Source organism: Camelus bactrianus, chromosome 16, assembly GCF_048773025.1.
Source record: "Camelus bactrianus isolate YW-2024 breed Bactrian camel chromosome 16, ASM4877302v1, whole genome shotgun sequence".
In the NCBI taxonomy this organism is placed as follows: domain Eukaryota; kingdom Metazoa; phylum Chordata; class Mammalia; order Artiodactyla; family Camelidae; genus Camelus; species Camelus bactrianus.
In genome coordinates this window covers 33212881-33277504 of record NC_133554.1, presented here as the reverse complement: position 1 = coordinate 33277504, position 64624 = coordinate 33212881, and the positions used below count along the sequence as shown (strand labels likewise).

Below are 64624 nucleotides of genomic sequence, written 5' to 3'. Positions count from 1 at the left end.
TTAAATAAATTGCCTGAGGTCACAACTAGGAAGTGGCAGAGCTGGGGTTTAAATATAGGCAGACAGACTCCAGAATCTTAAGTTCTTAGCCACTACACTACAGCTGCCTCTTCAAAAGTCACATCTCTGACTGAAGAGGCCCTTAGAGCAGGATGTATGTACAGTAACTCAGGATGCCAGCCGCAGCCCCCTTCCCTCTTTCGTATTCTCCTTAGCCTTGACCTTTGGCCTCACCTCTTTGGATTCCTCAAGGTTACAAGACTGCTTTTGACCGAATTTTAAGGCAGGAGAGTTGGTAGGAGCTCCCAGGTTAGCAGGGAGTAGTAGTCGCTCAGACTGGGACAGAGAAGTAGAGATACGCGAGTGGAGGGTGGGTAAATTCAGATGTCTTTGGGGTCAGGTGTGTAGCCTAAACTAGAGAAGTGTGATCTGGGGCATCTGAAAATGTTCCCTCTCTCTTACTGCTACTATCAGGAAAGTAATAGCACAGGGGCAACTGCTGCTTGGCTCCTGAATCAGGGAGACAATAGGGAGTAACAGGGACTGGGGTGGACTGGAAAACGTCTAAAGAGGGAGCCATTGCTTGGCTCTGGTTGATTGCTGGCATGAAGCAGTGGGGACCTACTTTTCCAAGGGGAGTGGGAACTTAGATTTTTCTGAGACATCTACATTTCCTAGTTATGGTCAGCTGCTTCTGTTTTACAGCTGTAACAGTGACAGCATGCCACTGAGGGCCAGGTCAGTGCTTCTGCAGGCTAGATTCAGGATGCAAGCCGTAGTGGGAAACCTTTGAATGAAGTGTTCTCTTTCAGGAGCTATTGGAGAGAAGTCAGCAGGATTTAACCTTGGGGATGAAAGAGGAAGGAGAAGGCTCGGAGAAGAGAAATCCAGGGGCCCAAAGACAAGGCAAAAATAGTCACACAAGGCAGTGATGGTGGTTTGCCACCTTGGGTCTGTCTCGGGTGCCACCCAAGTGGCTCTTGTGTCATAGAAGGGAAGGTGGCCCAGACTGCCACAATGAACCATTTTCTACAGAAGTCACGGGCTCTGTTCCTTGCTCTAGTGCCCAAGGCCCTCTCGTGCAAGAGTAAACAGAATTTGTTGGGTTTTTGTTGTTTTTTTCCTTCTCTTTGAGGCAGAATAATATAAGCAGCCATGACTTGTTTTTATCACTTGGGCCAGGACTCGAAAAAGGGCAAAGACAACCAGCAACTGCAGAGGCCAAATTCAGGGTCAGTTTTCTCTCCTCGAGTTAACATTAACCTGAAGGTAAACGGAGCCACTCCTCCTCGAGGGCTTGGTCAACAGGAGCCGTTGTGGAGGCCAGGGGAGGGGAGCTGGCCGTTTACTTGGCAGGAAGGGAGCAGCCCAAGGTCAAGATTTCATGTACCTTAGTCCTCTTGAACTTTGCCAAGAATGTGCCTGTTCACTGAGCAAAACCGATCCGCGAGGCCCATGTTTCATCCTTTAATTGCGCTGAGCATGGCGCCTTCTGCCCCGGCTCAGGTGTCACCTCCTGAGGACTTGGCTATAAGGGGAAGCCCCTTCAGCAGGAGAGAGGAAGAAGCAGCAGTCCTTGGCCACTTAATAACCCTGCTCTCCCTCTTGGGGTGGTTACGAGCGTTCAGTGTGATGGTGCATGTGACAATTCTTTGGAAAACCTTAAGAATTGTACCCATGTAAGGGCTTATTATTAAATTATTCATGGGTAGCCTCCATATTAGAGCCTTTCCCCTCTCAGTCTTGGTTTGGGAAAGAAGCAGAGAGAGATGGAAGGATGTAGTAATGTTAAAAACATGGCCGGAAGGTATAAAAGTTGTCTAGCTAGCAAGGTTGTGTACCCAGGGCAGGTGTTCCCAAGAGATCTTGTGATGGGGGAGCCTGCTGTAATTGCATATGGCTGGTGGTAGTCCAAACTGTTGGAATCACTCTGGGATATAACATGGTGACATCCATCCATCCATCCATCCATCAGAGGCTACATAATTTTCATATTCATTAACTTCGTAAAAGCTTTTCTATACATGAAAGTGTGCATTTTAGAGCTGTTTATGTAATAGCAAAAACAGAAGCAACTTACATGGCCATCAGTAGGGCAAGGGTTGGTTAAATTCAGCTACGTTCCTTCAGTGGGATGATATTACACAGTCATTAAAAACTAGACTGGGGGAGGGTATAGCTCAAGTGGCAGAGTTCATGCTTAGCATGCACGAGGTCCTGGGTTCAATCCCCAGTACTTCCTCTAATAAATAAATAAGTAAGCCTAATTACCTCCCCCCACCAAAAAAATAAAAATAACCCCCCCATACTAGAGATACATCAACTTTGTCACAACCAATGGGATGGATATAGTATGATCGTAAGTGGGCAAAAAGCAGATACAAAATTGTTTATATATTAGGGTTACAATTATATAAGAATAATCATGCTTAGAAGTTTAGAATAAAAAAGAATATACAAAAGGGCCAAAGTTGCATTGTTAGGGTAGAAAATTTTCTGAGCTTCCTTTAATGCTATATATATATAATAATAATAAATCAGAATAAGTTGTAGTAAAGACATTATTAATATCTTTTTGAAAAGCCAAAGAGTTTATGAAGGAAGAGCAGGGTAAGAAGCAAGAGGACTCTGGGCATCAGAAGAGAGGGATTGAAATAATGAGGAGGTCAGCAGGGTTGGGGAGATGAGGAGAGGAGGGGAGAGGACTAGAAATTTGGCTTTGTGGTCATAGAAGCTTTGGTCGTGAAGAGGATATGAATCAGTTAATTGAGCCTGGGCAGTTCTGGGTCCACAAAGGCAGACTAAGCACATTCCTAAGGATTAGTGAAGCAGGAGCAGCAAGAACTATGTACAAAATTTGATATTTGAAATTTTAAGCAAACATCAAAGAAGTCATCGCTGGGGTTGGGGGATGAGAACTTTGCTGGACTTCCTTAGACATGTTTTATGATTTGGTCTTGCTTTTATTTTGAGTTGGATAGATAGGGAGACACTGTAGACTTTTCTGTGGTTGAGGTCTCTGAAGGTCTGCATCTGGCCCTGGGCTCGAATCTTGTTCCATTAGCTAAGAGTCAGTCCTGCACTCCTGAGTGCCAGCTGTGCCAGGAGATTGCGTGCGAGAGGTTTGGTACAGTGCCCAAATAGTTAACAGACCTCCTAAAGCACCTCATCTGCATCCACCGGGACTAACTCCCTCAGCTGGGGAGGCTTAGGGCTTGGTCCTGAGGCTGTCTCCAGACACTCACTCACTTTAATAATACGATTGTTTACCAGGTGGTGCCACGCGTAGATAGTATCTCAGCTTGCTCCTGAAAACCCCAGGAGGGAAAAACCAAGGCCAGAGTTGGCTGAGTGAGTCCCCAAGGTCATAGTCATGGCAAAAGGTGGAGTTAGTTCCCTGCTAGAGCTTGCACCAACTGTGGAGGTGGGGTGGCATTTTATATACTGCAACCTGTTGTCTGGTCTCTGAGTGCTGGTCCACCACCCACATGAGCAAGGGAGGGGGTCCCCCTGCAGGTGGATCCAAGTAACTGCCGCTCTGTCTGCCCTTTCTCCAGGGGGGGGCCAATATTTCCCCAGAGCCTCCTCCCAGGCAGGGGAGATGCTCCAGTGCCTGCCTTTGGAAGGAGAGGAAGGGACAGACTCAGAAGAGAGGGAGGATAGTTCCACAGAAGATTCGAAAGACATCATCACCCTGGCTTTTGTGAGCGAGAACTCTGGGGCGCAAAAGGGGCTTCAGAATGCCCAGCAGCAAGGCAAGAAGAGGAAAAAAAAGAGGTTAGGATTGGAAGAAGGGGAATAGATATCCGTGTTGGTAAGAGCAGGAGGGGCCTGGAAGGGAGGGGTCTCATCTGCTAAGGAGTGGGTCAAGGAGAAACTGGGTGCGGAATCGCTTTCGGTTCATGTCAAAAGAACCCACTTTTGATAATCTGTTTATAGATTCAAATAATGGTGTGTGTAATCTAAAACCACGCCTTGTCCTAATCATTCTATTTGTGTTCAGATTGCCTTTTTTCCGCTTTCTTTTATTTAGTTAATGGAAGTGCTGGGGATTGAACCCAGGACCTTATGCCTGCAAAGCACGTACTCAACCACTGAGTTGTGCCCTCCCCTCCAGAGTACCTTTTAAGAAATTGTGTGGGGAGAGATGATTTCCTTGTTTTAAGAAAGTCCTTATCGTCCTGGGAATTTAAGTCACTTTTAAAATGTAACAGAACCACACTGACTTCTTAGGCTCTGACTGCAGCTTTGGTATTCCAGTTCCCATTTAACATTTTGCCATACCTGTTCCATTCTGGGGGAAAATGAATTGCTCCTCAGACTGACTGATGTCTGAAAATTCATCTGCTTTCTAACTCACAGCTTCCCTTACTGGGTGGGGCAAGAGGTGGGTGACAATTAAGTATTTTGACCAAAAAGATTTTCACTTCTGGTTCCTGATGGGTCACTGGAATAAATGTTTTGAGGAGGTGATAGTGTTAACGTGAAGCTCCAAGCAAAATCAGCTGCAATCACATTACAGAATTTCTAGCTCACGGGCAGAGTAGTAGTACTCTGAACCCACGTTTTCTGCCGCTCTGCAACCCTTGGGACGTGTGTCCTCAGTAACGGGGATGATCACACCGGGCTTAGTGTGGCCGCTTAGGTTTCATGCAGCGCCCCGCGGGACAGGATGTTTCTGCATACAGTCCCTTGTCCTGGCAAGTGTGTCTGCCTCTGTCTTGGTGCTTTCCCTTTCCTTTTTTCCAGATGATTGGTGATCAATCTAACCAGCTGCCGATATGAGAGCGGTGAGCATCTGCATCCACAGGATCCACCAGGGGGACCCACCGGATTCCCCGAAAGGGTTGGGAAGGATGACTAACGCATTCTTGAAGATGGAAAGGGTTGTCTCCAAATCCTGTTCTTTGCTACTCGCAGCTCAGTTAACTATTTGAGGAAGTTGGGAATCTCATTCCAAGAAAAAAAATGGGTTTTGACCATGGCGGTGTGTACTTCTGCTATCTATAGTTCTTGTCTATGGTTGCTTGGGGATCTGATTGCAGAGAAGGCACCTGTGGCTGCAGTCAATGGTTCTTTTTTAGAGCACAAGTTACAGACTGGCAGTCTGTGGGCTGACAATGACCTGCAGAACTACTCTGACTGCAGAGCAGAGCGCTGTTATTTGCATTTCGAATTTGGATGCTTTGGTTCGAATTTGGATGGTTCTGACTCTTCTGGTTACGGCAGGCACTTTTCTTCCAGGCCCTTGAAGGCATTTGAGTTTGTGTAGGAGTCAGTTCCCAGTTATTAATACTAACAGGGGCAGGGGAACAAGGATGTGGTAGCAAGTCTGTGGTTTTGAAATACATTGTGTAATTTTTTTGGTGTCAATTTACCTAATTAATCTTGGCTCTGGCTGATGTTAAGGATTAGCTTTATATTCCCTGAACCTTCAGTGTGAGTGTTTGGAGGGAAGCCAGAGGCCTACTTCCTGGCAAAGGCGGGTAAAACATTCACCCCAGGAAACCTTCAGTGGAGATCACTGGCAGCAGGTTGTGTTCTCCAGCAGCTTTCCACTCTGTGTCCCCTTCCTGGTGATGGTGTGTCCAGACAGGGCAAGATGGCTTCCAGTCCCCAGGAGCCCAGTTTGGCTTCATTATACAGTCTAGGAGCACCTGCAAATGTCACTTCCCCACCTCACGCTCCTCCCCCACTTCCTGGCTAACAGGTCTTTCTTTCTCCAACTCCATGGCAGTGCGAAGGGCCGCCCAACAGTATGGCCTTCGAGAGGGAGGGGAGAGTGATGACTGGACTCTCTACTGGACTGACTATTCGGTGTCGCTGGAACGGGTGATGGAAATGAAAAGTTACCAGGTATCTGGGTCAGAGCTGGTCCTCAATGGGGTCTCACTCATGACTGTCCCCCAGGGGGATCTCAGGGGTACTCCTGTGTGCCCCCTCGCTCACGATTTCCTGCTTCCTTTGCAGAAAATCAATCACTTTCCAGGGATGAGTGAAATCTGTCGCAAGGACTTGCTGGCCAGGAATATGGGCCGCATGTTAAAGATGTTCCCTAAAGATTTCCACTTTTTCCCCAGGACCTGGTGTCTTCCTGCTGAGTGAGTGCCCACCTGCGCTCCCTTCTCCACTCCCCACCCCCGGTTTACATTTCCCTCCTGCCCCTGATTCCCTGTTACTGCTTTCCCTTCCCATAGGATCTCCCATCTCTCTCTCTTCAGGAAGAGAAGGATAAAGGGAGTGTCCAAGGTTGAGAAAACACAAAGTTCTGCCTATAAAATTAGATGACATTTAGGGGCTGGGTACCTTGGAGCCTGTGCCTGCAGTTGGGGTGAGACTTGGTTCTGACCTTGAAAGCTGTTGACTTTGAACTTGCTCCAACCTTTTCACTGTGCAGTTTCTGAATTTGTAAGGCCCGCGAGCACTTCAGAGGGAGTGAAGTCATGGTTAGTGTCCAGGTTAAGAACAGGGAGGGACACCTGACCTCTGCCCCATAGCCAGTGCTGTGGGTGGCAGCCGGCCTTTCCCCAGCTCTGGTCTCACTCTGTCCATCTGGAAACTGGACGGCCATTCCTGGTACATAAAATACTCTGAACCACACCACCAAGAAACAAGAGAAATGTGAGAAGGTGTGAGCGGGGCCTGGTTACAGTCTGGTGTTTGAGACGAAGGGAGCAGGAGAGAAGCATTGCCATGCTTCAGAATTGTACTCATAACAGCAAGTTCATACTGTGTAGCACAGGGAACTATATTCAATATCTCGTAGTAACTTATGGTGAAAAAGAATATGAAAATGAATATATGTTCCTATATGACTGAAGCATTATATGCTGTACACCAGAAATTGACACAACATTGTAAATTGACTATACTTCAATAAAAATATTCTTTAAAAAATTACAAAATAAATACAGAAAAAAATTTTTAATTGAGCATCTACCATGGCCCTGAAAAAATGGCTGATATACTACTAAATGTTTTAAGTTTAAATAAAGGAAAATTAAAACATTTAAAAAAAGAAAAAGAATTGTACTCACGTGGCAAGGGCCCCCCGGGAATCTCACTCTCCCCTCCCCACCCAGTGCCTTCCCAAACCAAGAGCTCTGGGATTCCCAGCCTTTCTAGCTTGTCTGGAACAACTCTCAGGACTTAGTAGTATCTTAAAAGGAAGTGTGTTTGCCATCAGGTCAACAGGCACCTCCAGATTTCATGGTCACCAAGGAGCATTGCAGTTAAGCGACTTCTCCTGTGGTCACAAGGCTTCTTTGAGTTAAAATGCAAAACAAGAAGTAGAACCAGACTGAGATTTGTAATCCATTACTTTGGTTTCTTTCTTCCTTCTGAGTAGATTTTTTTGCCAAGTGTGTTCAAAGGTTGTATTTGCCATCTCACACTGTAGCTGGAGTGGAGGTGTTATAGAGGAAAGGCTGAGACCCAGAGCCGGGGAACAGGCTGATTGATTCAAGCCCATCATTTGCCGGGGCTTGAGTCAGATTCAGAACCCCACATCCCTATCCGCAAACTCAGAAGGTCAAACCGCTCGGATCACGGCTCCCTTGATGGGGTGTGTGACATGTACCAGCACCTGGGCTGCACCATGTCATATATGAGATAGGTGTCATTATCTTCATTGTGTAGATGATGGAATTGAGGCTTAGGGACTTCAGGTCCTTGCAAAGGGCTACACAGCTGGGGAGTGCTGTTGCCCGGGTTTAAATCCAGGCTTGAATTCCCTCCACTGCCCATCCTTTCTCCACCGCGTGTGCTCGACTGTCTCGCCTATTTCTGGGTGTCTGTCTATCAACTCCGTGGCTTATGTCACATTTTTAAAATAAAGAGCTAGCTTTCATGTTCACTGATCCCCAGCTAAAGGTGTGTCTCATTCCCTCCCTGCTCTGGTAGCTGGGGAGATTTGCAGAACTACAGCAGGTCAAGAAAAAATAAGACATACATCTGCAAGCCGGATTCGGGCTGCCAGGGGAGAGGCATATTCATCACCCGGACAGTGAAAGAAATCAAACCAGGGGAGGATATGATCTGTCAACTCTATATTTCAAAGGTACTGCCTCATGGTGATTATTTATTTATCATCCACAGCCCAACCTCAGGCTGTAGCTCCCCTGGACCGATTGTGAAATGAGAGAAGGGAGGGCTGGGTGAGGCCGCAGCCGAGTCCTGTCTCCTGCCTTGGACTTTGTCAGACCTGGCCCTCTGACCAAGGCTGTGATGAGTACCTGGGCTGGGGCACCCCTGCCCTTGCAGCCTTGTCAGGGGGCCTGGCCCTGCCAGGCTGGCTCCTTGCCTCTAACAGATGTCAGCTGGGAGAGCACCTTTGGTCTGTGGACGCCCTACCTTGCTTGGGAGAGGGGATGGCCCTTGAGAGACAATGGCAAACAGCTTTCCTCAATGGCCAGGGGTATAGCCCACTGCAGGGAGGGAACCCTCCAGAAGGTGCATGGGAGGGAGGCCTGGCCGGCACTGGGGTCAGGGTTGCAGCTGCAGGGAGAACTCTGGCAGAAGCGTGACAGTAGCACAGCCATGGGTGGTGACAGCATGACCTTCATCACAGGACATTTTTTTTTAAATTTAATTTATTTTTTGTGGGGGGAGGAATTAGGTCTATTTATTTTTAGAGGAGGGGCTGGGGATTGAGCCCAGGACCTTGTGCATGCTAAGTATGCGCTCTACCACTTGAGCTATACCCTCCCCTCATCACTGGACTTTTTCATGTGATTCTGTTTCGTTGCTAGGAGAGCTCTTGGAGGTGGTTACTCATGCCATTTGACAGATCAGGAAACTGAGTCCCAGTGTGGTTTAGTGACTTTCGCAAGGTCACATAGTGGGTCATGGAGCCCAAATCCCCTTGTCTCCCTCCCCGACCCTGGCCCAACCCACACTCTGTAACGCAGGCACTGTTGGAGCTGACTCCACCAAAACAAGACGGGGCGCTGATGATCTGCAAGTCTGCGTGTCTCCTCTGACACTGTGTGACTTTTCTCTCTTCCCAGCCCTTTATCATTGATGGGTTCAAGTTTGACCTACGGATTTATGTGCTCATGACATCCTGTGACCCTCTCAGGATTTTTGCGTACAATGAAGGCCTGGCCCGCTTCGCCACCACCTTTTACTCCCATCCCTGCACAGACAACCTGGTGAGCTGAGGGACACACCACCTCCCCCGCCTCCCCTCGCTGATAAAAAAAATATCCTAGATAAATCTACATTCTCAAGGCATGGTGGCGGTGCCTGTCATTTGCTGAATGCTCAGTACGTGCCAGGTTGTTCTTTCATTTAGCCCTTCCAAGAGTCCTCAGGAATAGGGATTATCATCTCCATTTTACAGAGAAGGAAATTAAAATCCAGACGATTACAAGGGACTTGTCCATGGCCACAGAACTAGGAAGAGGGGAGCATGGGACTGGTGGTCAGGTCTCTCTAACTGCAAAGCCACGATACTGTGATGCTTAAGGAAGGAAGGCGGTGGGCGAGCCCCCAGCTCTCCCTCCACCTCCCCCACCCCCCTTTAGGGCTCCTGAATTCTCAGGAGGAGGTGGAGTTTCTTATTCTCCAGGTGGTAGGATTCCCCTTCTTTCTTCTTCTAATTATTCCTTCTTTTGCCAGTCTAAGTAAGCCCCAAGACTTCACCTTTCTTTTCCGTCTCTTCAACCCTTGGGGGCTGGGGAGGGGCCCAGAGGGGAAGAGGGAGGCCTGCCCTTCCCCCTGACCCTGCCGACTTGTGTCTCTTTCCCCAGGACGATATCTGCATGCACCTGACTAATTATTCCATTAATAAGCACAGTTCCAATTTCCTTCAAGATGCTCACTCTGGCAGCAAGAGGTAAGGAAGTGGCTTCACTTCTCTTTTCTTTCCCTGCCAGTCTCAGAGCTGCTCTCTGAGATTCTCCTCAGACCCACCAGTGTTTCCATCTTGGGTCACATGGTCTCAGAAAAATTTTCTTTGCCTTTAAATCCAGAACAGACTCCTTATTCTCTGCTCTCTGGCCGTTAATCATTAAAAGAAGGCCCACATCATAAACCCTAGGAGGTTGGGAGGAGGAGAGATAAACACGAATTGTTTCCCCAGCAGGACGGACACACACACACACCAAAACATACTCTTTTTAAAATATTTTATTTTATTTTATTTTATTTTATTTTATTTTTATTGAGGGGGTGATTAGGTTTTTAAAAATTCATTTATCTTTCATGGAGGTACTAGAGATTGAACCCAGGCCCTCGTGCATGCTAAGCACACACTCTACCACTCAGTTATACTCTTCCCCCCCACCAATATATACTCTTATTACAGTCGGCCCTTCTGACATTTCCAGACCAGCAGATAATCATTGATTGCTGATCTGCCACCGGAGGAGGACCCACCAGTCAGTAGATCCTTGGCCTGTGGTTCCCTGGGGTGTTGCTCCAGCAGAGATTCTCAAATAATGTGTCACAGTGCCCTGGTGTGACATGACATGTGGGTGGCTGGCTGGACGTTTCCCTAGAAGAAGGGGGAAAAAATGAGAGGAATGCATGAGTCTCTTCCCAAGTGGATCTTACATTCCCTTTATCAGCTAATCCTGTCTCATTTGAGTCTTAAGGAAAAGGGGGACTGAAGAATGTGCAAGTGACCAGGCCAAAGCAGGAGGGCAAGGAGGGATTTATGGAGGCCTGTGTGTTGGGGCCCATGCTGGCGCTTTGTGTGCATTTTTTGTTTTTATTGAATTTTCACAACACTGTGGCAGAGACATCGGTAGGCAACTATGAGTTAGATGCCATCTCCATTTTCCAGACGAGGAGACCGGGCCTCTGAGAGGTTAGATAAGTTGCCAAGGTCACATACTGTGAATGTTAGAGCTGGCTGAGAAGGTAGGTCTGTCAGAGCCCAAGGCGCATGCTCTCTCTCCCGCATCAGACTTCAAAGGATGGATAAACAGGCAATCTGTTTGGCTTCAGAGCATCAGAGAAGCACATGAAATTTCACGACTCCCTCGGTGGCAGAGTTCCAAGAAGCAAATGGAAAATCACTAGGTTAAGCCTCCTGGGAGTGGACGTGTTGGGCTGGGAGGTGGTGATCGTGCCTTTTTGGAGGGCGCCGGCCACCCGTCTCAACCGCAGCTCACCCACCCCCTCTCCTCCCACCTGTGCTGCGGGCGCTGGCGAAGCCTCCTGCACTGCTGCACGTGGAGCATCCCTGCTCAGTGCTCATGAGGCCCGGCTTCCGGTCCCAGCTCTGACTCTCCCCAGCCCAGTAAGCTTGAGCAATTCCCTTCACCTCTCTCAGCCTCCAGTTCTTGGTCTGTAAGATAAGCGCAATGAGGTGCCCTGCCCTGACCACCTCACAGTGTCACTGAGACTCCAGTGATCTGTGGTTGCAGCGTGGACAGTGGTCACAGTTACTGTGATTTTTCCTTGGTCTAAGGGCATGTAATTTAAGGGCCTGCGTTTCCCTCCTCTTATGAGAACGGACATCCCACCAACAGGCTTTGGGCCCTCAGGCCGTGATGGGGGCATTATTCCGTGATGCCAGGACTGAGCTGAGCCTGGGGAGTATTGTTCTGCTGCCCTCATTCCCCCTCCCTCCTTCCTCTTTCTTCTCCTAGCCTCTCAGCCAGGCCTGGCCTCGCCATCCCTGCTCTGTGCTGCCTGCCTGAGCTCCAGGCCCGTCTCTCCTCAGCTCCACCTGGGCGTCTCCCGGTTGCTTCCAGCTCAGCCTTTCCCACTGTCATGTGTTCTCTCTCCTCACTTCCACCCCAAATGTCCCCCTCTCCGCCTTCTAACCTGCAGGAGGAGAGAGCTTGGTGTCATGTTGGATGGTTCCTTTTCCAGCAAGTCACTAAATCCTGAAGTCTCCTCCTTCAAATGTCCCTTCATCCCTTCCTTTCCTCCAGCCCCAGACCCTGCTTCAGCCTCAGACTGGACAGCGGCATCAGCCTCCTTGCTTTTCTCCCTTGCTCCAGGCATCTCTGCCTGACCTCTCTGTACCTCCATGTTCTCACCTCGAAAATGACACAGGAAAATGAATACTGGCTGGCTAGCCTCCCAGATATGCCATCAGGACCTATTGAGATGATATGTATGAATGGGCTTGAAAAACAATCATCCCCATCCAAGTGGGTGCTTTTATTATTGTGGATTCCGTATACTCAGTACTTCCACTCTCAGCTAACCAGTGTGGCTCCCAGAGCATCAAGTTCAAATTCCTCTGCTCAATATACTATGCTTTGACCAGACCCCATTTCCCACTATTATTGTTACTACACCAATAGTCAGCATTTTATTTGTTGAGCGCTTGCTATCTGCCAGGCACTGCTCTAAGAAATTTAAATACCTTAATCCATTTAATCCTTACAATGATGCTATAAAGTAGGCATGATTATTATCATCTTGATTTTGCATATTAGGAAACAGGTGGAAAAGGGTAAGTAACTTGCCCGAGGTCGCACATCTAGGAAGCGGTAGAGGTGAAATTAACTCCCGAGTCCGTGTCCTTAACCACTAGGCAACGCTGCCTGTGCCACTCACTCCATGGTGTTCTACCAGGACCCTCTTTTGTTCACATTTGACACCCAGGCCTGGCTCATTCCTGCCTCTCTGCGTTTGCTCAACTCCAACCAAAAACATGGGGGAACATCCTTGAAGGCCCTTCTGTCCCACTAAGCTTCTGTGTTGCCTTCTCTGACCTAGGTTCTGGTCCAGCTACATAACCACTGCAGTGTGGGTGAGATCCATCTTCTCTGTGGTCCTGTTTCCTCACCTATCAGATGAGAGGATTGGCTTCCACCTCTCAGGACAAGCCTGTGGAATCTGAGTCTAACCACCTGCAGCAACCTTTTCATCTCTGGAGTCCCACCACCCTTATGGTCACCATGAGCCGTAGCCCATAAGCGCTCTTTGTTTGATGCACCTGTTTGCCTTGTAGTCCTAATTGTACTTAAGTTGGTGCCCTGGACTTCTGGGTGCTTCCCATGTCACTGGGCAGAGTCCTTCTCTCCCTCCCTTTTGTTTTCACTTTTCCTCGTCTTCCTCTTCCCCATCTTTTGAGACAATCTGCTTCTCACACTGACTGCTCACCTACCCCCACATCCCCCCTCCCCACCTTGAGGCCAACTGCACTCCCAGTAAATCCCCACCAGGCTGCAAACTTAAGTAGGAGCAGAGAAGAAGACAGAAAAACTAGAAACCTGGCAAGCCTCTGGAGCAGAGACTGGGTTCTCATCGTTTTTCAGGGTACCTGGCACATAGCTGGTGTGTGAAATTGAAGTGGCTCACCACTGGGCATTATGAAATTATACAATAATGTGTATTCATTGTGATGTGCTTGAGTCATCAAGAAGTGGTTATGTGATGATTCATAATGTCTGTTTTAAGAAGGTAGAGGCATGTATAATCTATTTTGGGAAAATTTATTTCCCAGTTTGGCAAATTAAACACATTATTTTTTTTGCATTTAAATGGATTGGCTTCAAGCCATCTGGAAAATTCATTATGTGCAACACTCCTTTCCCTGACAGTGGTAGGTAGAAAAGGTTTGGCTCGTGATTGAGTGGCCTGTCTGTTTATGTGTCTTTCTGTGAATGCATCTTTGGTTGTTTCATATGTGTGCTGACTCCTCAAATGGTCTGTAGGACAGAGGTACTGGTTTCTTGGGATCCGCCAGTGCATGAATTTTACATGCACAGCAGGCCCTTAGCAAATGTGCATTGGCTCCATTGACTGGGATCCCGGGAGCTCTGAACCGCCTGGGTGAGCCATGATTCTGGTCTTCTCATTCTTCTCTTTGCTGTTCATTCCCCTGCATTGCCCATATTTCCTCCTCCAATATTTCCACTTGGGCTCTCGGTGCATGCGTGTGTGCATGGGAGCGGGTGGCTGTCTGTCCCTGCCATTGCCTCTTGGACCTGTCAGATTTGCCCTGTCTCTGTACTGCCCAGCCCAGAGCTGACTGGTGTGCATTCCTTCAGATGTTTCCTCACGAACCTCCCCACGTGGGGTAGATATCCTCCGATCGCTGTGACAGGGTGACCAGCCATCTTGGTTTGCCCGCGACTGAGGGGTTTCCTGGGATATGAGACTTCCAGTTCTAAACTCAGACTGTCTGGTTTGCCTGGGACATGTGGTAACTCTCTCTGGAAATGCCCTGAGGTTGCCTTTTCCCTACAGGCAGCCCTAAAACAAAATCACTGTGTCTTTAGCGTCCCCAGGATCCCCTCAGATGGCTGAGGTGGAAACCAGATATCCATGTTCTTAAAGGCTCCTTATGTGCTTCTGATGAACACCAAAGGCCGAGAAACCATTGCCACCAAAGCAAGATCATGATGTAGGATATTGTTTTTTAATTATTTAATTAATTATTTGGGGGGAGAGGTAATTTGGTTTGTTTATTTATTTTTAGAGGAGGTAGTGGGGATTGAACCCAGGACCTCCTGCATGCTAAGCGTGCGCTCTACCACTTGAGCTACACCTTCCCTCTGTTTTTCAGCTTTTGAATTCATCCATCCAGGAGACCCAATCCTTGCCCCAGCCCATGGGTGTTTTCTGGGTCACAGTGAAAGTGTATTCCCATGTCATGATAACTGTGCCCACTCCAGGCCTGTGGAGGCTTGAGGCATGTAGCCCTGTGGCTCCTGCAGGACCTTCCTGAGCTGACACAGCCCTGGGATCACCCTGGCTCCTGGGTGTTCCTCCCCACTGGCTTCAGAGCCTTATCTCCTCCAGAAGTTTCTGGTTTCCTGCATGCCATCGCCTTAGATGACCAGAGGTTGGCTGCCCCGCCTCATGGCTCATGGTTCCCTTCCAGGAAGCTCTCCACCTTCAACGCATACATGCAGAGCCATGGCTACAATGTGGAGCAGATATGGAGGGATATCGAGGACGTCATCGTCAAGACCATCATCTCAGCCCACCCCATCATCAAGCATAACTACCACACCTGCTTCCCCAGCCACACGCTCAACAGTGCCTGCTTTGAAATCCTGGGCTTCGACATTTTGTTGGATCACAAACTCAAGCCCTGGCTGCTGGAGGTAGGGAGATTGGGGCGAGGGGTGAAACTGGCCCCTGTCACTGCGGTCTCGGCTGGTCGGGGCCGTCCCTCCGCCCTGGCTCAGCTACGTTGGTAATCCACTTCAACAGCCATTGCCTGCCGTGGTGTTGCTGCCTGGGGCTTCTCCCTTCGCTGAAAAGTGGCCACCAGAGGGAGGTAGACGGCCGGGAATTCGAGAATTCCTGGCGCCTTCTGGAGGTCCACCCAGACTCGGAAGCTCTGCTCTCAGGCACAGAGTAATTCTGAAGACAGCTCTATCTTTTATAACAGGAGTTGTTCTTCACCAAAACTGGGTGGAGGATATTCGTGATCAGGTGGGAGCTGCAGGTCTGGCTTTCAGGGGCCTGGACCACTCAGTTCCGAGCAGCAACAGAGAGCAGCCCAGTGTCTGTGGGCACGGGGACGGGTGGGAAGCCACTCCGTGAATTTCCTGCCTCCCCCAGACCCATGGGGTGGTGAGAAGAAGAGGAAGAGAAACTTCTGGGTGGCCACCTCTCTTCCTGATTGGACCATTCAGTACACACACAGGAGCGGGGATGGGGATGGGGCTGAGGTGCACATCTGAGGAGCTTGTGACAGCTGCCAGTGACACAGAGTCAGCCCACAGAGCGGAGGACCCGGAATTATAGACCGGAGTCCTGGGGCCCTACCTTTCCTCCATTCCCAGCCCTTGTTCCCCAGTGTGGGTGGGCAGGAGTGTATGGCCGTTTGGAGCTCTTACCCAAAGAGCAGAATAAGCCACTGGGAGCAAGCCTTCCGAAACTTCTAGAAATCTTCATATGTCACATAGAGACTGTGAGCAATACAGACTCTTCCGTGAGCAGGAATGCGTCCCCTCCCTCCTCCGGCCTGTCTCCCCTCCTCCCACTTCAGGATCCTGAATGCATCGCTCCTTTCCCCTCCCTCCCTCCCAGCCGGGCCCTTTGGACTGTCTCCTTCCATCTGCTCTCTGGGATGCCCAGTGCATGTGAGGGGGCACACGGACACCAGATGGAGGGGAAACCAAGGGCAAACCCCCCACCCTGTGCTTCTCAGGAAGATAAGACTGAAATAAAAGCTAGTTAAATTGGAGGGGCTTCCGCTTTCTCCTTTCTTCACCGTGGCTCTGGTTCCGACCGTCTCTTCCTTTGCTCATCGTGGTAGCCAGGGCCCCAAGGTGGGCGTGGGTGGCTTCCCGGAGGGGGCATTTTGCCTCACTCCCTGCTTCCACCCTGGCCAGCCAGCCCCAGCTGCCGTCTTGCCGTCACAGGTCAACCACTCTCCGAGCTTCTCCACTGACTCCTGGTTGGATAAAGAGGTAAAGGACAGTCTGCTGTATGACACGTTGGTCCTGATCAACCTGAGAAGCTGTGACAAAAAGAAAGTCTTGGAGGAGGAGAGGCAACGGGGGCGGTTCCTGCAGCAGTGTCGTTCGCGGGAGACCAGGTACAGTAGTGGGTCAGTCCTAACAGAGGATAATCCGATTTGGAAATGAATTTATATTTGCAGGACATGGCAGTTGGACAAGTTTTACTGTGAAAATTCCTTGGTTCCTAGCAATAGATTTATTTATTGACATAAGTATATGTGATAGATGTGAGCTGATTAATATCACATGAAGATTCAGGGATTACCAACACAAAAAGTAAAACCATTCCTTTACCTTTACGAAAAGGAAGATTTGCCCATTTTCCCCATGTCACTGTGTTGGTGGGAGCCCTGCTCCCAGCTGGGTAGCATTTGCCTTTTAACAGGGGTCTTCCTCCGCAGGGCAATTGCCTCTGAAGACTTGGAGCCTGGTCCAGGAGATCCCTTTGTTGCATTTCAGATCCCACTGCGGCCCCTGCCCTCCTGCAGGGGCTGCAGTGATCCTTTGGGAGCCAGCCTGATCCTTTGGGACTGAGCTTCTGGAACTGGGGCAGTGGCATCTCTGTTTGGATGGCACTGTTTCTCAGCGCACTCTCATGGGCACCGTCTTCCCTGTACAGGGTGTGGAGGTGGTAGGTAGCATGAGGTGTTGTATGGTCCTGTTTTTGGAGCTAAGGAGACCAAGACTCCAAAAGGGGAACTACCTTGTACTGGTCACCTTGCGGGTAAGCGGCGAGTCTGGACCCAGAGCCCGGTGGATGGGCCGCCTGGGGTTCCAGGACACTGTCCATTAAACTCCTGAGAAGGAGACAGCTCAGGAGTGGCCAGGACCCTCCTCTGAATCAGTCTCCTCATCGTGACTTGGCCCTGGACGGCTCAGTGGCTCTTGATTTCCTTGCTGTAAAGGGGGCTTAAGGTTTCTCCCTCCCTGACCTCCCCTGGGGGCTGTGAGGAAGAATGAGATCATCACAGCTCATAAAAGCTCATTAAGCTCATCCAAGAAGCCCTCAAATTTAGCTAAACACTAGCTGCTGCTCTCCAGAGAAGGGTAACAGGGGCTGTGATTGGAAAGGTGGCGAAAGTCTGCCTTGTCAGGACCAAGCCAAGCAGGAGATGGAGTTTACTTGTAACGAGAGGTAATTTGGTGAGCTGTCAGGAAGACGGTTCTAACCAGCTCTTTATGCATTATGACACTGGCTGTCCCAGGAGGGCTAGAATCTCCTTTCAGGGAAACGTTCATGCATTTACTTGGGAAATGCTGACTGACCTCTGTTGTGTTCAAGGCCTCTGTCTGGCTCAAGACAACATCCCGCCCAGCCACGTCCTTTCCAAGTTTGGTCCCAAGAAAACCTAACTGCAGCCCTGTGTTCTGCTTCCCAACAGGATGGAGGAAGTCAAGGGTTTTCAGGCCGTGCGTCTAGAGAAAACTGAGAAGTATGAGATGGAAAACTGTGGAGGGTTCCGCCTGATTTATCCCAGTGTGAACTCACAGAAGTACGAGAAGTTTTTCCAGGACAACAATTCCCTCTTCCAGAACACTGTCACCTCCAGGGCTCGGGAGGTGTACGCGCGGTAGGAAGGCTCCTGGAGTGAGGGGCCAGGGCTCCGGGGGAAGGGGGAATTGTGCTGGACCTGCTGGGGAATTGTTAAGTAGATATGTGGATGTTTCTAGAAACTCACCCCTGAAACAGGCACCCCCACCCCACTCCAGAATGTCCAGCCCCTCAGAGCTGCCTCCTGGATTCATGTAGGTGTCAAATCTAAGGCATGGAAGGGACTCATCCCATCCAGTCCAGTCCCCACCTGCCACATCATTTTATGGGAGGGGAGGTCAGAGCAGAAAAGGGGTCATGTAGCAGATAATGACAGAAGAGGGACTGGAACCCAGACTCCCAGCTCATGTGACTGAGTTATTTCCATCCCATCATTGACCAGAGAGGCCCAGCATATGAAGGGGTTCACAGGAGCCCCTGACTTGAGCATCCTCCTCAGACCCTGTTCCCAGCACCTGCCAGCTGTGGGATCTGGCCTCCTGGGAAGTGAGGAGAGAGATGGGGTGTGGCAGAGCGGGGTGGAGGCCCCCACCACACATCTCTCCTTGGTGCTTGTCCCCGACTGGGAACAGTGTGGTGGAGGGAAGACTCTCTCCTCCGCCTCCTGCTCTGGGACCCTCAATCACTTGTGCACACTGGACACACTGGGGCAGGGGAGATGGAGCACTCCCCTCCTTTGCCCAGTCTTGTCCAGCCCTCAAGGAGAGTGTCCGCATTCACAGCCCGTCCCTAACCTGCATGACACTCATGTTCCTCAATGGGCAGGCAGCTGATCCAGGAGCTGAGGCTGAAACAGGAGAAGAAATCCTTCCAAACGAAAGAGAAGAAGGTAGAGATGCAGGGGGAATCAGCAGGCGAGCAAGGGAGAGGCAAGAGCATGCGGAGCTGGGGACAGAAACAACGGGAGAAATGCAAGACCGCCACCACTCACACCTTCAAACAGGTAAACGTGGATGGGAGGGGAGCACGCATGCCCAGCACCCTTCCCCAGCTGGGGCCAGTCCAGAGTGGGGTGCTGAGGAGACCACTCCTCAGAGCCCAGACACACTGAAGGAATGGGGCCACATGGAGGGCTGGGACACGGGAGGGGAGCCCGGAAGTTACAAGGAGCATGGCATCCTTCAGACAACCCCTCCATCCAGGCCAAGAAGACTCTCACTGGTCCATCCTTCTTCCTCCAGTAGGAGTAAAAGCAGCTGGGAGGCTGAGCACGATCCCCATGTAGGGAGTAGGCTCTGGACCAGCCGTACTCATGGTCCCCAACTCCAGTTTGGGTTGGATGCTCCCCTCCAGCAGGCCAGGGGCACAGCTGAGAGAGGAAGCCATAGGGAAAAGCTTTTGGGAGGCGGGACCTCAGAACATGACACGGGTGATGGAACACAGCTGGGTCCTTCCGGCCTGCTCTCTGCTCAAAGTGGGGACCAGCCCCCAGATGGGGGGCCAGTGTCCAGCTGTCCTATGATCTGAATCTTTGGAGTCCCCCTTCTCTGCCTACCTCTCTCTTCTGGCTCCGTGGAAGGATTCGGTTGACTTTTCAGTCTGTCTCCTTTTTCTCAAAGTCTTACTTGAAGGGACAGGATTGGGCCAGTTTCTTTTCTTTTCTTTTCTCTTTCCTTTTTCTTTTTAAAATAACTTTCTTAGGGTCACAAACCCTTTGAGAATCTGATAAAAGCTATAGAATCTCTTGCCATAAAGTATACAAAGATACAATTTAAAAACTGCCATTTTAAATGGTTTGAAGGTCCCATGAAGCCATCCAGGAGCCCTCTAGAGGTCCTTGAACCCCCAGGTTAAGAGCCCCCCATTGGAGAGACTTTGATTCTGAACGCTTCCCTCTCCTCGTCTCCTTTGCACCTTCCCTTGGGTGCAGATGAATCTGGAAGTGGACAGCGCTGGGTTCCCATGGGCTGTGTGTTTGGTTCCCTCCTTCCTAGTACGTCCAGCCATTGACATTGGTGTTCTGCGCACCTGATTTGCTCTCGAGTGTTAGAGATGCAAAGAAAAGTGAGCCAGACAGCAGCCTTGACCAAGAGGCCCCCAAGAAGGAGGCTGGCCCTGCTCCTGCTAGGCCTTACAGCTCAGTACCTGCCTTGAGGAATTCAAGCCTTCTTGACTGCTCCAGGCCGGAGCTCAATAAAGCCACCTCCGGAATCAAGGAAGCCAAGTCAGCCTCTGCGGTGGACACAATCGCCAGCCCTGTGGTGAGTGGAGCAGCCTGCCTCCCCCGAGGACCGAGCTTGGGAGGCAGCAGTAGGAGTCTTCTTTCTGGTCCCTTCTCTGCCCCTGACCTGCTGTGGGCCTTTGAGTAAGCACTTAACCTCTCTGGGCCTCAATTTTGCCACTTGTGGAGCCCAAGTTGTGGAATGGCATACCTTTAAATTACCATAAACTTGGTGGCTTGAAATACAAATTTATTCTTTCACAGTTCTGGAGGCTAGAGGTGGGCAGGGCTATGCTCCATAAAAAGTCTCTCTAGGAAGGATCTTTCTTTGCTTCTTGCTAGACTCCAGTGGGTGCTGGCAGTCCTTGGCATCCCTTGGCTTGTGGCAGCGTGACTCCAATCTCTGCCTCTGTCAGCACATGGACTTCTTCCTTGTGCTTCTCCTCTGCGTGTCTTCACACGGCTTTATAAGGACACCAGTCATTGGATTTAGCGCTCCCCCTAAACCGATGTGAGCATATTTTGTCTGGAGATCTACAAAGATCCTATTTCCAAATAAGGTCACGTTCTGAGGTTGTGGGTGTACATGAATTGTGGGTGGGGGGGCATTGCTGAACCCAGTACATCACCTAATCTGTGTTTCTCAAATTCCATTGACATACGGACACCTTTTTAAAAAATCTATTTTTTTTATTGAAGTATAGTCAATTTACAATGTTGTTTTAATTTCTGGTGCACAGCATAGTGATTCATTTATACATATATATATATTCCTTTTCATATTCTTTCTCATTATAGGCCATTACAAGGTATTGAATATAGTTCCCTGTGCTATATAGTAGGACCTTGTTGTTTAACGGACACCTTTTGAAGGAAAGGAAACTCTTTCAAATTCCAATTGTAGACTTACATTATTTTTATAAATATTTACAAGCATAAAACCAGATATGAAATCTTTATACCTATAGCTCTTATGGAACTATAAAACAAAAACAAATAAATAGCACCAATAAAATTTGCACAAAAATTTTAATTTGACAGTTGATTTTCTGTTTTTGTAGAAATGAAGTTGCCACGTGAACGTGGTACTGACAGCACAGATTTTTTTTGTATTCATCATACTTAGGCCCTCCTAAGTATGAACTATGTGATGATTCTATTGTAATTACTGGGAAATCTTCTGCATTGTCGGGCCTTTGCTTATTCCAAGTACAGAATAAAGTAGTGCAATGTTTTCCAAATTTCTAACCTCAGACCATAGTAGAAATCCACTTTATTTCACTGTCCATCACATACACACACAACTGGAAAAAAGTTTCTAAAACAATGCTTAGGCACGCTACATATAGTGACTCATTCTATTCTTTTAAAAATACCAGTTACAAACCACTGAATTAATTTCTTGACCTACTAGTAGGTTTGCAACCTGTAGTTTGATAAACACCTTTAAGCGTGTTTGCTTCGTCACATTTGGATTTGGCAATGGATTTTTTTGGATAGGACACCGAAAGCACAGGCAACAAATGCAAAAATGGACAAGTGGGACTACATCCAACTTAAACAATCGACAAAATGAAAAGGCAACCTGTGGAATGAGAGAAAATATTTGCAAACCATATATCTGATAAGGGGTTAATATCCAGAACAGGTAAAGAACTCTTACGACTCATGATAACAACAAAACCAAATAAGGCGATTGAAAAATGGGCAAAGGCTTAAATGGACATTTCTCCAAAGTGAAATTAGCCAGTCAGAAAAGGCAAATAGTGCGTGATTTCACCTGCATGAGGTATCTAGAGTAGTCAAAGTCTCAGGAACAAAAAGCAGGATGGCAGTTGCCAGGGGCTGTGAGGAGGCAAAAAAAGGGATGTTTAATGGGTGCAGAATTTCAATTTTGCAAGTTAAAAAGATTCTAGAGATCTGCTGCACAACAGTGTGCAGATGGTTAACACTATTTTACCGTGCACTTAAAAATGGTCAAGATGGTAAATTTTATGTTATGTGATTTTTTTTTACATAATAATAATAATTTAAAAAAGAGTAGAGAGTATGCTTTGCAGAATCTGTCTGCCTCTGTTTAGATCCTGGGATCTCCTTTTATTATATGTATGACTTCCATCTAGTCACTCTGATTGCCCTAAGCCTCAGTTTCCCCATCTGAGAAAACAATTTTCACAATGTTGGATTACTGTGAGGATTGAATGAAAGGATCCATGAAAATGCTTACTTAGAGGGGTGCTCAACACACAGGAGACAATAAGCATTAGCTATTATTTTGATATTACTGCTACTTATCAAGACTGCCCATGGTCTTTTCTCATTAATCTAAGAATTAAAGCAGTGCTTTAACTTAAGACTTAAAGCACTACAACTCAACTGTAAAGAGATTTTTTTTAAAAAAATAAGGCAGCAACTGTTAATTTTTTTTCCTTTTTTGGATTTCATGTGCATAGGTTTGATTTCATCAGAATCATTGGTTCAGGTTATTGTATCATACTTGATTCATTCAAGGCTTTGCCTGTTCTATTTCCTTGTCACTTTATCTCTATGGTCACCTCCCATTCTCTCATCCAGCACCTTTTGTTAGTATATTTCCTTGAAAAGAAGGGATTTTTTAAATGCATGCATTTAAAATTTATTTACATATGATTAGGTTATTCCCATTTGTTGTTTTTTCTTTACTGAGCCCTGCCTTTTATTTTCTTTTTGAAAGATTAAGTTTACATGCATTAAAATGCTCAAATCTTAACTGTACCATTCTGACAAATAAATACACCTGTGTAACTCATATCCCTATCATGATATAAAACTTTCTGATATTTCCCTGAAATTCCCTCCTGCCCTTTCCCAGGCAATTGCCCTCCTGCTCCCTGCATCCCTCCCTGAGGCATCCACTATCCTGACTTTGACTTTTTTCACCTTAGTTTTGCCTAGTCTAGAATTTCCTGTAAATGCAATAATATAGTATATATTCTTTTGTGTCTGACTTCTTTAATTCAGTATTATATCTATGAAATTATTCATGTTGTTGGGTATATCAGTAGTTTGTTCTTATTTATTGCTGAATTGTGCTCCATTGTACAAATAGAGTGCAGTTTGTTTTTCATTCTCCTGTTGATGGACTTTGGGGTTGTCCCCAGTTTTTATTCTTTTATTTCTATTGTGATTAATGTTCCTGTGAACATTGTGTACAAGATGTTTCATGGATATAGTTCTCATTTCTCTTGGATAGTTACCTAGGAGAAGGACTGCAGGTCAAAGGGTAGATCTATGTATAACTTTATAAGCAACTCCAAAGTCTTTATTTAAAGTGAATGTATCATTTGTACATTTCAGTCAACAATGAATGAGAGTTCCAATTGCCTCATGTTTGTCAACATTTGGTGTTATCTGTCTTTTAAATTTTAGCCACTTTAATGGCTATGTTGTGATTTTATGTAATGGCTATGTTTGTGGTTTTAATTTGCATTTCCCTGATGATTAAGCATGTCAAGTACTTTGTCAGTTGCTTATTGGTCATTCATATATGTTTCCTTGTGGAGAGTCTGTTCAAGTTTTTGCCTCCCTCCCTTTAAAAAACAGGATTATTTGTGTCTTTACCATTACGTTGTAGGAATTCTTTGTATGGTCTGGAAACTTGCCTATTTTTCTTAATAATGCCCTTTGATTAGTGAAAAATTGTCAATTTTGATGAAGTTTATCAATTTTTCTTTTATAGTCATTGCTTTCTATGTACTAAGAATTTTGTTAAAGTTTATTATTAAAAAAAATTTTTTAATGGAGGTACTGAGTTCAATCCCCAGTACCTCATGAATGTTAGGCAAAGATATTCTCCTAGGGTTTTCCTAAAAACTTCATAGCTTTAGCTTTATGTAGTGGTCCATGATCCATATCAAGTTGATTTTTGAGTACACTAAGTGATGGGCACCAGCGTTTTTTCTCCCCATATGCACGTCTAGTTACAACACTATTTATTGAAAGACTTTCCTTTCTCATTGAATTGCTTAGGTGCTTTATACATTCAAGTAAGGCTTTTTTGTTATTGATTCTTTAGGATTTTCATCAAAGAATTATGTCATCTTCTAATAAGAACAGTTTTACTTCCTTCTTTCTAATCTTTATGCCTTTTGTTTCTTTTTCTTGCCTTATTGCCTGTCTAGGATTTCTAGTACTATGTTGAATAGGAGTGGGGAGAGTAGACATCCTTGCCCTGCTTCCAGTCTTAAAGGGGAAATAGTCATTCATTTATTATTAAGTATGGCATTAACTGTAGCATTTTTGTAGATGTCCTTTATCAGGTTGAAAAGTTCACTTCTATTCCTGATTTACTGAGAGGTGTTTTATATCATGAATCAATATTAAATTTTGTCAAGTGCTTTTTGGGTATCAATTGATAGAATCATATATGTTTCTACTTTAGACTGTTAATATGATGGATTACACTGATTAATTTTTGAACTTGAACCAGTCTTATATTCCTGGAATAAACCCCACATAGCCATGGTGAATTGTTCTTTTTATATGTTGCTGAATTCAATTTGCTAATTTTTTTGAGAATTTTTATGCCTATATTCATAAGAGATACTGGTTTATAGTTTTTTCTTCTTTTACATTTTTTGGGGTCTGTCTTTAATATCAGGATAATGTTAACTCTATAAAAATAAATTGAGAAATATTTCCTCCTCTTCTGTTTTCTGGAAGACATTGTGTAAGATTATCAGTATTATTTAAATCTTCTGTTAGAGTTCTCCAGTGAAATGATGTTGGCCTGGAGATTTCTTTTTTGAAATATTTTAAACTATAAACTCAATGTATTTAATAATTATGTATTTTATTTTAGTGAGTTTTGGTGGTTTGTGGTTTTTGAGGTATTGGTCCATTTTATCTAAGTGGTTGGATTTATATGTGAAGAGTTGTTTATAGTAGTTCCCTATTATCCTTTTATTTTATTATTTAATTTTTTAACTTTTTCTTTATTGAGTTATAGTCATTTTGCAATGTTATGCTTATTATCCTTTTAATGTAGAGTTTGTAGTGATACCCTCTCTTTCATTCCTGATATTGGTAATTTGTTTATTCTTTTTTCTTTGTAAGTTTTGCTAGGAGTTTATCAGTTTACTGATCTTTTCAAAGATCTGGGTTTTGGTTTCATGGGCTTTTTTTCTTTTCTTTTCTTTTTTATTTCATTGACTTCTGCCCTTATTAATACTTATCTTCTGTTTGCTTTGGATTATTGTGCTTTTCTTTTCCTGGTTTCTTAAGAGGAAGCTTAGATTGTTGATTAATACCTTCTTTCCTAATATAAACATTTAATGCTATAAATTTCTTCCTAGGAGCCACAAAATTTGTATACCACAAATGTTGATATTATATTTTCTTTTAGTCCAAAATATTTTCTAATTTCACTTGAGATTTCCTTTATGACCCATGACTTATTTAGAAATGCATTGTTTAATTTTCAATTATTTGGAGATTTTCCTGTTACTGATTTCTGCTTTAATTCCATATGGTCAGAGAACATACTTTATATGATTTCAGTTCTTTTAAATATACTTAAGTTTATGTTATGATCCAGGATATGGTCTCTTTTGGAGAATGTTTTATGTGCACTTCAAAAGAATGTGTATTTTGTTGCTGTTGGGTAGTGGGTCAGTCAGATCTGTTTGGTTGATTTTGTTGCTCAGTTCTTCTATATCCTTGTTAATCTTCTGTGTACTAGCTTTATTAATTACTGAGAGATAAATGTTAAATCTCGAACTATAATTGTGAATTTGTCTATTTCTCCTCTCATTTCTGGCAGCTTTTTCTTCGTGTATTTTGAAAATTTGGCATTAGGTACATACACATTTAAGATTGTTACATCTTGGCAAAGTGACCCTTTTATCATTATGTGATGTCTCTCTCTCTCTTACTCCAGTTTCTTTGTTCTGAGGTCTACCTTATCTGATATTCATCGAGCCACTCCAGCTTTCTTTTGATTAGTGTTTGCCTCGTAGATCTTTTTCCATTGGTCCAGTTTCCATCGGATCCATCCCTTAGTCCAGTTCTTAAAGGTTTAGGTCAGCTGTTTAAGGACAGAGTTACAGATGGGCAGCTTATGTGAGAGCCCAGAAATTCATGGTTTACTTTATTGGGTCATTTTCTCAAGTTCCTTCCTCTCCACAAGCTCCCTGGTACTTTCTGGTTCCCTGGCCCCCCTTTTTGAGAGTTCTCACCTGAAAGCTGGGACTTTAGTTACCCTGCTCTGCTGTGACTTCATGTGACTCTACCTACTTCCAGGGCCAAGTGGCAGGAGGTCACAGAGGGAAAAAATATATTAGGAGATCATTCTACCCTCTTGGGACGACAGCTCCTCCACTGGGAGAGGAAGCTTTAGGTCCTTCCAGGTCCTGCTGTTGATTCTGTTGCTACTACTGCTGCCGCCACCTAAGATCACGGACGTGGGGGCACAGAGAGTGGAGAAAAGAAAAGAAAAAAAGATCTTTGAGCCAAAACTATAGGGCTTCTCTTAGAGCCTTCTCTGTCTGCTCTCCAGTACCCACTCCTGAGTTTTGAGTTGGCTTGAGTTCAGGTCAGGGGATACTGGAGGAAGAACAGTAAACTCACTGCTGACTTGCTGGTACTTTGAATTCTCATCTTCAGTCTGCCTGCTACTGTTTACTTTTCAGAATTGTCAGAGAGCTTCTCTATGCATGCATTCTGTGCAGGTTTTATAGGAACAGTCAGTGGGAGAGACAGGTGGCAATATGTTTAATCCATCTTAGCTAGAACCAGAACCAAACTGTTCCTTCTGGCCGTTTTAAATTTTCTTATCTTTTTGATATATGCACAATTCGTAGTGATATCCCATGGGTGATAAAAGTAATTTGTGTTTCCTCTTTCTTTATCTTGATCTTACTATAGGCTTATCAGTTTTACTTATGGAAGAACCAATTTTAGCCTTTGTTAATTTTCTCTGTGGTTTATTTTGCATTTCATGATGCCCCAGTGTTATCTTTATTACTTCTTTTTTTTCTGTTAGCTTTTAATTTAATTCAATCACTTTTTTCTAGCTTCTTAAAGTGGAAAGTTAGATTATTTATGTTAAGTCTTTCTTCCTTTCTAATATAAGTGTTTAGCACTATAAATTTCCCTGTAAACACTAGCTTTTCTGCCTACCACAAATTTTGATACATTGGATTTTTATTATCACTCAGTTTGAAATATTTTCTAATTTCCTTGTGATTTCATTTTTGTTCTGTGGGTGATCTAGAAGTATGTTGTTTAATTTTTTAATATCTAGGGGTTTTCTTGATATCTTACTGTTATCAGTTTCTAATTTAATTCTTTTGTGGTTAGTACAAATACTTCGTAAAATGTCAGTGTTTCAAAATTTACCAAGACTTGTTTTATGGCCCGGCAAATAATTTATCTTGATGAATGTTCCTCGTGCACTTGAACGTGTATCCTATGGTTGCTGAATATCGTGTTCTGTGTGTCAGTTACATCACGCTGGTTGGTAGTGTCACTCAGATTTTCCATTTCCAGACTGATTTGGTGTCTATTTCTTATATCAGTTACTGAGAAATGGATGTTAAAATCTTAACCCTAATTGTGGATTTGTTTATTTCTACCTTTCATTCTATTGGTTTTTGTTTCATGTATTTTAAAGCTCTTCTATTAGGTACACATTTATAATTTTGTCTTTTTGATGTAGTGACCCTTTTATCATCATGAAATGATAAAATCTTCTTTGTACCAGGTAATATTCCTTGCCCTAAAATCTGTGTTGTTTAATATTCATATAACTGCTCCAGCTGGTTATGATTAGTGTTTGCATGGTATTACATCTTTTTTAAAAAAAATCCCTTTAATTTCACCTCATTTTTCTCATTATATGTAAAAGATACCTCTTATACACAGACATAGGTGGGTCTTGCTTTCTTATCCAGCATGAGAACATCTGCCTTATAATTGGACTGTTTATTCCATTTTCGTTTAATATAATTATTAATGTGATTAAATTTAGGGCTGAAATTTTGTTTATTATCTATTCTTTTCTTCTATTTTTGCTTTTTTCCTGTGACTCTTCTTTTCTGCTTTCTTTTGGGTTAATTGAAAAGTGAATATTTATAAGAAAAGTGAATACTGTCTTTTTAGTTATAACTTTTTTGCCTTTTGGAGGGGAGTGTTCTATGGATTGCAATATTCATCTTCAGTTTGTCAGAATCTACTTGGAGGTAATGTGCTTAATTTTAAACATAGGAAACTTACCCCCTCTTTTATACTAACATACATTATTATTATTTATTGTAGTGCACATCTGTATGCTGGTGACGAATTTTATGTTTTTGTTTATCTGAAAATGTCTTTATTTAGCCTTCATTTAGAAGGAGATTTTTGTTGGACCTAGAATTCTGCATTATCATTTTTCTTGCAGCAGTTTAAAAATGTTTCATTATCTTCTGATCTTTTTCTTCTTTAATGAGAAGTCAGCTGTATTCGTATCATTGCCCCATGTATGGAATACATCGTTTTTCTCTGGCTGCTCTCTTTATCTCTGAATTTTAGCAATTTGAAGTGCAGTATGATGTGTCCGGATGCAGTTTTATTTGTATTTATCCTATTTAGGATTCTTGAGCTTATTGGTTTTGTAGATTGATGTCTTTCACAAATTTGAGGAGTTCCTGGCCATTAATTCTTCAAATATTTTTTCTGCCTTATTTTGTTCCTCTGTTTCACTTTCTGTTTCTATCACCACTCTAGGTACCTCATATAAATAGAATCACGCAATATTTGTACTTTTGTGTCTGGTTTATTTCACTTAGCATAATGTTTTCAAAGTTAATTCATGTCGTAGCCTGTATCAGAATTTTCTTCCTTTTTAAGGCTGAATAATATTCCATGTGTGTATATACCACATTTTGTTTATCCATTTCTTTGTTGGTGGATCGATGGGTTGTGTCCACCTTTTGACTATTGTGAATGATGTTGCTGGGAACATTGGTGTACATAGGTTTTTTTCTAAAGGGCTATCTAATAACTTATTTAGTATGTACCGCTAGGAGCAGAATTGCTAGATCACAGGATATTTGTCGTCTTATTTTACCAAGTATTTCTAGATGGTTCACCAGAATGGCTGGACCAGCCTACCGTCTCATCAGTAGTGCATGAGAGTCCCTGTATCTCCCACCAATGCTGACATCCAGCTTTCTAATTTTTGCCAGTCTAACAGCTATGAAATATTGCCTATTTCTCTGATTACCAGTCTCCAGTGTTTAAACACTCTCTCATGTTTAAAAACCTCCAGAGGAAGCTCTGTGGACACCCCCCACCATCTTCTGCCCTACTGTTTAACCAGTTGATGGTTAGGAAACTGTACTAACTAACTGAAATCTTTCTGGCTGCTCATGAACTCAGCTCTACATCTGTTTGTTTTAATCAAGAATGACATAGGAAAGGAGCACTTTGCTTTCCACAATCTCATTTTGGACTGTTTTTCTCTTCCAGCCTCTAACCGCAATAGAAACTTTCCCAGAATCCACCACCCAGGGCTCAGACTCTCCCAAGTCCCTGCTGAGTATGACCATGACCACCAGCTCTGAATGCAGTAGCCCAGAGATGGTTAGGGTGGCCTCCCTTAAATGCAAGCAGCAGTGGATACCTCGGTACCTCATCCAGGAGAAAATAGCAAAAATTTCTCTGCCTCAAAAATCCCAGAGCTTCTTGGGGAGTCTGAACCCCAGCTGGACTTTGCTGAAGAATGGCGTGAAGAAGCAGCTTCCCACATCAGGGATCTTCACCAAGGTTCAACCGAGGGAGGAGCTCTCCATGTCCCCAGCTCACTACAACCCAAAGCTGGTGCTGAGTGACCAGTCACGTGAGTGCCCGCGCGTTCAGGGATGTGCCAAGAGCTTTGGGGATGGAGTTACCCAAGGAACCAGACCTAATCTTGGGGACTGCCCAGTCTGAGAGAGGGTGCAGCCCTTGCTCTCAGGGAGACCCCAGTCTGATGGTGGAGACATAGTCCATATCCTTAGGGAGTCTCTAGTCTTACTGGTTAGACAAAAAATGAAAAAAAAAATAGAATACTATCTAAATACCCTCTTCAGCCTGTCCTAGTTCTCATTCAGATGAGCCCCATTCAGCCAGGCCTTTACAAGTTGAGGGTGTCCAGCACAATGGCTGAATCTGATTTCAGGCATTTCAGCCAGTTTTAAGCCAGGGGACCCAGAGGAGGTGGCCTTCACCAGGAATTTGTGCTGAGTCCAGAAGCACAGATTGCTGATGCTGATGACTTTGCCTTTCCAGAATACCTCTCCCTGCCCTGGGAGTGCTACTTGCGCAGCCGAAGCTCTGGCGAGAAGAGGCAGCTGCATGTGCCCTCCCTTCTCCTCCTGCAGAATCTTCAGGGCCACGATGTTTCCCAGAATGATCTGCTGGTGGTTGCAACTCCAGCCCGACTGGATCTGAGGCCTGGCAGAAGCCATGTAGGTGCTGTGAGAGACCCGTGTATACACAGTCGCTGCCTGATCTCTGGCCAGAAAGGATGTGAGAGGAACTAGGTGCGCCCACCTGTAGTCCCTTAACGTGTCTGGCACGTTGTCAGGCACTATATATTTCTATTTCTGGAATGTTGGGTTGGTAGGCAGACAGATGGATTGATAAAGATGTACAGGTAACTAGACAGTTCAGACTAACTTCCATCGAAATGTGACCCCCTTGCAATGACTTGCTATGACTGATCCAAGCACACTTTGCCTTGTCTTCCAAGATGGTGCTAAAATCGAGACCGTCACTAGTGCCAGTCCCAGAAGTAGGACTGTATCAACCAAGAGGGGCTGATTTCCACACCTTTTGTGCTGTGCCAGCCTGGCCCAGGTCCAGGTCACTTGGGCCCAAAGCTGGCCCTGGAGCAGAGTGTACTGATGGGACAGGGCAACAGGACAGTGGAGCCCGAGGAGATCTGGAAACAAAGGCCCTTAGGCTTTGACTCCAGTGTGTCAAAGGACCAAAGAGAGAGCAAACTCTAGTGCTCCCAAAGGAAGGTGGTGCGTACAAATTTAGGAGAACTCTACGGTAGAGTGGAGGCATCTGTGCTGCTCGGCTGCGGATAGAAGAAGGTGTTATATTTTAATCGTCTCCCTCACTCCCACCACCTAAAGTGGACCGTGACCAGAGTGACCTGTAGCTCCCACTGCAGAAGGGCTGGCGAGTGAACATCAGCCCATAGGCATCACTGTGGGTGCTCATAAAAATGCATATTCCAAGGCCTGCTCCCAGAAATCCTGATTTCATAGGTTCTACTGGGGGCCCAGGAATCTGCATTTTAAGAAGCTCCTCTGGAGGGGAGGGTATAGCTCAAGTGGTAGAGCGCATGCTTAGCGCACAGGAGGTCCTGGATTCAATCCCCAGTACATCTTCTAAAAATAAATAAATAAAACTAATTACCACCACCATCCCCCACTATAAAATAAAATAAAATAAGCTCCTCTAGGTGATCCTGATGGTCCTCTCACCACCGTCAGAGAAAAAGTGGGCCTGGTGTTTCCCAAACGTCCCTGATGGTACGAATCATATGGGGGCCCTTGTTAAGCCTAGGGCTTTCCAGGCCACACCTCTGGAAATCCCAACACAAGGGATTTGGGAGGGGCCGTTGGGAATTTGCCTTTGGAGGAAGTATCTCAGGGGGAGTGAAGACTGTCCTACCTTAGACCCAGGCCTGGGCAGAGGAACCTGTGCCGGCCAGCCTGATGCGTGGGCCTGTTAGAGGAACAAAGCTCCCCAGTCCTCATGGGGCTCAAACTCACCCCCACTGTCTGTGGTTCATAATTGTCCAGAATTTTAAGTTTTTTATGCTCCTACTTTTAGAAAGGGGGGTGATGTAGCAGATTACAGTAGAAACTTTTGTTCAGCATGACTATTAAATGAAGTTACAATGATCAGAAGCCACACAGAGAAAGGGAGGAGATAACGATATTCAAAGGGTGTGATGATTCCCACATGGATTGTTGAATCTGGCTCTGGACTTCTTAGCAGAAAAGGCCAAACATAACATTCTGTTTTGGACTTTTTTTTGTCTCCCCAGTCACACTAGAGACTCTCTAAGGACATGGACTATGTCTCCACCATCAGACTGGGGTCTCCCTGAGGGCAAGGGCTGCACCCCCTCTCAGACTGGGCAGTCCCCAAGATTAGGTCTGGTTCCTTGGGTAACTCCATCCCCAAAGCTCTTGGCACATCCCTGAACGCGTGGGCACTCACGTGACTGGTCACTCAGCACCAGCTTCGGCTTGTAGTGAGCTGGGGACATGGCTGAACCTTGGTGAAGAGCCCTGACGTGGGAAGCTGCTTCTTCACGCCATTTTTTAGCAAAGTCCAGCTTGGGGTTCCGACTCCCCAAGAAGCTCTGGGATTTTGGGGGCAGAGAAATGTTTGCTATTTTCTCCTAAATGAGTAAAGATAAATTTACTCATCTAGTAAATAGATAGTTCTTTACAAGAGACTTCTTTCCCTGCCTCTGATTTCTTAAGAGCAGCCTGTCATGTGGTCACTTGTCTGTTATAGACTTTTACTACCATAGTGGACAGTGGCTGAAGGTACTCACATGTTTTTTAATGACTAATGATAAAAGTTACCCTTTTTGGTAGCGTACTTACACAGGCACCAGCACTCCTCTGAATATATTTTTTATCTAATTTAATTCCAATCACAACTATATACTCTAGAAAAGAAAAAAACTGGCTCAGAGAGCATTTAACATTGGCTCATTTAACTGGCTCAGAGGGTTTAACATTCAAACGGGACCACAGCTGTTAAGTGGCAAAGCAAGGATTTGAGTCAGATGTTTCTATTCGCAGGCCTCAGACTCTTAAAGCCACAATATCTTTCCTTCAAATGGCATTTTTAATATTAGTCTTCAGTTAAAGCCAAGGAGATAATAAATGGCTCTTTAGTGAAGGCATTTCTGCAGGGAACAGAGTTGGCCCAAGCCAAGCAGGGCTTCCTTGAATACCATGTGGAGTCTCCAGGTCTCAGAGCTGGTCCTCTGCTTTTAGGTCAAATGATGGCTTCTAAAAATTCCCAACTAATCAGACCACAGAGGACTGACACATACAAGGCAAACTAGCAAAAGTCTAATTACATAAAGCAGAATGCCTGTCTATCAACACATTGATTTACAAATGGAGTAGGATGTGGTGTGAGAATAGGACTTCTGCATAATAAATGATGGCTGAGTGAAAGAAGGAGAGAGCCGAGTAGAAGTCCAAATTATGGATCAAGGGCTCTCTTGGCAGGTGTCATGATGCCTTCCACACATCGAGTTTACGTGCCACATCTCATGTGATCCTGAGGTCAATGCTGTGAGGCAAGGCAGACATTATTACGTTATTTTCACGTTGAAGATGAAGAGAATCAAGGTTTGGGGATATTCGATGATTTGTCTAACCTCATACAAGTGATGGGTTCCAGAGAAAATAGCCCCTGATATTTCTGTCTTTTTACCATCCTTCCATCGACTTAGATCCCATCATGACCCACGTGAGGAATGGAGCCCTGACAAATTCCTCTATGTTTCTGCTTAAATCACTATAATCTCATCATCATTCCTCTGGAGCTACTTTCACAGTGGGTGGGCCCCTGAGCCCAGGGTTTCAGATCTATCAGCAGTTGAGTTTTAGGGGATAAACAGCCCAATTTGTAGGATCTTAAGGATGATTAAAAGCTGGCTAAAGTAGGGTACCTGGCACCCTACTGAATAAACGGCAGCTGCCAAGATGATGGTGATGGTGATGGTGATGGTGATGATTTTGTGCTGATGGTGTTCAGCCCGGCTCCTCCGGATGGACCGGGATGCACTTGCTTTTGTTGTACTACAAGCTTTGCCTACATCATCTCAGTCCTTGGAGCAACTCTTTGTGTTAAGTACTATTGTCATTCTCTCTCTCTCTCTCTTTTTTTTTTTCAAATGAGGAAGCCAAGGTTTAGAGAAGTTAAGTAACTTGCCCAAAGGCACACAGGCAGCAAGAGCTCCTGAGCCTGCGCTCTTAGCCACTTACCGCTCGTCTCTGGCCAGCATCTTGGCGGCTCTTAAATGATCCGTATCAAATGTTTGGGGCTGTGAGGATGCAGGAAGATGAATGTTGTGTAGATAAAAAAGAGTTTCTGTGGATGTGAATCACCTAAGTGCCTCCTCAGCTACTGGAAAGGGATGGTGATGATGAGTTAATTGACTTGACTATTCTAGAAGCTATTTTATTTATTTATTTATTTAGTTATTTATTTAGTTATTTATTTATTTATTTAGTTAGTTAGTTAGTTAGTTAGTTAGTTAGTTAGTTATAGTGGGGAGGTCATTAGGTTTATCTATTTATTTCTTTTGGTGGAGGTACCAGGGATTGAACCCAGGACCTCATGCACGCTAGGCATGTACTCTACCACTGAGCTATACCCTCCCTTTTTAATTTTTTTTTTTCAGGTGAGAACTAGAAGCTATTTTAAAGGAAAATCAAAGAAAAATCCTTTTTTTCCTTTCCAGAATCAGACCGGATCTCTGCCATTTTGTCCCTTTCCTCCGCTTACCCCCAAGAAATGATTTGTCTCTTCTTAGAGTGTCTCTGATGCCCATGGAAGCAGCTGAAAGTTTAATTTCCTCATCTGGACATCCTGGTCTTCTGACTACCTCCCATGAGCACCACTGAGGCTAGGAACCTTGCCTTTCATGCCCTCCCAGTTAGCTTACAGTGCTGTAGGACCATGACCTCTGGGAGTCACTGGTGCTGCCCCAGGACACACCCCAGCGGCCCCTCCAGCTGCACTTCTATGGGTACATCACATGGCACTGTCGTCCAGAACACTCCCAGGGACAGAGCAACCTGAAGGGAGGAGTGTTTCAGAGAAGGACTCACAACTTGCAGGAGTCCAAAGGCCTCAGAGCACCGATAGGCCTGTATCAGCCAGCCTTCAACTCCAGAGAGAAAAGACAGAGGAAGGGCTGGGCCTGATAGAGAACTCTGAGCCCTGAATAAAGGAGCTGGGGCAGTTGTAACTTCACCAGATGAAGACCAGACCTCCTCCCACCCCAGCAGCTCAGGGCCCAAATATCTGCCTGCTTCCTCCCTTACCAGCCCAACTCAGCTTTGCCGGCAAAGACAGAGGTGAGGTGAGAGTACCCAGCCTGCAAGTATTTCTCCTGTTGACCTGCTGAAATGATGCATCCTCCCCTAAAGTGTGCATTAATAAAATAAATTGCCATGACCCATGCCAGGATGAGAAGCCTGACCCAGAGTGAGGGTGGGGAGGGGAGGTGGGAGAGAGAGTTCTCCTGAGCACCCCTCATTAAGAGAGCTCCACATGTATCTGGAGTGTTTGAAGAATTTCTTTGGACCAATGGTCTTCAGTAAGGCCTGCCCTCCTTGCTGGGAGCCGGCAGTTCAAGGTGGCCCTTCTGGGGGCACTGTGGCTGCCACATCTCTGCCCAGCACAGGGCTCACTTTGGCTGCAAGTTCATTCACTACCCTCTTCAGGAATGTGATCCAAGATTTTTGCCTCAATCGCTCTCCCTCAGATCCCCAGAATGAGCTTGGAGGAGAAGGATGGAGCAGAGGAGGAAGAAGGGTGAGGTCTGACGTCAAGCATCTGCTTTACAGTGTTGACTCCCTTGGCTTGATGGATTCCCAATGAAATGAATTTCTGGCCTCAAGGATGTCAGGGGATTCTGAGATGCTTGAAGTCTATATTACCCTTCAGGCAAAAGACTTTAATTATCCAAGGTACTGAGTAGAGAAGTTAGACTCTAGCCATTTGTGTCCGGCTGTGAAACACAAGCACAGACACACCTCTATCCCCACCTAGGCTGGTTTCAAGGACTTCTGGTAGAAGGTTCTTTTTAGAAAGTCAATGCCCAACTAAACGGCAGAAGGGAGCCCTTGTTACCACTAGGCAGACCAGTAAAATCTTACCTGTCACCTCAACCCCCCTTTCACTGGCCCTTTCCCATGCCATTCAGAGGGCTCAAAATAGACTGACCCAAGGCCACTTTTCCCATTGTCACTATCAGAGTGCGATAGATCATAACCTGGCCCAGACAGAAGATTTTAAGATTTGCTGAAATGGGGCTTCCTAGAAGTGCTACATCTCTCCCTTTTTCTCCCTAGTCACCAGCCACCTGTCAAGGTTCCTGAGCTGATAAAAAGGAAGTCTCTTAATAAGGTGAAATTGGAATTGTTTGTCTTCCTAAGGGACAGTTTTGTGCCAGCACCTTTAATCCTAAAGACAGGGTCAGCTTCATGGGCATTCGATCTGTGCAGTCACACAGGGCTCCACACTTAGAAGAGCCCTGCACTTGGTTTAATGGTCTGTTGTTACCATCTTGAAATTCTGAATAATGTTTAAATAAAGAGCCCTGTATTTCCACTTTGCACTGGACCCACCAAACTATGTAGCTGGTCCTGCCTAGAGATTGTATTGGCTCTAGGTTATCCAATGAGAAGGCAAAATAGTAGGCTGCCTTCCTTAGCCCCACCCACCCCCTGCCTGGTCACCCACGGGGCTATGCAGAGCAACTGTCTGGCAGGATGCTCATGGGGGACAAAAAATGCTTGTGGCAATCCTTGCCCCCATGGAGTGTGCAGCAGAGTAAGACAGGTCTGTGGAGAACTAGCCTGAGTTAAGTGACACTGAAAAAGAGTGTCAGTGGATGCAAAGGAAATGCCTTCACATCCAGCTGGGAGGATCACTTCTGCTTCATTAAAGGAAGTGATTTTGAGGCAGGAAAAGATAAGGATTTTTTTTTAATTGAAAAAGTTTAATGTAAAAAGTTGCAGATTTCAATGATGACTTATTTGCCTTTGTATGAAATTTTATATAAAAATTTAGGTTCAAAATCTCTTTCCTCTAAAAAAAACTATCTGTTGAAATATAGTTGTCATACAACATTGTATCAGTTTCAGGTGTACAACACAGTGGTTCAACATTTATACACATTATGAATTGATGACCGTAAGTGTAGTAACCATCTGTCACCATGCAAACTTATTACAATATTATTGACAATATACCCTATACTAGACATTTACATCCCTGTGATTTATTTCTTTTATAACTGGAAGTTTGTATCTTTTAATCCCCTTTACCTATTTTGTTCATTTCCTTCCCCACTGGTCCCCAACAGTTTGTTCTCTGTATCTGTGAGTCTGTTCAGTTTTGTTTTGTTTTTTTCATTTGTTTTGTTTTTTTCATTTGTTTTGTTTTTTAGTCTACATGTAAGTGAAATCATATCATAGTTGTCTTTCTCTGTCTGACTTACTTCACTTAGCATAACACCCTCTGGATCTATCCATGTTGTCGCAAATGGTAAGATTTCACTCTTTTTTATGTCTTAGTAATATTCTATTGTGTGTGTAGTATATATATGTATATATACTACATCGTCTTCATCCATTTATCTATTGACAGTTTCTTCCATAACTTGGCTATTGTAAATAATGCTGCAGTGAACATAGGGGTGCATATCTTTTCTAATTAATGTTTTCCTTTTCTTTGGATAAATACCCAGGAGTGGAATTGCTGGATCATGTGGTGTTCTATTTTAATTTTTTGAGGGACCTCTATACTGTTTTCCATAGTAACTGCGCCAATTTATGTTCCCACCAAAAGTGCACAAGGATTCCCTTTTCCCCCCATCCTCACTAACACTTGTTATTTGTCATCTCTTTGATGGTAGTCATTCTGTCAGGTGTGAGCTGATCTGTCATTGTGGTTTTGATTTGCATTTCCCTGATGATTAGTGATAAAGAGCATTTTTTCATGTGTCTGTTGACCATCTATATGTCTTTTTTTTAGAAAAATGTCTATTCAGCCCTCTGTCCATTTTTTAATTGGATCATTTGGGTTTTTTGTTGTTGTTGTCTTTTTTTTTTTTTTTTTTTTTGCTATTGAGTTGTGTGAGTTCTTTCTATATCTTGGATAGTCACCCTTTTTATTGAATATGTCATTTGTAAATATCTTCTCCTAATAAATAGGATTTTTAAAAGTGTATATGAAATATGGGACTGCGTTATAAAGCCCTGGAGAAAAATAAAAACAACCCTGAAAATGATCGAGGTCTAGTCCAATTTGTCTGGATCAGAAAGGAAAACTGGGAGATGACAATGAAAATCTAGTTTAAAGGAACATATTGGAGACCCAGGTGCTCTTTGAGTATATCACCATTACTTCACTCCTCATGATGGTGAACTTGTTTACATGGCTGTCTCTCTACTGGACTGTATCATGTCTGTATTTCTTTGTATCCCCTGCTTTCAGCCTGGTGCTTAGGACATAATAGGGATTCAGTAAATAGTTGCTGAAAGAATTAATATTGTGGAGAGTCTAAAATGTTTCCCTGGGATGTGTTTACCTAATTCAGTGGGCAGTGGGAAACCACTGAAGGTTTTTGAATGAGAGAGAGAGTTTATTTAGTTGGAAAGGTGAATCTGGTAGTAGATGGTAGAATGGATGATTGTAGGAGAGAGATGGAAACTGGGAGAGAGGTTGGGAGACTCATATAGTGGCCCAGGTTTCAAGCCCTTGCAGCCCCTGTGAGGATGGCTGACTGTGGGGAAGAAAGGAAGGAGACAGGTGAGAAGAACATTATAGACCTGGGACATAGCAGCTGAATGAATGGAGCGAAGAAAGGGGAACAAAAAAGACAGCGTCAAAAGAACTGAGTCCCTGAGGGTGGCTATACCTCAGTGGTAGATTATATGCTTAGCATGCATGAGTTCCTGGGTTCAATTCCCAGTACCTCCACTAAAAATAATAAACAAACAAACAAACAAACCTAATTACCTCCCCACTCCCCAAAAAAGAACTGAGTCCCCTGGAAGAAAATAGGAACCTTGGGAAAAGGAGCTGCTTTGGGGGACAGGGGGTTCAGGGTATTTGTGTTGTAAGGCAGCTGGATGAGTTCCTGTCTCCTGGTGGATTTAAAAGAGCAGCACTGAAGGAAATGTTTCCGAATGCAAAAAAAATGATTTCCTGAAGGCAAAGTTGTTAAATGTAGTCATCTTGGACTGGGCAGATTCTCCAGGCTGAGAATGATCTGGATAGTTTAAAAGACATGTGTGTCCCCACCACCCCACCGATGTAATTAGTCAGTCTCGGGGTAGGGTGTGCAGGGGTGTTGACCTGGATTCAGAAAGCTCCCTCTGTGGGTTTTGATGCAGAGCCATGTACGGGAGCCACTTATCTGGCTCACCCTAGCCTACCTCAAACAGGCCGGGCACCTCTCCCTTTTTTGAGGGCGATTTCTGATTCCAGTTTTCCTTCCACCCTGGCAGGGAGTGTAAGGGAGGCAGATTGGCAGCTGTTCCGAGCTGCGCCCTCCCCCACCCATACGGGATGATTACATGAGCTGAATGTAATCATTCACAACCCTTGTCTTTACAGCTGGCATGTCACTTAGCTTAATTACAGCACACAGTGGCATTTCAGCTCAAGGAATCTAAAAAAGCAATAAAATGGGTTTTGCAAATTGTCAGGAAGGCAATGAAGACCTTGAAGCTGCAATTTACTAAGCATTGCTTTCAATTATTTTGCATTCTCCAGGCATGACCCTAAGTTATTAACCAGCAGTCTGCGAAAGCCAATTGGGCAGTATGTCTTGTGGAGGGTACTTCATGTCCCCCGAGAGCACACTGTGTGCTGGGGAGGTGGTGAGAGGCTCCAGGAGCTGCTCTGAGGTGGGAGGGGATTGTTCTGAGCATGTGTGTCCTGTTGGCACCTGTTCATTTGGCTTCTGCCATGACTCTCCCTAACCGTGGGCCCTGATTGGTCTAGGATGGCCTTTGGCAAGGCCCCCCTTTCTCTTTACTCCTGAACATCTACTGTCCCCAAAAAGCATGAGGAAAGAAATGTGGGAAAGCAAAACCTAGGATTTAATTAAAAAATCTAGAACTGGCACCTGGTGTCTCCATCTCTCTGGCTGATTTCTTTTCCTGGCTTATTTCCTGGTTCCTCCTAATTCTTGAGTAGGCAGTTCTTGGTCAGCCATTAAAGTGAAAGACTGTGGTGTCCCTCCACCACCCTGCTTGTCCAAACCTAGAAGTCTTAGGAATGATAAGAAAAAGGGGCCCCAACCATCTGAGAAAGGGGTGGGAGCAGCAGGATGTCCTTGCAGGCAGCACTGAGATCCTCTTGCTGTGAGCAACATTGGTCAGCATGATTATTGGGAGCAGAATGCCAGCTGCCTCAGCAGTCATGCCAGGCAGGAGAATAAACACCGAAATCCTGTTGGCAAACCCAGCAGGGCCATCACTACGTGGCCAAAGCAAACAGGGGCTGAGGCAAGCAGTAGTGGACTCTCACTTCCCCTTGGATCTGGCAGAGGGTGAGATTCCGCCAGCTAAGCCCATGTGTCAGGGCATCAGACAGCCATGAGGATGCTCATATCCATCTCTGGACTAGGGCACAAGCTGGACCCTGGTTTTCCTTGCCATAGTCCCCTTTGAATTTGGCACAGGCCAAGGAAAGTCTGATAATGAGAAAGAATTTTCGTATGTATTACTTTGTTTATTCTTCACAGCAGTCTTGTATGAAGATTATCCCCATCTTGCAGATGAGAAAACTGAGGCTAGGGGCCATCAAAGACACAGAGCCAGGACTGTCTCAGGGGTCTGACTCAGTGTCTGCTGCACTTCTCACTCCCTCTGCCCATCCACCTCTCCACCCCAAACTCTCCCTTGTCAATTCCCACAGTTCCTTCATCGGCAAATCTCCCACAGTCTAAACTGGACTTGAGTTCTTTCCATTTTGGAGCTGAGAATCAGATGCTCAAAGGAGGGGGAAAGGGTTATTTTTGTTTTTAGACCAGCAAACAGCTAGTTGACCTCCCTGATTCTGTCTGCCACAGCCAACAACACAACCAGGAGGCCCAGTGAGATGAATATATTTACAAGTATTTTTCAGTTGTTTGGCCATTTCAACAGTGTTTCTGCCACCCTCTTTAAACATAAAAAAATTTTAATCAAAATCTCTGTCATGTTATAATTTGATTGAGTTTGGACATAGTCTGAACAGACCCTTTTCTGACTTGCAGCCTCTTGGTGTCTCTAGGGCCTGATGAAAATTCACATCCCTTGCCACATGGTTGGGAAATTTATATTTCACGGAGAGATGCACATTTAGCTGTGTTCATATCTAATGGAGGGACTGGGCGCCTACTGAGAAAAGAAAAGCCAGCTGTTGAATTGGCTGTTTCCCTCTGCGTCCCCACTCCTCAGCAGATTTCCTGATTATTTGACACTTTCTGATTGTTTTCCAACATGACTGAGGGGAAGGAAGGACAGGAGAAAAAAAGAGGAATCGTTCATTGGATTCTGACCCTGTTACCAGTTCTTTTTCCCCTAACATTTTCTTTTACTCTGCTTCTGGGAACCGTGCAGGGAAATGCCATTCATTGTCAGAAGGGGCCCGGGAAAGTGGAGGCGGAGGGCGTGAAAGGGCTGAGAGGCCAGGATGGGGCTGGGGGTCCCCAGGAGAGAGCTAGGCCTGTGCGGAGCTGTTTGGAGCTTCTGTTGGAAAAGGCGCTCCCGAGAAAGGCGCATCTGGGCGAATTTGCCGATAAACTGGAGATTAGGACGCGAGGAGTAAAAAGTTCCCTTCCCACCACGCAGGGCCGAAGCGCGGCTCCAAGTGACCCAAGGAGTAAGTCCTCCGCGGAGAAAAATCCCGGGTGGACCGTGACTCCCCGCCTGCTTCCCCGACACCGTGCCTCACAGGCGCCGTCCCGCCGATCGCATCCCGGCTCGGGCGCCAGGACCGCGACCCGCCACCGCGGCTGCTGCGGGCGGCGAGAAGGCTCCCCGCAGAGAGGCCTGGCCTCCGTCCCAGCGGGATCCGAGGAGGGTCGGTCCAGGGCTGGAAGTAGGACGGAGGCTGGAGGAGCTGAGCTCCGGGTAGAAATGCTCAGGGCAGGGCGGGACAGCCAGTTACCAAACGCTTCCCTCTCGCTCCGCTACCCGCTCCGCCTCACAGAGCCGCAGAGTTGAAGTCAGTTCCCCTGCGAGCGGAAACTGGCTTCCTCCGGTATCGACTTTATGAATCTGTACGCGTCACTGCTGTTTATTTAGCGAATATTATGTTCCAGGCACTGGAGCAAAGCGCATAACGAACTTTATTATCCCCCAAATCACATGATAAGGAGGCTATTATCCCCATTTACAGATGAGAAAACTGAGCCCGATAGGCGGAGTAAACCAATTACGTGTGAGATTCAAGACTGAACAGCCCGTGGCTCCAAAGCCATGCAAAACTTTGGTGTGACCCCTCGTGGACCATGGCTGCTTGAACTTGTACTTCGTCCTAGGAATTAGTTTCTAGCATGGAGATCAGTGTAAGGCCACACGGGAACAGAGCTGTGCATTCCAGCGTGGTCACCACCTTTCTGCTACTGTTCCCAGAAGGACTCCCATGAAGACAGGTGGGAGTGGTGGCAACCCCAGCTTTACAGAACTGGGCTCAGCAACATTCAAGTCATAGGTAGTACAGAGAAGTTTCAGGGAAGGTCTTCTGATGTCCTAAACGCAGGAAAAGCTTTCAGCCAGGCTGTTCTCCTGAGTTATTTTTATCCTTGCAGTAAATGGGGTGCTGGAAACCCAAGCTGTTAGGCGTGCCTCTGCCCACAGTAGCTATGATGTACCAGCACCTACCTGTTCCCAGACTGGTTCTCTTGGTGTGGAGGGCTACTGCCTGGACACCAGAAGAAAGGGAACTGAGAGCTCTCTCCCCTTCCCTTCCTCCCTCCTTTTTTCCTTCCTTCCTTCCTTCCTTCCTTCCTTCCTTCCTTCCTTCCTTCCTTCCTTCCTTCCTTCCTTCCTTCCTCCCTCCCTCCCTCCCTCCCTCCCTCCCTCCCTCCCTCTTAGAGGGCTGTGAAGAAGAATGGAGTTTGTTGTTACTTTTCCCTTAATTCACTTCTCAGTCACTCTAGCCACTTGGCTGTGACTGGGCGGGAGGTGGGGGGCAAGTGGCTGAGGATTTCTGGGACACATGTAATTGGGGGCCTTAGCAAGGGCTGACAGGAAGTTGAGGATGGTGGGACATTTCTGCTGCCCCAAAGTCCTGGACTACACTGTGTTAAGTGAGTCACTGTGTTGATATGATTCCAGCATCAACTCTGTAGCCATTAGTTTTATTCCTCTTTTACAGGCAAGGAGGGTCTGTTCAGGGAAATGGAGACTCTTCCTGAAGCTGGAGGGGAGAGGGATCTGGGTCAGTGCTGGATCTGTTTGATCTCATAGCTTTTCCCTACTCCACCATGAATGGCTTGAATTGGGAGTCAAAACAGGCTCCCTCCATACCATCTTCAATATTAAAAATGATAGCCACCCAGCATTGTAAACTGACTATAACTCAATTTAAAAAAAAGATAGCCATAGTAACTATGTTCTTACAGTTTAGTGACCAAATCCCTCCCCAGTGTGTGGGGGTCTCCACTCTGGCTTGCATGTGCCCTTAACCCTTCACAGGTGTTCAGTCTCCCTTTGGAGGGATGTCTTTTAGCTGATTCTGTGGGAGTGGGAGTCTGGCTGATGCCTGCTCTTTCCTACTCTCTTGGGGGATGGGGACCATTTTCAAAGTGCCATTTCTGAGGCCCTAGTGAACCGACTCTTTATCTGGCTGGAGAGAAACGATTCCCCGAAGGGATGCTCCTTCTTCGGCCTCGAGTAGGCAGAATGGCTGCCCTCAAGGAAGGCCACTGGATTCCTGGTGGGAGAGAGAGAGAGGATTTCAGAACCTCCCGTCCTCTTGGCCTCCCCCCCTAACCTCCCTCCCTCTCCCAGCCCCCTTTCTTGTCCCACCAGTTTTCAAAGTGCAGAGGATGTTTACCCTCCGGAGGGATGGTGCTGGGGTCAGAAGCCTGATTCACCGCAGGGAGGCACCCGAGTCCCGCCCCCACCCAGCAGCTGGGAGCACAGCAGAGGGTGAGGAGATCCAGCCTTGGAAACCCCACCCCTCCTGGCCAATAAATGCCTCTGTGACTCCCCAGCCTCTCAGACATCCCCCTCACAGCTCGGTCCTTCCTCCCGAGCCTGCCAGAAGGCCTGGATGCTTGGGAGTATCGGAGAGGGCTCTAGGCACTCCCTACCCCCAGTGGCTCTCAGAATTGGGTTAAGGGCTATGAAGAAGGGATTCCCTTAATCCGCCTCCCCACCCTTAGTTCACTTTAAGTCCTTTCTGGCTTGTCTGGGGCATCCTTGTCCAATGGCTAGAGATTTCTGCTCACCAGCCCCCAACCCCCTAACTGGGCTAAGGGACAAGAGTTCCTTGAGGAGGAGCCAGGAGGTGGAGGAAACCCAAGAACTTGCATCATCCCAGTGGCCAGGGGTTGGGGGTTCAAAGGGTTTGGAAGTGAATTCCAGGATGTTGGGAGGAAGGGGTCGCAGCTTCCCCATTCTTCTAGTCCGTGACCTCTGAGGACCAGTCCCCCGCTTCAGAACCAGTTAATATTTCACTAGCTACCCTCTTCCATCCACCTGGAGTCTCCGGAGAGGACTGTCCCTGAGCCCAGCCACCACGTGGTCCCAGGTCGGGTCAGCCTCCTCACCTGCACAGCCGCAACCAGAGCCTGCCTGAGCAGTCGCCTCGGCCCCCGCCTGACCCCAACACACTGATAAGCCCCCAGACGGCCAAACATCGTTAACTTCTTTGCCTTTCTAGACTTCTCTGCCTTGTCCTTTCCATGACCCCAGCTGAAAGGTTGCCCCGGTGTGAGTCTGCACTTCCCCCAGGGGCTGGACTTGGGTGCACCACGTTTGGCCTTTCCCCCAACATCCTCTCCCCCATCCTCATAGTTCTGGACCCAGAGCCAACGTTTTTGTGAAATGCGGTTGGTCCAAAATAGTGTCCCGTCACCCTCTACCCCCCTGCAACTCCCCTTGCCACTTGTGGACTCTGTCTCAGAAGACCTCCAGGAAACAGTAAAAATTAAGAGAGAAAAGGGGGAAGTTGATGTCAGAGGATGTCAGCAACGATTGCAGGAATTGAAGCTTAAAATCACTCTCAGCTCAACCCTGAATATAGGGGGAGTGAAAAGGATTATATGGTCCACTGGGACGAAGTAACCACAAAATAATGTTCTTGCTTTCTTAGTTGCCTTTGCTTTTTGAAGCGTTGCTCACACACAAAAAAAGGGGGACCAGGCTGACAGGAGACTGTCTACATCAAAACAACCAGCTGCTGGGAAACACCCGGTTGCTGATGGTTTTCCCCTGGTGTCTTGGAGCATGGACAAAGCCCATGTGGGTCATGGCCCCAGGTTCGCAGACCATCTGTCCAGGGTGGAGGGAGCCGTTGGAAAACTTTTCACCGTCAGAAGGCTGCTGCTTCTCTCTGCAGCTTCTTCAGGCAACCCCACTGCCACCAGAGACACTGGTTCTGCCCTCAGATCCTTCCCTAGCTCTCTTCTCCCCAATCCTTCTCCCAGGAAAGAGAAGGCTCTCAGAAAAAGACCCCAGGAAGACTGGCTCTGACCAGAGGGAGGGCGGGAGTATCGGGAAGTGGCATCCACAGGGGAGGGCAGAAGGGTCCCTGGGATGGGGATGGAGAGCTCTGCTTCCTGGAGGGGCCACCTCCCTTTCTAGACCCGAGCTGAGCTCTTAAGCCCAAGTATGTGGTTTACACAATTCAAGTAACTATTTGGATAGATGGGAACATTTTCTCACCTGAAATAATGCAATAATGGGACCAAAAAGTTAAATATCCTTTGATCAAAAACCAGGTAAGAAAACCCCTCAGGCTTCTCCCGGGAAAGAGGTCTTTTGACTAAAAAAGAAATTGATAGCAAGTCATTATCTAATTTCGAAAAACATTAAAATTCAATTTACCAAATCTATACCTCAATCCCAACAATTTTGAGGGGATAAAACTTAATAACAAAACCTTGGGGGGAAGTACATCTTGTTTTCTAATTTAAAACACTGCCCTGAGGCACTTGACTAAGCTTGAAGTCCCTGCACCTTGGAAATCATTCTCCAGTTCGGGTAAGTGCTTAGTAAGTGTCAGCGTTTCCCCTCCTTGGATAGACCTGGCTCCGGAGGATGGAACTCTACAAGGCCAGAAGTCTCTCTTGACCTTTCCTATGAAGATCTGCCTAAAGGTTTTTTTTTTTCCCCCAGTTTCTTTACTGTGCCCCAGAGAGATATATAGACTTTCAGAGAATTTCAGAAAGTGGTGAGAATGCAGAGCTGAGGAATTACCCGCCCCCAGCAAAGCGCTGGCTAAGGCTTGTTGGCCCACCAGTGGAATATCCGGTGCGGTTGAAAGAGGCTGTGTTTGCGACTGATCCTGGAACCGTGGAGCACTACTTGGAGTTTTGGGCGGTGGGATGGGGAGCGGTGGGCTCATAGCCGGGATCCCGCAGCTAACGACGACGGGCACCTCTGGGGAGAGCGAAACGCAGCCTCTGTAGCCCCTCCGATCCTTGCCTCATCCCTCAAGTTCAGCCCCCAGTCACTCTTTGCTGTCCCATCCCTTCTCAAGTCACTCCTTGCTGTCCCAAACGTCCCCTGGGGATGAATAAGCGCCTGGTGATCACCAGGTCCTGGGAGGGAGCAGCTTTCTCTCAGTTTCCCCAGAACCAGAAACTGAGTTGACAGCCCGTCCCGCTTTGTCCAGCGTGGAAGGGCTGTCTGGAAAGGCCCATCTGCCAGATGCCTGAAGGAGCTGTGTCTTAGATCCCACCCCAATTTTCTAGAGTTTTCTAAGTTCTTGGGTGGGCAGCTGGCTGAGGCATCGAGGGAAGGAGGCTGAGGGAGTGCCGGGTCTGAGGTCTCAGTTCTGCGGCTCTGAAGCCATTTCCATCAGAGTCCAATCTGGAACTTTTCTATGTCTTCTAATCTTACGAAGAGTCAGAGAAAATGATTAAGAAAAAAAAAAAAAAACAAATCTCTCCCCATTTTCCAATAAAAATGGAATTCTGCAAGAGAAAATCCAAATGGGCAATGGTCTGAAATCTACACCCCATTCTCTCCAGAAAAAAAATCGTCCGGAAAACTCTAGTGCATTCAACAAAAGTAATGCATATAAATCTGTCACATGCGTAACCCTATTGACAAAACCAAGTCACAATCTCACATTTTAGTAAAATATCAGAAAAACAAATTAGGAAGAAACTAGATCAACAGAAGTCAATGGAAAAATGAGAGGACAAGAAAAGACAGTTCTCTGAAAAAGGACACATAACTTGCTTTTAACATTGTGAACATAGGTTCAACCTCTATGAACATCAAAAATGCACAAAGCTTTTGACATGCCCATTTCTAAGAATACATCAAACAGATACAGTTGCATATACGTACAGGGTAGAGTATATTGGTGAAGGAAAGAAAAGAAGAGAAAATTGGAAATAATCTAAATATCTGTCAATAGTTAAATAGATTGTGGCACATCCGTACAATAAAATGGAGCTATTAAAATACATTAATAAAGATATAAACCAGTATTAACACTTTTTAAAAACTAAAAGACAAAATACAAAGCTATGTGTGTGGTATGCTGCCATTTGTGTTAAAGGCTGTATTTTGTAAGGATACAGAGGACTCTGGAACAGTGGTTGCTCCTGGAAAGAATGGCGGTCCGAAGTGGCAGAAGAATTACTTTTCTTTTCAATCTATGTCCTTTTATAACTTTTGAATTCTGCCTTTGGCACGCAGTGTCAAATTTATAAAAAGATTGAAATCTGGAATTTATTATTTTAATAGTGTTTATTTTTAATTATATAGACAATAAAGTTTATTATGGAAGTTTCTGAAAACAGGAAAATTAAAACATGAATTACATTTCTGTTTATAAGATCTGATCTACACAATCTTTATAATAACATATGTGGACTTCTCTCAGAAAATTAGAACTAATAAAAATCAGACCGTTGACATACTCTTTTTAAAAAATATAAGTAATTATTTTTTCTGAAGCAAGTTTTCCGAGTTCAACTTGACGAGGACGATGCTAAAGCAGGTACTTAGTTGGTAGTCCAAATAAAAAGTAGCAGCTAACTTTTAGCTCCCAGACAGGTCTAGATATCTGAGTTCTCTGAGTAAAGAGTATAAAGGGGAAATTATTTGCACCTTCAAATAAAATTTGAAATTTTTTGAAATAGGTCTGGCAAAAATTAAGCCAGACCTAGCCGTTCATTTTCAAGCTGAAATATGTATTGCTGCGGGACTTCCTGCTATCTCCAGGTCGGCTTGGCTTTGTACATCGTGGGGCTTGTTGCCCAGGGACGGCCCCGAGCCACTCTGGGAGATGCTGTTCTGGCGGCCACTTGGCAGGGAGTCGGCGGGCGATGGGAGCTGGGGCTGCCCGGGTGGGTGCCTCCAGAGGGATGGGGGCATACGGGGATGGAGACTTGACAAGGCTAAGATGCGCCCTTCCCTGATGGGAGTAAATTCTCCCGGAGAGAAATGCCTCCCCGACCCCCAGGCGGACGCGAGGGCTCTGATTCCAGAGTCCCTCGCTCCCCTAACCCACCGTGACCGCCAGCCCACTGCGGGGCATCTCACTGGGTTGGGCCGGCTCTCGCGCATTATTCAAAAGAAAGTCAGCCCATTGAGATTATCTGAGGATTTGGTGAGGAAGTCAGAGGGCCTGAAGTTCTCCTGACCCCTGCACAGAGCTAGGGGGCCGGGAGAGAAAAGTGAGCTTGAGCGGGCGGCCCCTGTGGTCCGCTGCTCCCACCTGTTTCGGTTGGGATGGCTCTGGGCACTGGCTCTTTGCGTCCCTGGAGCGACCAGCGACTGATGCCAATCTGTGCAGGAGAAATGTGAGCCTGGGGTCCAAATTCTCCCCTTTCCTGTCTCGGCCGGCGCCTCAGTTATCTTCCCATTCTCCCTCGCTAAAAACATAGGGAAAACGAGGCTCAGAAAGATGAAAGATATCTGTTGGATTTGGGTCAAGAAAGAGATCTTGGGAAGATTTCTTGGCCAGCAGGATCCTTGGCGACCCCGAGGATGAATTCCGTGAAGGGGAACAGACTCCAAGTTACCAATTTCCTCCTTTCTCTCCCTTCCTGGGGATTCTGTTACTCATTTTCAGTCCCTTCCAAAGGAACTTCTAAGTGAAAGAAAGATCGGAGTCAGCCCAGCTAGTCCCTGGGAATCTAGTTCCTTTGTCACATTGTCCCCCATATGACTGGTGTGGCTAAAAAGGGAGGGGAGGAGGGCTTGAAATCTGCATCTTTGCCTTAATGATCCAGCTTTCTTTGTGTAAATATTGTTGTGGCTCTGTCACATCAGGCAAGAGGAGATGACCAAGCAGACTAATAATAAAAATAAAATAAAAAGTCATTGGCTTTGGGGGATTTTTAAATTATAGGTATGTCTCTGGTTCTGCTTCTGGCCTGAAACCTGATCAAGGATTAGACTTGTCATCAGTGGGATTGCCCTAGGTTGTTTTGTTTATAGATAACAAGCCAAAACTCTTCCTCTTCAATACTGAAGTAGAGGTGAGAGATTTTCCCCCATGGAGGTGAGGGGCTGTACGCCTAGATTAGAGCAGAAGGGGCCTGACCACCTCCCCTCAGGAGTTAACAGCTCAGGGAAAGTGAAAATTCCAGCCTATCAACTATTGTTTGATCGAAGAAAAGCCAAACAATGGCTCTGGCTGGTTTCTCCCAGAATTGGCTGAGCTGGCTGATCATTCTGGCATCTTAGAAGGCCAATTTAGCAGTGCTAAACTGGGCGATCTGTATCTGTGTCAGCACGGTCCTGGTAGATCCCAGTCCTTGCTGCCCTCCTGTCCAGCTTGCTAGGACCCCACCCCCCCACCCCCACTCTGCATGTGCTGAAATTTCCTAGTTTCTTTGCTCCAATTTCTATGCCCCTTCTTTTCTCTACATATGCTCCCATCTGGCCCTCTGCCCTCTGTCTGTCACAAATTGCATCCATTTTTCTAGGGGGGAGTCCTCTGAATTCAGTTGTTCACGTCTGGTGAAAAAATTAATGGATCATTGGTTAATTGACTCAAATGTTGGGTCAGAGTATCTGTGTGAGGGCGCAGCTGCTATCTGTGGTTCTGTCGGTCTGTCTTTTTGCAGGCAGAGCTCATGGGTACCATTTTGGAGGCCTTATGGACTGGATGAGCTGCTCCCCTGGGAAGGGTGACCCACCCAAGTGTGTTTATCAAATTCCCATACACTTTGAAATGATATAAAGTTTTCTTTCTTCCTGACACTGAAAATTCAAGTAGGTCAGAGAGGGAAGAGGATTTTGTTTTGTTTCAGTTTGGACTCTCCTTAGCCTTGACCATGAATAGAAAAAAAAATTCCAGGCCGAGATTCCAGCTGAGACAGACATTCTTTGGCCATTTGGAAGGACCTCACTTCAGGGACCAGCCAAGACAGAGTTCTGGGGTCCAGAGGGAGCTGAGGGGTATTTGGAATCCAGCTTCCCTTTTCCTAAAAAAATACATTCTGGCATCCAAATCAAGGAAAGAAATTAAAAGAGGCAAAAGGGAAAAGAAAACCAGGAAGAAAACAAGCTGGGGAGGCCTTTCTTGGCTCAGAACTGGCTCAGTACAGGGCCCCTGGCAAAGCCTCCACACACAACTCAGGGGCCTGACCAAGACTAAGAAGAAAAACTCTATCCATCTCCTCTTCCTTAAGTCTCCCCTTCCTTTCTTCCTCCCCCCACCAAAGACCCCCCACTCTTCTCTAGGCCACACAATCCAGAGTCTCCTGTCCCTTCTTTGGTTGAACACTGGGTGGGCAGCTCAACATCTCATGGCCCTGGACCCCCTGCTCCTCTCCCCCACCCCCCACCCCCGCCACCCTGCCCCAGCACTGCCTTGATCTGGGAAGGAGCCTGGCAGATAGGTATCACTGCTCTGAGTAGCCAGACTGCTTCCCTTCCCACCGTAATCTTCTGACTCTTCTTTAACTGAGCATGTTCAGCCCCCCAACCCCACCACCTCAAAAGAGTCTAAAAAATGTCAGAGCTCTGATGTAGACTCAGGACCAGGCCTGCAGTGCTAATGGCTTTAGGGTGGCCCCACACTCATTCTGGGAAGGAGCCTGTTTTCTAGATGTGGAGCCTGGAGTAAAAGGCTTTTAAGTTAGACAGAAAGGAGCATAAATCCTAGACAAGAGCAATTCCGTCCTTGCACAGCACAGCTCTCTTGACAGGAGGCAAACGTGAATCTTCGATACTACAGACCAAATTTCAGAGTCCCCAGCAGTAGGAGGAGCTGTAGCTGTCAGGTCAGCTGATGCAAAATTCAGCATAAATTTCTATTCTGCAGTGAGATGGCTCCCCATGTCCTTTGCAGCCACTGCAAAACAAATAACTAAAATACATAAATGTGCACGTGTGCACAAAACACCAGACTGTCTAAGAAGAAACCCTGTCAAATTAGCAGTTGGGAAAACAAGACTCAATTTCTTAGTATCCCTAGGCAGCTGAGTGAGCTCTCTTTAAGCTAAAGTCACACTTATGTTTCACCCCAAGGCCATCGAAGGATAAATATAAGTTTCATGTAAGTCTCTGGAGAGGATCACAAGCAGCTCGTTACTCAGAATGGATTATGTGAGATTCAGTTTATGAGGGCAAATTACATTTCACACATGAGTCACCTTGAATAACCCAATAATTAATTAAAACCATGTTGTGCAGAGGATAATTTATTACATTCACTGGCTTTTTATGAGCTAGGTGTAGTTTGGAAATGAAAAATGTGAGGACTCTTCAGTGGTGTCTGCGCCCGCATTCTGCACTGGCTCAGGGAGACTCCCTCTTGCCAGGTCCCAGAGAGCAAAGTCATCGGGGATGGGGGACTTCAGCTTGGAAGGGTAGAGCCATTAATTGCAGCTGAGTTGAACCCTCTTCAGCTTCTTTACCCAGGGCCCACTCAGTGTTTCCTGGAGTTCCTCCTGGAGACGAGTTGGGGCTTTCGGGTAATTTATGCACCAAAGCTGGGAGCCCTGGAAAGAGGGAAGGGGTGTGGGCAGCAGAGAAGGGGTTTAGAGATGAGATAAAATCTTGGCTTCAGGCTCTTTGGCAGTTCCTGGGAAAGAGGAGTGGGTACTCTTCTCCATGCTGGGAGGTCACAGCTTCTCTGGCTGGGCACCAACAAGCCCAGGTCTCTTTCTGGTTTTGGGGGGTAGTTTGTTGGGGGCAGTTTCTCTGGAGACATGGGGCCGGAACAAGGTTGTAAGTAGGTTCATCTTCCTCCAGTAGAAATCCTCACCTTCTCCTTGGACACCACCAACTATAAAAGAAACAACTGATTGGTAACATATGTCATAATCTTTATACAGACTCTCCACTTCCCTCATCTTTGTTGGTTTCCAAGCACCCCTGTGTGGAAGGCTAGGTGGAGACAATCACTCCCACTTTACAGATGAGGATACTGAGGGTCAGAGAGAGGATCTGGCCAGTCCAAGGACAGACAGCTGGCAACATGTGCCAGAGCAGGGAGAGACGTTCAAGCTCCCCGTGTCAATAATGCCCTAGGGGCAGGAAGGAACAAGAGATGGCAGAGCTAGTCTGGCCACTCCACCTTGGAACCAGACCATGTTCTTTGTTTCCCTTGGGAAGCATGGAGGTCTCTGGGGACATTCTCAAGGAAGGGATCAGACTCCCCCAGTGGCAGTAATCTTGCCTCTAGATCTAGAGCTGTGTAGTCAGTCTTTGACATTCCTCAAAACCTGGATAAGCCAGACTCATCAGAGGATCTCATTTTTTGGCTGCCTGGGAGTAGGAGGTGGAGGGAGGCCCCCCATTCTGAGAGCAATAAGGGAACCAAAGGAAGGCAGGATGTTGTGGCCTGTGTGGGGAGGAGCATTGCCTGGCTCAGCTCCACTTTCTTTGGGAGGGGGCGGAAGCAACTGTGCAACTCTGTCTACAGCCAGCTGCCTTAGACAGTGGGGCAGAAATCTGTACGAATAAGTTGTTTGAGCTAACATAGAGCAGTAATCTTTTTTTGAAGATGACCAATACTTTTGGGAACTGGGTTGATCTGGGTTTTTAAATAAATGGTACAAGAAAAAGTGAGATAAGGAAACTGCTATAGGTTATAAGAAAGTTGAGACCTATTAACCAAGTGCAGCATGTGACTTTGTTCAACTTATGAGTTGAACCAACTGACTGTAAAAAGATAATTTTGAGACAACTGAGGAAACTGAAACATGAATAGTATTAAGAGATTATTGTTGGTGGGGGGAGGGTATAGCTCAGTGGTAGAGGGTGTGCTTAACATGCATGAGGTCCTGGGTTTAATCCCCAGTACCTCCGTTAAGTAAGGCAGTAAATCAATCAATCAATCAAACCCCTCCCACAAAAGATTATCGTTAATTTTGTCATGTGTGATAATCACATGAAGTTTTTGTTTAAAAAAAAAAAGGAAGAAAAGAAAAAGAAAGTCCTTATCTTTGACTGCAATGATGTCTGAGATTTGCTTTAAAATACTCCAGAAGAAAAAAAAACTGAAATAAGATTGATTTTGGGTTGATCATTGTTGACAGTGAATGATGGGTTTAAAGGGTTATTCTTTTGTTTGTATAAATTTTACTTTTTATTTTTACTATTTACTTTTCTGTAGATGTGAAATTTGCCACTAGAAAACAAATCAATAAAGCTGTGGATCCACATCCCAGAACCGCCCCCCCCCCTCAACTTTCACCCTTAATATTAAGGGGTGAGCCTTTGAAACGCCCCCATAGAATCAAGTTCAGAATCTTCAGGCTCATCAAAAACCCATTTTTTTTCCCCCAGGGAGAGAGCAGGATTGGAAAGTGTTTTGGCACCAGACTGACTCCACAGTGTTTTTTTTTTTCTCTGCAGTGTGGGCAACAGGGCCATCAGACACTGGGGAGTTTGGATCTCTGGGGATTCAGCTATAGGTGAAAATTTCCAGGCATAGTTCCCTCCTGGCTCTTACAGACAAAGCTCTGAAGTGAAACGGTGGCAGAAGTTGGGTGGGGATAAGGGAACTCAGCTAAGTCCCTACCTTTGTGGTTTTATAAATCATGGGGAACACAGAAAAATTACTGTGTATTCTTGAAATTTATATAATATTATATACATCAACTATACCTCAATTTAAAAAATGCTGTGTGTTAAAGTGTTCACTTTGGAGCCAATATTTTATTATTTCCAAATCCGTTTATTTCCACCCTTTAAAAAAATAACTCCCCAAATATCTTAGGTCTATTTTTAGTACCAGTTTGCACTTTTAAATGAGATTTATTTCCATTTTAAACATTGGAAACGACTTAGTGTTTGAATAGGGAAGAGAAAGTGAAATGGTCAGAGGCTGGATTTGGTGCCATAAAGACCCGTGTTGGAGTCCAGGCTTCATTATTCACTAGCCTCTAGAAGTTGGACAAATTAATCTTCTAAACCTCAGTTTTCTCACCTACAAAACAGGAGTAATGACCGCCCTCTACCCAGTTCAAGTTTTGTAAGAATTAAATGAAAGTTGCATACAGGGCACTGACAGTTCTGGGCACAACGGGGCACACTGGTTACAACGACGGGGAGGATTCCAAAGGAGCCGCCCCAAGAAGCCGGAGGGCGATGCGCAGGGATGCAGGGATGTAGGGGCGCGAGGTGCTGGCCAAAGTGGCGTCCAGGGAGCTGCGTCCTAAGCCCGGGGCGGGCAGGCGGCAGCGCGCCGCCCTCCGACGTGCTAAGCGGGTTTTGGTCCAGCGGGAACTTCTGCCTTAAGGTAGAAACTCCGCCTGAGGGTGCGGGATCCCTGATGGGCAAGATGCACCTACTGACATAGACGAGGTCTCTGGGTGGGTGGAAGGAAGGTCTGGCTCCCATGCTCTCCAGCTGTGTCTTTGCGATTAGAGACCTCACCCGCCGCCGGCGGGGCGGCTCTGCCATCCGCGAGCAGGCGTGTAAAGCTCGCTGGGTGCGGTGTCTTCCGTCGCATTGCTGAAAAATCTGCCCGACCATGTGTTTACACACGAGGAATGAAAGGAGTTAAGGCTCTTGGACAAAAGGGAGAAAGCCCTTAGACTGACCCTCGTTTCGGTGGAGAGGTTCTGGTTTTCCTTGGGAGCCACATAGCCTACCTAACATGCACAGGTCTCAGGCCACGAGACCAGAAGCTCCTCCACGGTCCATCCGCGCCTTCCCTGGTCCAAGGCTTGGCCTGCATCCCTGGGACAGATGATTCCTGAGGCTAGAAAAATCATGCAGATGGGGCGAGCAGGGAACAAATGAGGCAGAACCAAAGATAGGCTAGTGTGGGGGATTCCAACCCACCGTTGGAGAGCACCCCAATCCCTGTCTTCATCACCTCCCAAACACACACAGGTAGCTGGAAGTGGAGGCTGGGCCAGGTGCTAGATCCCAGGGATACTGAGGGACTGGACGGGATGGAAAGATGTGGTCTGCTTCCCATGACCCGCCCCTAATCCCCCATCTGGGCCTCTAGGGCTAAGCCCATTTTGTTCCTCCAGAAAGTTTTCCAGGTCAACCTCAGAAATAAGAAACTAGGAGTCCTGGAGTTGCCTGGTGGAGCTGAAGCAGCCAGGCCAGCAGTCCCTCAGCCTGTGATGGGGTGCTCTTGTGACCAAGCTTGGTAGACATGGAGCTGAGACTTGAAAAGCACCCTGAACTTGTGAAACCATTTTATGTACTCACTCAAAAGTCCCTGTCTGCCTAACTTCTGGGACTCCCTCGGGGAGGCACAGAGAGGGATAATCAGGGCATCCCTGGAAGTTCCAAGCTCACATCCAGCTGCCACAGAACAGTTTGGTGTTCTCCATCCCTCCTCCTGCTCCCACTACAGCAGCACAGAGCTGCCTGGAATTACAGAGCTGAATATCAATTTCCTGCAATCAACTTATTCTGACATGGGCAAGACACATTTCTTTCCCACAGCTTCTGCCACCCAGCCACTCAAGCACATAGCACCAAATGATCTCTAAGGATCCTCCCAATTCCAAACACCAACTGACTGCTTTGGGTAACTAGGGAATTTGGGGCTTCCTAGTCTAAGCTTCTAGATCCTTAGCCCCTGATATTAGCTTCTACACAGGAGCTTCCAAGATCAGAATCTCCTCCCAAGCCCTACCCTGGCCCTATAAGCAATGAGAGGGGAGAGCAAAGATCATCATGTCTCTGGGGAAAGATTTCTGGCATCTGGCACAATAGCAACCACAATCCCCTCCAATCATGGATAAAGCTATGGACTAGATGGAGATCAGATTTTTAAAAAATTAATGGGTGATTTTTCCACTTAAAGTGCAGGGCATTTCATCTACCCTGTCAGAACTCTAAGAATACCTCCGAAGGAGGCTAAAGTTTAAGCCCAAGTGTTCCAGAGCTGAGCAGATTATGAGCCAAGAGCTCTGCTCCAATCCCAAATCTCACTTAGATGAAGGAGTTCCATATGTATGGCCCAGTATCAGCTCTGGACATCTAGGGTCACACTGTAGACAATTGGACAGATTCCTCCAGTCTCATAAGGTGTCGGGGTCTGGGGTAAATGGCCAGCACAGAACCCTGGGGGTCTAACTGAGATGGACTTTCATCCAAGTCAGGACTCAGATGGTAACCAGGAACTACCCAGTGTTCATCGCAGGCTGGGGCTGGGATAAAGAAAGTCAGATGGTGTGTGTGTGTGTGTGTGTGTGTGTGTGTGTGTGTGTGTGTGTGTGTGTGTTTGTGTGTGTGTGTGTACAGCCAGACACTCTTGGAGTTATTTTCAAGCCTTTACTGAGTTCTAAGAAGGTATTCCTTTGTGGCACCTTTCCCTCCCATCTTGGCTGTTCTCTTTCAAAGACAGGAACCCATGAACACCATGGACAGGACAGGTCTTAGAAGGCACGGATTTTGGACCATTTTACTTTGCTTCATTGTGTGTGTGTGTGTGTGTGTGTGTGTGTGTGTATGAAATGCTTGTCTGTCTCCTCTGCCAACTTTGTTTCTTGGAAAAGACAACTCAGAGAGAAGGGAAAGGCTTTGGCTGTGGTGGTGGGGGCGGTGGGGGACAGAGAAGAGAGAAGAGGGAAGCGGGCCACAAGACAGTCAAGCTCTGCACCGCTGGAAGGGTCTCAGGTCTCTCAGCAAGGAAAATGGGGGAAATCAGAGCAGGAAATAAAATCTCTCTACCTGAACCTTCCCCTAAGCCTCAAACCTACAGCTCCACTTCAGGCCAAATAGGTGGGTTTGGGACTGGAGGGGCCAGGGCCTTGGTGCTGACATTCCTCTTGATTTCAGGAGTGAAAACTTAGTGTTTGTCTCTAGTAGAGTCTGTGCACTGGTAGCCAGAATGTGTTCTAATAATTATCACCTACATCCACATTCCCTGAGGGAAAAAACAAGATAGAGCTTGGGGGTGGGGTGGGGTTGTAGCGACTCAGATTGCTTTCTAGAATTTGCAGGTAGGTTTTATATATATTTCCCATTCCTGAGCCCCATCCAGGGTCCCAGGGACTGGAACAAAGGAAGCTGAGTCGCCCAAGACCCTGGAAGCTGCTGCAACCCCCAAACATGTTGGTTGTGGGCTCGGACTTGAGGATCCCACTCCTGTCAGTGGGCTTTGAGGATCCGCTCCCAAGAGTCTGTAGTGGGTGGGGAGGCTGGAGGGCTCCTCCGGGAATTACAGGTGGGGTGGAGGAAGTGATCTCCTGCACCAATTTCATACCTTTTAATGGACTGCTTCGGAGTTTACACCCTAGGGCCGATCATCCCAGCTGAGTCAGTACATGAGGGTTGCTTCTCAGAGGCCAGGTCTCGGGGATGGGCTCCCTCAAGGACCTAATAATTGTGCCCTGCCCTAAGCCGGCGTGGAATAATCAGTGGTGAGTGTAGTGGCCTCTTTCTGGCTCTCTGTGTGGTTTTCCTCCACACTAACGCCCTTAACCTCCAGGAACGCTCTCTTCCCTGCTCCCGCCTGCCTGCCTGCCACTCTTCTGCCCAACGTGAACACTGACTCAGACTTAAAGGGTAGCTGGTCCAGACCTCCCCTCCTTACACAGGGCGGATAGGAAAACGGAGGCTCAGAGAGGGGAAATGACTTTGCCTACCGCGTCAAGCTAGATTAAAATCTTGCCTAAACCTTGCGCTCCGCAGTGCGGCCCCGTGGGTCCAGCTTTCCTACTGGCTGGGGGCCAGATGTGGCAGAAAATCTTTGGGTTGGGGCTGCACGGTGACTGAGGTTGGCCTTCCAGCAAAGCGCAGGATCAGAAGAAGGGGCTGGGGCCTCTGGGGCCTGTGGGCCTTCCTATCGGCTGGCAAGGAGCAGCCAGCCCGCCGGCTCTCCTAGTGCTGCAGGATAGGGGTTCTGTTTCCCCACGCCTTCTCACTCCCTGCCTCCCTCCCTCGACTCTACACCCCACTCACGGTTCCTGGGCTCAGAGTTTCTCAGTTTCTCAGTGCCATCAGGGCAGAGGCGGCTGTGTGGCCAGCACTAGCTTCTCCCCTTAGCAGATCATCTTTGATTGCTCCTCAGATCCACTTGCTCGATGGTGGAGGCCACAGTCAGCTCTAATTTTGTAGCTGGTTCCCTCAGCCTCGGCCCCTGAAGCACTTGGGTTTGTCCTGAGAGTCCTGATCCCACAGATGTCGCAGGGCTGCCCGGGTGAGAGGGACTCCGAAGTAATGGTGGCCTCCTCCTGGCCATCCAGACCTCTACTCTCTGGCTCCATGCTGGCCCCGCCGTCATGTTGTCCAAAAGATTTTCCTCTGCGGCCCAGCGAGGCCCCGTTTGACTTCTTTTCAAGGAGAAGGGCCAGGGTGGCCTGTCATCCCCAATGGGGACTGGCTGTTCTAGCTGCTGGTGGGGCTCCTTGGCCGGCCACACTGCTCCAGAACCGCCCTGCAAGGCCTCCCAGCCAAGGGCAGGCTTCAGCCGTGGGGAGCTGCCGACAGGCCCTGTGCAGACTTCGGAGAAGAACAATGGAAAATTGAGAGGGCCGGGAAGGGAAGACGACTGTGCCTGTTGGGGGACAGGACAGGTAGAGAAAAGTAAAATGGAAACAAGAGAGAAAGAAATAGAAAAAAAGAAAAGAAATAGATGAGGGAGAAAAACAGAAAAGGAGGGAAGAAAGAAGAGAAAACGAAAGAAAGAAAAATGAGAAAAGAAGAAGCTAGCAAACCAACAAACCAAAAACCCAGTGTAAGTGACAGAATGGGAGAAAGGAACCAAAGGAAAAATAAAGGTAAACGGGGGTAGGTTGGGTGGAGAGAAAGTAAGCACTAATGACAAAAAGAAAGAAAACAAGAACGCTCCCAAAGCAAGATAACCAAAATTGAAGGCAAGGAAGGCAGAAAGAAAAATACAAATATAAAAAGGAAAGAAAGATACCGAAAGACTAAAGGCGGATGAGAGGACGTACAGACAGAAAGGAAGGCTGGAAGAAAAGCGGAAAGAAAGGAAAGAGCGCTCCCCGACTAGGCCATTTTCATGAAACCGAGAGAAGGAAACGACCTGGAGCAGTTCGGCCGGGCGGGCGCAGTCTGGCGGGCCAGCGGAGCCCCGACCTTTCCCGAAAAAGAAGCGTCGCCGCTGTAAATAAATTCTCATTATTCCTCACGACCGACCTTAGGGCCGCTGTCGTCGCGACCACGTATTGTTCCAGGTGGGGGAACGAAGGCCTCGAGGATTCACTTCGCTTTGCCAAAAATAAAATATAATTTCGCAAATGCCCCAGCGGGCGGGTGGGCTTCCCTCGCCCCCTCCCCGCGGCCGGCGCTCCGGAGCCCGGGCGGGGCGGGAGCTGACAAGGAGGTGCCAAGTCCCCGTGGCCGGAACCCCGGGGGGCGCGGCGGCCGCGCTCAAAGGCCCGGCTGTAAAGGTCACAGGCGGTCTGTGGGGCCGCGCTGAATGGGCTCCCGGAGGTAAACAGACTCTTAACTTTCAACTTGGCCTTGACCTTCCTGAAGGTGTCTGGCCGGTATGTAAAGGAGCAGCTGAGGCTTTCAGCGCGTTTGGCTAGGTCAGTAAAGGGGGTTGGGGGTCGGAGGAGGCTCAGGGGTCCGGAGCGTCTGCCGGGAGGCTCCCAGCAGGACACAAAGGCATCTGCGGGGCTGAGGGGAGGGCCGGCTCAGCCCAGGCAGGCGGGGAGGTTAGGACTCCTGGGTCGTCCTGGGACTTCAGCCCCTAACTCCTATAGAGCCCAGGGAGGATGCTGAGTCTCAGTTTCTCTATATGGGAACCTCAGGCTTACTCAGGGCTGAAAGAGGCAAGTGAGGAGTGACCACTACTCATTACAGTAACTGCTCTTTTGTTGTTGTTGGGGGAGGTAGTTAGTTTTACTTATTTTTATTTTTGGAGGAGGTACTGGGGATTGAACTCAGAACCTCATGTATTCTAAGAATGTGCTACCCTTTTCTTTTCAAATAAAATCGGGTGGCTTATCGTTCACTAGAAACAGATTCACATACAGAAACACAAATAGCACTCATGTTTATTCAGTTTATAAAATGCTTTCACTTGCAAAATCTCATTTAATCTTCACAGCATTCCTGTGAGGTAGGAATTATAGTGCTCAGGAGGAGACAGATACTTTTTACAGACGAGGAGGCTTAATCCTACCTCATCTGCCAACAGTTGAGGTTTATGATAGGTCACAGGCAGATGCAAATACATGTACAGAAAATGGGAGAACATGCTCATATGTTAGTAAATAGGGTATTCAGACCTGTTCCTTGGGATCTAGTAGATGCTAAATAAATTGTAGAGTAAAACAAAAACAAAGGTCCCATAGTATTTACTGGTACTGAAATGAAGCACAACTGGCGAACTTCTCCAGGGCAAGGTTTGAGTTGGTCATCTCTGCATTCCACAGCAATGCAGAGTTACATGCTTTTAGCTACTTACTTCTGTGGACATGAATAAGAACATTGTATATCCAAAAAAGCACAGTGGCCGGCAATGTTGCTCTGGATTTAAGTTTTTGTACTTAGTCATTTTTTCTTCTAAAAATAGAGATAAGCTGATGTACACTGCAGAAATATCCAGTGTATCTCTTGAATTTTTACACAGTGAACACACTTATGTTACTAGCACATAGACTGAGATCGAGAACATTTCCAGCACCCGAGAAGGCTTCCTCATGTCACTCCCAGTGAGGAGCCCCCCTCCCCAGGGTAATCTCTTCTGACTTCTATCGCCATAGATGGATTTTGCCTATTCTTGAACTGCATAGAAATAGAATCATACAAAAGTTACTCTTTTGTGTCTGGCTTCTTTCACCTACATATCTGTACAATTCATCCATGTTATGTGTAGCAGTGCTTTTTAAAAATGCTGTGTAGTAGTCCATTCTTTAATTATAGTACGATTTATTTAACCATTCTATTGAAGGACATTTGGGTTGTTTCTATTTTTGAGCTATAGTAAATAAAGCTGCTTTGGACATTTTAGCACATGCCTATTGATAAATATACGTTTATTTCTTTTGGGTGTATTCCCAGGAATGGAATTGATTAATCTGTTTTTTTTAAATTTAGGGATCTAGTCTTGCCTGTGTTGTCATCTACCAAGCAAAAAACAGTAAAAAAAATTTTTTTTTCTGGTCTTTAGGTAAAAATCCTGGCTATTCTGCCTTACCTAATTAGACAAGCAAGAGGCTGCGATAAGAAACTGGAAAGCATTGAAGAGACATCTCCTACCCTTTCTCTCATGCTGTTTTCAAATACAATAAAATCCAGTGAGGATTTCATGCTTGGTGTCTTCAATTATTAGCAATGTTCATTGAGGGTGATCTGTAATCTCCACTACAGCCCTACAGCTTGGGGCAACTGCAGTTTGCCTGGGTCCTTTCCCAAAAGATGGTTCAAGTTCAGGTACAGGTTGCTGTGGGGGCATGGCTGAGCCTACCTAGAGTGAAGGGTGGTCTGTTCTATAAAATTGTCTTGACCCTGGTGTAGAATGGAAAAGTTTCTGTATTCTCCAGAAAAAAAAACCCGAAACTGTGAGTTCTAGAAAAAGTGAGCCCAGAAGGATCAGATTTGGGTGGGGCAATGAGGAAAACAGAAAACCTCTGAAGATAGACTTGTGAGACAAATTAGTTAGTCTTCTGCATTGCACTGCACAATGGGCCCCAACTGAGGGGCCTCAAGCAATTCCTCCAGTGGTTGGGGCTCTCTCTCCCATCCCTTTTTCCTTCTAAGGAAATGTAAAGCCCAGAGAAAGCAGAAAGAGGTCCTGGGCTTTCTGGACACTGAGCTTGGGTGGGAGTATGCCAGGGCCTGGGTGAGTTTCATGGGCCCCTTGGAACATAGGAGGAGGACTGAAGGGCAGAGAGGCTGGGCAGGCACCTTCACATAAGCCAGGCTTCTGAGTTCTTGGGGTCCAGAATCTCCAAAAGTAGTTCATGGCCAGTTAGCCAGGCCTGGTTTCCTAGAAATTCCTTAGATCCCAGAAAGCGGGGGGTAGAGGGGTGGGGAGCGGGAGAAAGGGTTTATCTTTTTCAACTGGTACTTCAGGATTTTATAAGATCCTCTCCCATTCCCTCCTTCAACTTCTCTCTTTCCCTCCTTGTGCTGTTGGCCCTGGGTCTTATCTTGATGACTCTTTCTCTGTCTCTCTCTCTCTCTGAATATACAGGTCATGTACGTCATCTTTCCATAGCTTTGCCTCCACCCTTAAACAGAAATCCAGACCCCTTTTACAGGTCCAGCAGCTCCATTTTCCCTCCAGGTCTGAACGTTCAGCGTCCCAGGCTCCAGCTCTCATGTCTTCTTTGGAGCTCGTGTCCCCCTCTCTCTCCCTTCCACCTCTCTCTGAATTTGGAGCCTTCTGGGCAGTAGCTGGGGTCCCTGGACCCGGGAGCAGCTTATCACTGCGCATCCGTGTTGGGAGTGGCACCTGGAGTGAACTGGGATGCTAGTAGCCACGACCCAAAGCAAGAGTCTTCCAGAAATACCCTTTAATTCCTATTTACCAGCCTCTTCTGGCTCAGGCTCATTCCCAGGTTCCCCTTTCAGGCCCAGAGTGGGGGGCAGCCCCCCCCGACTCCCCCCCCCCTCCCCGAGAGATGGACACTTTATAGGGAGAGCTTTTTATTCTCTCGTTAAACCTGCCAAGGCACAGGAGACAGAGCTAGGGAGGGAGAGGAGGCAACTAGGCGGCTGAGGCGGGGCCGGCTCCATGTCCCCTCTCCCGCCTCCCACTACTCCCCTCCCCTCGACCTAGCTGGGTTGCTCCAAACTGGAAAGCAGGAAAAGGATACCTCTTTTCTCTTGTTTTTCAAGTGCAATAAAAGACAGAGAGAGAGGGAGGGAGGGAGAGAGGGAGGGAGGGAGGGAGAGAGGGAGGGAGGGAGGGAGAAGGGGAGTCGGGAGGGGGGAGGGGAGGAGAGAGAAAGGCGGGGGTGGGGGGAGAGAGAAAGAGAGAGGGGAGGGAGAGGGAAGGAGAGAGAGGGTGAGAGAGGGAGAGAGAGGGAGAGAGAGGGGGAGAGAGAGGGGGAGAGAGGGGGAGAGAGGGAGAGAGAGAGAGAGAAAGTATTTTTGCGATTTCTGCCATGAAGATTTTACTAGCTTCTCTCCGCCAGGCCGCAGCCAATCAGCGCGCGTGCCCGGGCACCTGCGTCTCCTGCGTCAGGACGGCCGGGCTGAGCGAATGCAGGCGCCGAGCGAGCTGGGAGCGATTTAAAACGCTTTGGATTCCCGGGGCCTGGGTGGGGAGAGCGAGCTGGCTGCCCCCTGTATCCCCCACCCCCAGCACCCCATGAACCGACCCTCGGCCCGATGGAACCCGGCAATTATGCCACCTTGGACGGGGCCAAGGAGATCGAAGGCTTGCTGGGAACGGGAGCGAGTCGGAATCTCGTCGTCCACTCCCCACTGACCAGCCACCCAGCGGCGACGCCGACGCTGATGCCCGCTGTCAACTACGCCCCCCTGGATCTGCCAGGCTCCGCGGAACCGCCAAAGCAGTGCCACCCATGCCCCGGGGTGCCCCAGGGGGCGCCCCCAGCTCCGGTGCCTTACGGCTACTTTGGAGGCGGGTACTACTCCTGCCGAGTGTCCCGGAGCTCGCTGAAACCCTGTGCCCAGGGGGCCAGCCTGGCCGCCTACCCTGCGGAGACTCCCGCCTCCGGGGAGGAGTACGCCAGCCGTCCTACCGAGTTTGCCTTCTATCCGGGGTACCCGGGACCCTACCAGCCTATGGCCAGTTACTTGGATATGTCGGTGGTACAGACCCTGGGCGGCCCTGGGGAGCCTCGCCACGACTCCCTGCTGCCTGTGGACAGTTACCAGCCCTGGGCCCTTACTGGTGGCTGGAACAGCCAGATGTGTTGCCAGGGAGAACAGAACCCACCGGGTCCCTTCTGGAAGGCGGCATTCGCAGGTAAACTGCCCACTACTCTGGATCCCTTTGGCGCCAAGCGTTGGGTTGTAGGCTGTGCTGGCACTTGCCTGGGAGGAGGTGGAAGGAAATTTGGGGCTGGTGAGGAGGAACTTGGTTCTCCTTGGTTGGCTTTTAGGATTCTGAAGGAGTCTAGGCAGTTAGAGAGCCTGGGTGGAGACCCCAGAGGGTCAGTGCTGGGTGCTGTCTGAAACCTGAGGCCCACCTGGCCCCCTGACCTCCACAGGAGGC

At 46.9% G+C, this 64624-nt stretch overlaps 2 protein-coding genes across 6 annotated transcripts in view; both read left to right on the top strand.

The window, feature by feature from the left end:
- Positions 1–3910: 3910 nt before the first annotated feature.
- Positions 3911–38183, top strand: TTLL6 (tubulin tyrosine ligase like 6). Of its 5 annotated transcripts, XM_074342990.1 has the most exons (14): positions 3911–4790; positions 5738–5856; positions 5971–6101; positions 7903–8059; positions 9009–9152; positions 9753–9838; positions 14798–15023; positions 16293–16468; positions 17774–17962; positions 18709–18886; positions 19878–20144; positions 29594–29963; positions 30395–30648; positions 34623–38183. In XM_074342990.1, the coding sequence occupies exons 2-13, from the start codon at positions 5836–5838 to the stop codon at positions 30646–30648; spliced, it is 2199 nt and encodes a 732-aa protein (XP_074199091.1). In that variant the 5' UTR covers positions 3911–4790; positions 5738–5835; the 3' UTR covers positions 34623–38183. The 5 variants fall into 5 exon arrangements, with proteins under 5 accessions (XP_074199091.1, XP_074199090.1, XP_074199093.1 ...); XM_074342989.1 differs by lacking the exon at positions 3911–4790 and having other exon boundaries at positions 5446–5856; XM_074342992.1 differs by lacking the exon at positions 3911–4790 and having other exon boundaries at positions 5449–5856; positions 29804–29963; positions 30395–30573.
- A 25360-nt stretch (positions 38184–63543) lies between these two features.
- HOXB13 (homeobox B13) overlaps positions 63544–64624 on the top strand; it is a 2748-nt gene continuing 1667 nt past the window's right edge. The window contains exon 1 of the mRNA XM_010960542.3: positions 63544–64375. Coding sequence (XP_010958844.2) covers positions 63772–64375 — 604 coding nt within the window. The 5' untranslated portion in view covers positions 63544–63771. The remainder of the gene's footprint in view (positions 64376–64624) is intronic.

Excerpts from the sequence above, each read along its gene's own strand:
- TTLL6 (XM_074342989.1), top strand. The coding sequence starts at position 5,731 with ATGGCAGTGCGAAGGGCCGCCCAACAGTATGGCCTTCGAGAGGGAGGG. Across the intron at positions 5,857-5,970 it reads TGGAAATGAAAAGTTACCAG|AAAATCAATCACTTTCCAGG; the intron begins GTATCTGGGTCA and ends CTTCCTTTGCAG. Across the intron at positions 20,145-29,593 it reads ACACAATCGCCAGCCCTGTG|CCTCTAACCGCAATAGAAAC; the intron begins GTGAGTGGAGCA and ends TTTCTCTTCCAG.